General features: G+C 30.6%; 1 protein-coding gene across 2 annotated transcripts; it reads left to right on the forward strand.

Annotated features, from left to right (window-relative positions):
- Positions 1-18,543: 18,543 nt before the first annotated feature.
- On the forward strand, positions 18,544-22,880 carry LOC112275866 (ABC transporter G family member 6). 2 transcript variants are annotated; one of them, XM_024506692.3, is made up of 9 exons: positions 18,544-18,757; positions 19,600-19,836; positions 19,983-20,216; positions 20,372-20,539; positions 20,702-21,019; positions 21,139-21,222; positions 21,361-21,552; positions 21,648-22,111; positions 22,335-22,880. In XM_024506692.3, the coding sequence occupies exons 2-9, from the start codon at positions 19,687-19,689 to the stop codon at positions 22,597-22,599; spliced, it is 1,875 nt and encodes a 624-aa protein (XP_024362460.1). In that variant the 5' UTR covers positions 18,544-18,757; positions 19,600-19,686; the 3' UTR covers positions 22,600-22,880. The 2 variants fall into 2 exon arrangements, with proteins under 2 accessions (XP_024362460.1, XP_024362374.1); XM_024506606.3 differs by having other exon boundaries at positions 18,544-18,628.
- The last annotated feature ends 49,209 nt before the right edge of the window (positions 22,881-72,089 follow it).

Below are 72,089 nucleotides of genomic sequence, written 5' to 3' on the forward strand. Positions count from 1 at the left end.
TTTGATTGGCCAAAGCCCTTTCGCAGTTTTATTTTTCATACTGGAAGAAACTTGACACTCTTCTTTTGCATATGCCCCCTTGTTGGGACATGTTCAAGTTTAAATGGTTAATTTTTTGTCTAAAGCTTGCTTTCAAAAAAAGAAGCTTAATATATATATATATATATATATTTATATATATATTTTCTTTCTTTTGAAAAACTGATAATTCATATGTTTAACTTCCTTTGGTTGTATATCTGATTAGTATTGTATTTATGTACTTCCAAATAGTTTGATACGAAGCCCAATTTGTTATTGACTGTCGGAAGCATCTTCAAAATGAATAATTAAAACAACTAATAATGCACGTGATTGTTGTAATTGATATAGATAGAATTGATATTGTTTATCTTATTTACTTTATTAATGAGCAGCTAAGGCATATATAAATTCAATTAGCACATTGCTTTATGACATTAAGTAAGTATACAATTAACAATATTATGCAAATAGCCTACAACAAGAAGCATGTTATAATTTTCTGGTATGGAAGTATGATGTCACAAACATACATATTTATTCCAATACTTACCTAAATAATATAAATAGATAGAAGTAAATAAAGTAGATTAATTTGATAATATCTTATAGAGAATCTTCCTAGAAGTTTCATAGATAGGATTTCATATTTACACGTATTTATAGGTGATTGGTAGGTTGAATACTTGGCCAACAAGTTAGCCATGTGTCACACACATTGATAGCTTGTGGTACAAGCTAACTATGTGGCATACATATAGGAAACTTGTCTTGTAAGTTAAGACACATGTCCAATTTGCAAGACATGTATTAGAGGTCCTATAAGAAGTTGTCATATAGCTCACAATTAGATAGTATATATAAAAATAAGTTTGAAGCCTTTTTCATTCTTCACAACTTCTTTTTTACTTTTAGTCTAATTTCAAGGGTCTTTAATTTTCTTGTCTTTTGTAATAGCCATTCTAATTTTTTTTTGAATATATATAATTTTTTATTTCTATTTTATCATATTTTTTTGAAAAAAAATCTCACTTATTTATTTGCCTTCATTAAGTTCTTGTTTTCAATATATTGACAAATATATAATTATAGTATCATAGCATTATCTTTTCTTAATACAAGATAGATTACTACTTTTTCTTGATAAGACATAAGTAAAATAGAAGCTGCAGATTACCTTCTTCTAAATTGATATTATTCTTAGCATTTTCTTTGTTCTCTAGTCTTCTCTTTTACATGTCTTGAGCAATATTAGACTTCTTCTTTTTTCAATTGTTATCATGGCAAAGCTTGTTGAAATGAAGAGTGCAATAGTACAAAGCAAGTATAATTGAGGGAGTTAATGCTTGTGAAGCATCAATTCAATTTACCACTACAAAAAGCAATAAGATTGGTAAGAAATAAAGATATAGAGATGATTGGAGCTAATTCAAAATTTGCACCAAATCATATTACTTTTTTGACAATAAAGTATTATTTAAGCATTAAAAAATTAAAAATTGTCATATTTGAAAAGTTTGATGGCATAAGTTTAAAATTTTGAAGATTCATCAATCAAATATAAATAATAATTGAACTTCAAATCCAAAGTTATCCAACTTTAGAATCATAAGTTAAGTTTATTAGAATATCATTTTTAGATTCTATAATATTATAATTTTTATCTTTTCTTAAATAATAAGATTTATATTGGATAATTTGAATGCTTTATTGGTATAATTTTGATCCATACATAGAAATAATGATATAATTTGGATTGCAATCAATAAGATTTATATTTTTTTAATAAAATAATTGATTATTAATATTATATATTTTATATTTTTGATAATTAATAAGTAATATTAAATAGAATAATGCTACAATCATTAGTAAATTTTTCTATACATTACAATATGATATAAAGAAATTGATGCTCAATTTACTCAATCTTCAAATATTGAATTAAGTAATTATTTTTTAAAATTTTGATCTAAGAATTGTACAAATGGGCTCTAACATTTTTATAATTCAATAGAAATACCAATATCTTTTCAACACATATATTCAAAAGTGGAAGATATGTAAATTGATGCAATATATTTCAAACTTCTTGTTGAGCAAGAAAAGACTTATTGTTGAGAAGAAAGATTATACTTATATTATCAAGAATCTAAGTATACTACATAATTTTATCCAAAAAAAAAATGCAACTACAAAATAAGAAGTATGGCTATCAAAGAAGACAATATATTGGAAAATAATTTTATTTAGCTACAATTGAAATAATGTGGTTGGAACCTTATTCAACACCTAAGCAAGTCTTATTCTTTCTTTAAAATCCTCTTTTTTTAATAATAGATGTTAGTTTAGGACCTAAATATTATAAAGCCTTTGCTTTTCTCGATTCAATAGCCTTAATTTGTTTATTAGATGGAGACTTTGTTAAAAAAATATAAGGTATATTTAATAAAAAAAACTATATATATTCGTATTTTAGATGAATATAAAATTATAGATGGTTGTCTATTATCTCATGGAGATTTTATTTATAAAAAAAATCTTATAAAAATAGTAATTAATAATTATATTAACTTTGTGATATTTAATATAATTAAATTTTTTTTTATTTTTATTATTTTAGGTTTATTATAGCTAAAAAAATATAATATTGAAATAAATTAGATGAATCATAATCTTAATTTTTTTCAAATTATATCTAAGAATTTTATCAATTAAATAAAAAGTCAAAAGTCTAATATAACCAAAATCATATTTGTAGGTACAAAAACTTGTGTTATTTATGCCACATATATTTATAATGGTGGAAAGACTTCAAGTAATATTCTAAGCCAATATCAAGATTATTGAAATATTATCTAGAAGTAAAATGTAGATATTCTTCCAAACCATTATTCCTATGATTGTCATGGACATACTCATATAAGCTAGTAATTACATATATAAATAAGTAGAAGTAAGTAAAAGTAGATAAAAATAAGTTAATTCTATAGTATTTGATATGAAAGCTTTCTAGAAGCTTTATAGATGCTTTTTTGATGCTACACTTGGTGGAAGTGAAAATAGATTTGTAACTATTGCAGATCTTTATGAACTTGTCAACACTCTTAGGACCGAAATTTCATGCATCACGAACACCAACCATGGAAGCATTATTCCTACTACTATAGAAGAAGTTCAGAGTCTATGCCAAGAAGTTGTGTAGTTGAAGGAAACAAGTCAATTAGCCTCGCAACCAAATTTTGAGAGTTTTGCTTTTACAAGCTTGAGGGAGGCAAGGATTAGTATGCCTAAAAAGTTTGACAGAACAAAATCAAGATTTTGAGGGTTTTTGCAACAAATTAAACTCTACTTAAGGTTGCATCCTTTCCAATACCTAGATGGATTTACTCAAGTTGGATTCATAGGTGTTTTTCTATCTAGAAGTACTCTTTCTTGATTCGTACCTTTGATGGAAAAAGATTCACGACTGCTCTATGATTTGAACTCATTCTTGGAAGTATTTTCGACTACATTTGGACAAAGTGATCGAGTAAGGGTAGCATAGACCAAGCTTATATCACTACGACAAGGATCATGTTTAGCCACCACATATGCCAATGAATTCCAAAGTCTTGCTTGTGATGTGGACTGGAATGATAAAACCCTTATCAATCAATTTTGCTATGGATTAAAGGATAATGACAAAGATTTGTTATTGACAATGCCAAAAACAGATTCTTTAGAATAAGTCATTGCTCAAGCTATTACATGTGATAATCGTTTATTTGAAAGACGTCAAGAACAAAGATATGGCTGGAGTAAAACAAGTCAATTCATGGCAACACCTTCTAAGTTTTTGGAAACCTTTCTATCAAGGCCAGAGCCAATGTAAATTGATATGATACGTTTTAAATCCTTCACGGAGCAAGAAAAGACTCGACGACATCAAGAGGGCTTATGTCTATATTATGGAGAAGCTAAACACACTGTTTAATATTATCCAAGGAAGCAACGCAATCACAAAATGAGGAGTACGATTGCAAAAGAAGACAATGTATCAAAAAATGAGTTCCTCGAGCTATAATAGGGACAGTACGGCTGGAACCATGTACAACACCTAGTCAAGGTCCTATTCTCTCCTCAGATCCCTCATCTTGTTTTACAATAGATGTATGTTTAGGAGCCAAAAATCATAAAGTCTTTGCATTATTAGATTAAGAAGCCTCAACTTATTTCATAGATGAAGACTTTGTCAAAAAATAAGAAATATCGTTAGTCAAGAAAATTAAATCCGTATATGTAGAAGTCATAGATGGTTGTTCGTTGTCTTCTGGTGATGTTATCCATGAGACTGTTCTCTTAGATGTAATAATTAAAGATCATAATAGTGTAGTAATATTTAATGTGATACAATCTCCTTTGAATCTAGTCATTTTAGGACTATCCTGGTTAGAAAAGTACAACCCTCAGATAGATTGGATTTTTCGTAACCTTAACTTTCCTAGTAGTTTATTTTGAAATTCTATTAATCAAGAGGAAATACATAAGTCTAGTGCATCTAAGCCCTTACTAGTAGGGGCAAGAGCTTTCATGCATGCAACCAAAGAGGGGTCATCTTTTACTATATATGCCATGCCTATTTCAGATAGTGAAAAGATGTCAAGTGATATTTTTAGTCAATATCAAGAATTCTAAGATGTTTTTGAGAAGAAAAATGTAGATATTCTTCTAGAACATCGACCTTATGATTGTTCAATTGATCTTCAAGAAAGAGCTCAATTACCATTTGGATTAATCTATAGCTTATCACAAAACGAGTTGGCTGTACTAAAAGAGTACATTGACAAGAACTTGGCTAAAAACTTCATACGTCATTCAAAATCTCCAGCAGGAGCGTCGATCTTATTTGTGAAGAAAAAAGATGAATCTCTACAGATGTCCATAGACTGTCGGGGCCTTAACAAGATCACCATAAAAAACATGTATCCTTTGCCTTTGATTTTAAGACTTCTTGATTAACTCAATCAAGCAAAGATCTACACAAAAATAGATCTACGAAGAGCATATAACTTGGTCCGCATCAAAAAAGGAGATGAATGAAAGACTACTTTTCAAACTAGATATAGACATTTTGAATATAATGTCATGCCTTTTGGATTCACAAACGTACCAGCTGCTTTTTAACATCTTATGAATGATATTTTTTGTGAGTTTTTAGATGATTTTGTCGTTTGTTATTTAGACGACATTCTAATCTACTCTAAAAACACAGAAGAACATGAACTCCATGTTCGTCGTGTGTTACAAAAACTAAGAGATGTAGGATTATATGCAAAGTTAGAAAAATGTGTATTCCACACTACTTAAGTTGACTTTTCAGGATACATCATTTTCAACAAAGGCCTGATGATGGATCCCAAGAAAGTCCAGACTATCATAGATTGGAAGATTCTAAGAACAGTACGAGATGTGCAATGCTTTTTTGGCTTTGCAAATTACTATCAAATCTTCATCAAGAACTTTTTTCAAGTTGCAGCTCCACTTACACGTTTGACTTGTAAAGATAAATTTAAGTAGAGTAAAAAAGTTGAAGTAGCATTTGATGCTTTAAAGAAGGAATTTACTTCTACATCAATCTTGTATTGTGTCGACTTTTTTAAGGCATTTTTTATGGAAATAGATGCATCAGACTTTGCCTTGGATGCCATTTTGTTACAAATGGGAGCAGATGACAAGCTCCATGCAGTAGCTTTCCATTCCAAGAAATTTTCAGTAGCCGAGATTAACTATGAAATCCACGATAAAAAGCTTCTTACAATTGTGGATTCATTTGAAGAATGGCGTCATTATCTAGAAGGCACCTCAAGTCCAATCATCGTGTACACGAATCATAAGAACCTAGAGTATTTCATGTTAACATGCATATTAAATCATCGTCAAGCTCGTTGGAGCATGTCTTTATCAAGATTTGAGTTCATCATCACTTATCGACCAAGAAAACAACAAGGTTTGTCTGATGCCTTATCTAGACGTTCTTATCTTGTACCAAAAGAAAGAGATGCAACTTTTGAGCAATAAAGAATGGTTCTCTTGAAGCTAGAGTAATTTCATCTTTGAGCAATAAAATCAACATTGACTGTTGATTTAACTTTTCTCAAGCAAGTCCAGTTAAGTATGACTTTAGACCCTCTTGTTCACGATATCAAAAATAATTCTTCTAAATTTCATGATTCTTCTAAATTCGAGTTCAAGAACAACCTACTCTATTTCAAAGGATGCCTATATGTTCGAGAAGGAGAAGCTCGTTTATGTATTCTTCAAGCTCCTCACGACTTTCCAACAGTAGGATATTTTGGATACAATAAGTCTTTGGAGCTGATATCTAGGGATTTTTGGTGGCCTCAAATATGGAAGGCAGTCAAAGATTTTGTACAATCATGTGATGTTTGCTCAAGATCAAAAACTCCTTGTCATCGATCTTTTGGACTTCTTCAACCATTACCCATTCCAGAACAACCATGGTCTTTTGTTTCTATAGACTTCATCACAAATCTTCTAAGCTCACATTCTTATGACTATATATTTGTGATAGTAGATCGCTTCTTCAAGATGGCACATTTTGTGCTATGTACAAAATCCATCATGGGTAAAGAAACAACTAAGCTTTTTATTGACAATATCTATCGCTATCATGGATTACCAAAGGATATTATATTGGATAGGAGAACTCAATTTGTATCAAGATTTTGGAGAACCCTTTTTAAGATTTTACAAGTGGATATAAAACTATCTTCGGCTTTCCATCCTCAAACTAATGGACAAACAGAGCACGTAAACCAAGTCTTGGAGCAATACTTAAGATGTACTATCAACTATCAACAAGATGATTGGACAACTCTTCTGCCATTGGTTGAATTTGCTTATAATAATATGGTACATTCTTCTACGCAACAAACACTTATTTTTTAACAACTATGATTATCATCCACGACTTGATACTTTTGACTTTTTAAAAGTTGATAATCCTGTTGCAAAAGATTTGGCAATTCATTTGTTAGAGCTACATGCAACAATGAAGGAGCAATTAAAAGAAGCTGAAGAACGACAAAAGATAAATGCGGATATCTATCAAAAGAAACAACCACCATTCCACATGGGCGATAAGGTATGGTTACTTTGTCGTAATATAAAGACCACTCATCCTTGTGACAAGTTAGACTATCAAAGGCTTGGACCATTTTCTATTTCTACACAAATCAATCTAGTTGCATATCGTTTTCATCTACCGGAGTCAATGAAAATCCATCCAGTATTCTACGTGTCTCTTCTTGAACCATACAAGATAGTGAATATACCAAGAAGAAGACAAGCTCCACCTCCTCCTATAGAAAATGACAATAATGAAGAGTTTGAAGTGGAAGAAGTCTTAGATTCAAGGCGATGCCAAAATAAATTCGAATATCTTATCCATTGGCATAGATATGATATTAGTGAATGCACATGAGAGCTAGTAAAGAATCTTATAAATGCAACAAAGATAGTGGAGGCTTTTCATCGATGACATCCATCAAAATCAAGATGAAAACCTTCTTTATAAAAGAAATAAGATCTAAGCAAGATAACATTCTACTTTCAATCCTTGTTTATAGCTTCTTTGTAGTTATGACACTCAAGAAATGGACAACCAACAACCAGCGGATTCGACTCAAGAGCCTTCATTTGCTCATCTATTGAACGAGACATTACGATTGTCACAACCTTCAAGACGATGCAATCAAGATGAAGATCTTTATAAACGACATGTTCTTCCTCGAATAGATGGCGAGATACAACGCATTTGGTATCATGACCTTGGAAGGGACTCTCAATGTTTGATGATTTTACTAGAGGTAGGAACAACTCCTGATGGTGTTCCAAATGTTTTATTCGAAGGAAGTTATGAAAGACTCAACAATGATCAAATAACTAGGTGGTCTTCCCGCCCTGGTATGAGACACTATCAATGGTTGAGAGGCCCTATCAATCATCTTTGAAGAGAACAAAGATCAGAGTATGTGGTGAATACAATTCGTTGCATCATAGATTTCCTCAACCTATAATGACCACTCGTCGTGGAACTCGTTCTTAGAAGGAGGGATAATGTCACGGACATTCTCATGTAAGGTAGTAATTATATATATAAATAAGTAGAAGTAAGTAAAAATAGATAAAAATAAGTTAATTCTATAGTATTTAGTATGGAAGCTTCTTAGAAGCTTTATAGATGCTGCTTTGACTTTACATGTGTCTTTAATTGACTTTTTGGATTAGAAACATAGTCAATAAGTTGGCCATGTACCATACATGTTGTTAGCTTGAAGACTAAGCTAACTATGTAGCCCACACATAAAAAACTTGCCTTGGAAGTCAAGGGATGTGTCCTATAAAGTCAATACATATTGAAGGTCCTATAGAACGTCACCATGTAGCCTCTGGTTAGATAATATATTGTCAAGGACAAGAACTCGATGAAAAAAAAATTCAAACAAGTGAGCCTTCACTCAAAGAGAGGTAACAAAATATATATAAACAAGTATATATATTGAAAGAGGAACTAGATGTCAAGGACAAGAACTCGATGAAAAAAAAATTCAGACAAGTGAGCCTTCACTCAAAAAAAGATAACAAAATATAAATAAACAAGTATGTATATTGAAAGAGAAAGTGGAATGGCTATTGCCAAAAGACAAGAAAACTAAAGACCCTTGAAATTAGACTGGAAGCAAGAAAGGAGTTGACAAGAGTGAAGAAGCCTTCACTCTTGTCTCTATATATACTATTTAACTAGGGGCTACGTGGCGACATTCTATAGGACCTCTAATATGTGTTGACTTTGTAGGGCACATGCCTTGACTTCCAAGGCAAGTTTTTCTACGTGTGGACCACATAGTTAGCTTGATCTTCAAGCTAACAACATGTGTGGCACATGGCCAACTTGTTGACCACGTTTCTAATCCAAAAAGTCAATTAAAGACACTTATGAAGTCAAAGCAGCGTCTAGAAAGTTTCTAGGAAGCTTCCATATTAAATATTATAGAATTAACTTACTTTTACCTATTTTTACTTACTTCTACCTATTTCTATATGTAATTATTAGCTTACATGATTATGGCCGTGACATTACCCCCCCTTCTAGGGACGAGTTCTACAAGGAGCGGTCATCATATGTTGAAAAAATCTATGATGCGACGAATTGTATTCGCTACATACTCTGATCTCTGTTCTCTTCAAAGATGATTGATAGGGCCTCTCAACCATTGATAGTGTCCCCTACCAGGGCGGGAAGACCACCTAGTTATTTGATCATTGTTGAGGCCTTCATAACTTCCTTCGAATAGAATATTTGCAACACCATCAGGAGTTGTTCCTACCTCTAGTTAAATCACCAAACATTGGGAGTCCCTTCTCAAATCGTGATACTAAACGCGTTGTATCTCACCATCTATTCAAGGAAGAACATGTTGTTCTTAAAGATCTTCATCTCGATTGCGTCGTCTTGAAGGTTGTGACAATCATAATATTTCATCCGACAGGTCAGTAAATGAAGGTTCTTGAGTTGAATCCACTGATTGTTGGTTCTCCATCTCTTGAGCCCCACTACTACAACAAAGCTACGAACAAGAATTGAAAGTAGAATGTTATCTTGCCTAGATGTTGTTTCTTTTATAAAGAAGGTTTTCATCTTGATTTTGATGGATGTCATTGATGAAAAGCCTCCACCGCCTTTGATGCATTTCCTAGATTCCTAGATGGCTCCCATGTGCGTTCACTAATACCATATCCGTGCCAATGGACAAGTTATTCTAATTTATTTCGGCGTCGCCTTCAATCTAAGACTTCTTCTACTTCAAACTCTCCATTATTGTCCACTTTTATTGAAAGAGGTGGAGCTTGTCATCTTCTTGGTATGTCCACTGTCTTGTATGGTTCAAGAAGAGACACGTGGAATACTGGATGGATTTTTATTGACTCCGATAGATGTAAACGATATGCAACTGGATTGATTTGTGTAGAAATTGAAAATGGTCCAAGCCTTCGATACTCCAACTTGTCACAAAGATAAGTGGTTTTGATATTGCGATGAAGTCACCATACCTTATTATCCATGTGGAATGGTGGTTGTTCCTTTTGATAGACATCCACATTGATTTTTTGTTGTTCTTAAGCTTCTTTTAACTGCGCCTTTATTGTTGCATGTAGCTCTGACAAATGAATTGCCAAATCTTTCGCAGCAGGATTATCAACTTTTAATAAGTCAAAAGTATCAAGTTGTGGATGATAACCATAATTAGTAAAGAAAGGTGTTTTTTTTGTAGAAGAGTATACCGTGTTATTGTAACCAAACTTTATTCATTAAGGTTGGAACTAATGTAAATTAATACAATCCATTTTAAATTCCTCATGAAGTAAAAAAAGATTTGATGTTATCAAGAAGGTTTGTATGTATATTATAGAGAAGCTAAATATATTGTTCAACATTATTGAAAGAAGCAACACAATCAAAAAATAAGAAATATAATTTCCAAAAAAGATAATATATTTAAAAATGAGTATTTCTATCTACAATAGGAACCATGTTACTAGAATCAAGTATAACACGTAGTAAAGGTCTTATTTTCTCCTCAAATCCCTCAGCTTATTTTATATTAGATGTGTATTTCAGACCTAAAAATAACAAAGTTTTTGCATTATTCCATTCAAGAACCTCAGCTTCTTTTAAAAATAAAGACTTTCTAAAAAAATAAGAAATATCTTTAGTCAAGAAAACTAAATTTATACATGTAAAAGTCATAGATAGTCATTTGTTGTCTTTTAGAGATACTACTCATGAGACTATTCTTTTAGAAATAACAATTAAATTTTATAATAATATAGTAATATTTAATGTGATATAATTTCTATTTAATCCAATTATTTTAGAAATATTATGATTAAAAAACTATAATCCTTAAATAGATTAGATTTCTCATAATCTTAATTTTTTTTGTAGTTTAATCCAAAATTTTGATAGTAAAGTAGAAATAGATAAATCCAATGTATCCAAATTTTTATTAATAGATACAAGAGATTTTATTCATACATCAAAAAAAAGGTCATCATTTATCATACATGCCACATCCATTTTTGATGATAAAAAAATCCCAAGTGATAATCTTAACTAATATAAAGATTTTTAAGATATTTTTAAAAAAAAGAATGTAGATATTCTTTCAAAGTATCGACCTTAAAATTGTGCAATTGATCTAAAAGAAGGAGTTCAACTACTATTTAGACCAATCTACAACTTATCACAAAATTAGTTGATTGCACTAAAAGAGTATATTGATGAGAGCTTGGTTAAGAATTTCATATGCTACTTAAAATCCCTAGCAAGAACTTGTCAAGGACAACACGTTAAAGAAAAATAAACAATTGAGGCTTTTCCTATAGAAAGATGAAAAAAAATAAATAACTTGATATATATATTAAGAAAGAAACTAGAATGGCTATTGTCAAAAGCCAAGAAAACTTAAGACCCTTGAAACTAGACTGGAAGCAAGAAAGGAATTGACAAGAGTGAAGAAGGCTTCACTCTTGTCTCTATATATATTATTTAACTAGAAGCTACATGACGACGTTCTATAAGACCTCCAATATGTGTTGATTTTATAGGACACATGCCTTGACTTCCAAGACAAGTTTTTCAATGTGTGAGCCTATAATTACCTTGGTCTTCAAGCTAACAACATGTGTGGCACATGGCCAACAACTTGACTATGTTTCTAATCCAAAAAGTCAATTAAAGACACATGTAAAGTCAAAGCAGCATCTATAAAGCTTCTAAGAAGCTTCCATACTAAATACTATAGAATAAACTTATTTTTATCTATTTTTACTTACTTCTACTTATTTACATATGTAATTACTACCTTACATGAGAATGTCTATGATATTATCCCTCCTTCTAAGGACGAGTTTTATGAGGAGCGATTATCATAGGTTGAGGAAATCTATGATCTGACGAATTATATTCACCACATACTCTGATCTTTGTTCTCTTCAAAGATGATCGATAGGGCCTCTCAACCATTGATAGTGTCCCATACCAGGGCGGGAAGACCACCTAGTTATTTGATCATTGTTGAGTCTTTCATAACTTCCTTCGAATAAAACATTTGGAACACCATCAGGAGTTGTTCCTACCTCTAGTAAAATCATCAAACATTGAGAGTCCCTTCCAAGGTCATGATACCAAATGCGTTGTATCTCGCCATCTATTCGAGGAAGAACATGTCGTTTATGAAGATCTTCATCTTGATTGCATCGTCTTGAAGGTTGTGACAATCATAATGTCTCGTTCAATAGATGAGCAAATGAAGGCTCTTGAGTCGAATCCGCTGGTTGTTGATTGTCCATTTCTTGAGTGTCACAACTACAAAGAACATCTCCTAAAGACAACGGACGACCATCTATGACTTCTACATGAACATGTTTAGTTTTCTTTACTCCAAATATACTATGTCTTATAGCAAATTTTTCATCTAAAAAACATGCTCAGGCTCTTGAATCTAGCAAAGTAGAGACTTTGAGATATTTAAGTACTAGAATAATATTTATCATAAAATATGGAGAGGATTCTGAGGAGAGGATAGGACCTTCACTATGCATTATACAAGGTTCTAGCTGCACGGTCCCTATTGTATCTGAACAAATTCATTTTTCGACATGCTATCTCCTTTGATTGCCATATTCCTCATTTTATAGTTGCATCATTTCTTTGGGCAATGTTAAGTAGTGTGCTTAGGTTCTCCACAATATAAGTACAAACCTTCTTGATGATAACGAGTCTTTTCTTGCTCAATAAGAGATTTGAAACGTATTGCATCCATTTGCATATCTTCTACTTCCGAATGTATATGTTGAAGAGATATTGGTGTTGCTATTGAATTGTAGTTATGTTGAGGTCCACTTGTACAGTTCTCAGATCAAAATTCAAAAAGGTGATTGTCGCACTTCATAGCAAAGTCAATTGCTTGACTTAATGTTTGAGGATCAGATAAGTTGAGAATTAATTTTTTTACCTCATATTGTAATCCATAGAGAAATTGGCTAATGAGTGCAGTATCATCCCACTTAATATCAATTATAAGTTGTCAAAATTGTGAAGCATACAACGTTTTTGATTGATTGCCTTGTCATAAAATAAAGATCTTTTTGATTGCAACATGAATTGGATCATGTTTTCCATACATGAATTGAAACTCCACCAGAAAAGCTTCTAGATTATCCAATATTGGATCTTGTCGTTCAAGAAAAGATGAAAACCATGATAATGTTGAACTTGAAAGAAGCATATTAATCAATCTAACTTACAATCCTAGAGTTGAATAGCTTTGGGATTGAAGTTCAATCACAAGTTATACTTGATTGATAAATCCTCTAAATTTTCATCTAGTGCCATCAAACTTCTTGAATAGGGCAATTCTTGGATCTCTAACACTAAAAGGGTGTTCTATCATAAGAGAAGAGACATGATTTGGTGTAGATGTTGAAGCAGCTCTGATCATTTCTATATCTTCACTTCTTGCCAATCTTGTTACTTCTTGTGGTGGTAAATTGAGTTGATACATCGCAAGCATTAACTCCCTCAATTGCTCTTGCATTTGTGCCATTGTACTCTTCATTTCAGTAAGTTCTGCCATGATAACACTTAAAAAAGAGAAGATGTCTAATATCACTCAAGACAAATAGAAGGGAGGACTTGAGAACAAAAAAAATACTAAAGATAATATCAGTTTAGAAAAGGGTAATCTGTATCTTCTAATATGCTTATGTCTTATCAAGAAAAAAGGGTAATCCACTCTTAATCAAGATTAGACAAAGCTCTGATATTATAAGTATACTCTTGTCAATCTGTCAAGGATAAGAACATGTTAAAGACAAATAAGCAAGTGAGACTTCTCTAATAGAAAGATGATAAAATAGAAATAACTTGATATATATATTAAAAAAGAAACTAGAATGGCTATTGCCAAAATCGAAGAAAATTAGAGACCCTTGAAACTAGACTGAAAGCAAGAAAAGAATTGACAAGAGTGAAGAAGGCTTCACTCTTGTCTCTATATATACTATTTAACTAAAGGCTATGTGGCGAAGTTCTATAGAACCTCCAATATGTGTTGACTTTGTAGGACACATGCCTTGACTTACAAGGCAAGTTTTTCTACATGTGGGCCACATAGTTAACTTGGTCTTCAAGCTAACAACATGTGTGGTACATGGCCAACTTGTTGACCTTATTTTTAATCCCAAAAAGACAATTAAAGACACCTATAAAGTCAATGCAGCATCTATGAAGCTTCTAGGAAGCTTATATATCAAATACTTTAGAATTAACTTATTTTTACCTACTTTTACTTACTTCTATCTATTTATAAATGTAATTATTGGCTTAGATGTATATGTCTGTGATAGAACTCCTATCTTATTTGTGATAAAAAAAGATGGACCTCTGTAGATGTGTATAGACTATCAAGGACTTAATAAGATTACTATTAAGAATAGGTATTCTTTACCTTTGATTTTAACACTTTTAGACTAATTTAATCAAGCAAAGATCTATATAAAAATAGATCTACAAAGAATATACAACTTCATTTGCATTAAAAGAAAGAGATGAGTAGAAGAGTCCTTTTCAAACTAGGTATGGATATTTTGAATATAATTTCATGCCTTTTGGACTCACAAATATTCCATCTGCTTTTCAACATCTCATAAATGAAATTTTTTGTGAATTTTTTGATAATTTTATTATAAGTTATTTAGATGATATTCTAATTTACTCTAGGAATATAAATGAATATGAATTTTATGTTTGTCATGTGTTACAAAAACTTAGAGATGTAGGATTATATACAAAAATAAAAAAATATATATTCTATATTACTTAGGTTGATTTTTAAGGTACATCATTTTCAATGAAGGATTAATGATGGATCTTAAGAAGATCAAGACTATCATAGATTGGAAGGTCCCAAAAACAATTGGAGATATTGTTTTATTAGAAATGGAAGCAGATGATAAGCTCCACCTAGTTGCTTTTATTCCAAGAAATTTTTAACAGCTAAGATTAACTACAAGATACAAGATAAAGAGCTTTTTGCAATTATATATCCATTTCAAAAATGGTGTTATTATCTAAAAGGCACTTCTAGTCCAATTATTGTATATATAAATCACAAGAATCTCAAATACTTCATGTCAATATGTATTTTGAATCATCCCTAAATCCATTGAAATATGTCTTTATGAAGATTTAATTTCAAGATCACTTATAAACCTAAAAAATAAGAAGGTTTATCAAATGCCATTTTTAGACGTTCTTATCTTATATCAAAAGTAGAAGATGAAACTTTTGATCAACAAAGAATGATTCTCTTGAAGCCAAAGAATTTTCATCTTTGAGCAATAAAATCAATATTAACTGTTGATTCAATCTTTGTTAAATAAATTCAATTGAGTATGTCTTTTGATTCTTTTGTTCATAATATCAAAAATAATTCTTCTAAATCTTACGATATTTCTAAATTTGAGTTTCAAAATAATCTACTCTACTTTGAGAAATAATTATACGTTCTAAAAGGCAAAGCATGAGTATGTGTTCTTCAAGCTCGCCATGACTTTTGAGCAGCCAACTCATTTTGGAAACAATATAATTTTAGAGCTAATATCTGGAGATTTTTGGTGGCCTCAAATGTAAAAGGTAGTCAAAGACTTTGTACTATCATGTGACATTTGTTGAAGATTAAAACTCCTTATCATTGATCTTATGGACTTCTTTAGTAATTACCTATTCTAAATACACTAATGGTCATATATTTCTATGAATTTTATTATAAATCTTTCAATTTTAGGTTCTTATAATTCTATATTTATAATAATAAATAATTTTACTAAGATGACATATTTTGTACTATGTACAAAATATATCATAAATAAAAAATATCTAAATTTTTTCTTGACAATATTTATTGCTATCATGGATTGTTTATATGTATTATATTAAATAGAGGGATTCTATTAAGATTTTGGAGAATTCTTTATTTTTCTTGTCTTTTGGCAATAGCCATTTTAGTTTCTTTTTGAATATATATATATTTATTTATTTCTATTTTTTCATCTTATTTTGAAAAATTGCTCACTTATTTATTTGATTTTATCGAATTCTTGTTCTTTGCATATAATAGATAAAAAAAGCATAGAATATAAATAAAATTTTTGACTTATTCTACTCAATACAATTATATAGGATGATGGAAGAAACTTTGGCTAGAGTACGTCAATCAATAATTTAGTGTTTATGTTAAATTTGTAAATAGAAATGTGACTATATAAAAGAATAAATATTAATCTCATTACAACATATAAAATATATAAATGAATTAATTGGATGCTTTTGAAGAAATAGGAGATTTTCATAGATGCATTTGAACAGGAATTATTTTAAAATTTTAAAATATATATTTTCATCTATTCAAATGCATCTATTTAAAATGCATCTATTCAAATGAATCTATTTAAGATTTAAAAATTAATATTTTCATAGAAAGAAAAGACTATGATATATAAATTATTTTACTAAAAATGAATTCAAACACTAAAGACTATGATTTCAAGGAAGAATATAAAAAAAATCAGAATTTATTTTTAAATTAATTATTTAAGTAAAAAGAAAGAAATGATTTGGAATTATAAAATACATGAAATATAGAAAAATATAACCTAAGTCAGTTTATGTATAAGTAAGTATTATGTGTTTACGTATTATTATGTGTTATGATATATTTAAGACCTATTATATTTAATTCAAATCATAAGCAATTCTATGTTGTGTAAGTATTAGAAGATTATGTTCATAATAACAAACAGATTATATAAGATTAACAATTATAAAGGTTTACTAAAATCACATGTTGTTCACATTAGAATTTAGAATCTTTTATAAATGAAAAAATAAAAATATTGATTAATCTTTTGAATATATTTAATATAAATGATCATTAAATAATTATTTAAAAGAAAATACAATGATTCTTAGTAGACAAAACAAATCATAAAATATGGTTTGAGATTCTAAAAGTTTTATAGGAGATTGGATATATTTGTAATTTTTAGTGTATCTTTTTTTATTTATTTTTCAAAGAACATATTTTTTTATGTTGAAATTGTATATATATAACTAATAATAAAACGTTAAAAATCCATTGTTTCTAGAATTATCCTAAAGCTCAAGAATTCCTACTAAATACAGAAAAAAATAAGAGTTATTATCATAAATATTTTATCAATTTTGTTTTATTCTACATGTAATAAATTATTCTTTAAAAAAAAAACTCAATCTCTAACAAAAACATTGTTAGTGCAATATAATACGCAACACTTTTTCTTCGTTTTTGTTTATTTTTTTATTTGAAATTGTTGATTTTTTTTGAACACCTTCTATTCCAGTGCAAACATGAGGTCCCATCACATATGATATTCGTGCATAGTCATCTACAGATCCCACATGAAACACTTTCACAAGCGAAATTCCTGATAACCTGGTAGAACGGGACGAGGTTTGTAGGGCACCGACACAGGGCATGCTCCTATCCACAACGTCGAGGGTTAGGCCGGGCCGTCCGGACGGACCAGAGCGGGGCAGGGTAGGGTATGTGTATCTGGCCAGCATTGGATGTCGGCGCTCAATGCCGGGCATGACCATGCGGGAGGGGGGTGGCCTTGCGCGGGGGCCAAGGTCCGATGAAGCAGGAATAGAGTGGTGACGTCATCCCTGGCGCCTATCCCGCCATCCCCCGTGCGTAATGTCCCCATGTAACTATTTCCTGCATTCGAAGCTTCGTGCCATGTTTCATTTCCAGCGCTACCATTTCCCCACAGTGATGCCGCCAAATGTGTGTGGATTTAGAGTCCTCCCCTTAGGTCTGAGGCCAGAGGGTTGCCTATAGCCACGCCGTGGGAGACTGCATTTCCTTTATTAAAGTAAGCATCTGCGGAGCTTTATAGCTTTTGGTGTGAGCCATTCGCAGCAGCACAGCAGCTAGCCGGGCCCAAGCACTACCACACTACGAAGTGGATATATTTATACACCTGCCAGATTGGTTCCAAGGCTGCTAGCTCGGTGGCCCTTCCTCTACCACTGGATTCCTCACTCTGTTGTTTCACCACAGACACCACGCTGTAACTCCTTCCCTTTCCCCTACTGGACCTCGCCGAATTCTCGTCAATCTCATCAATAAAAGCCTTGCTCAGATCTTCGAATGTTTAATGTTCAGGAACTACTTTCGCTCCGAGCCAGAACCTATTTCCTCGGCGCCAGTTGACCTTGCGGGGGACGTCAATCCGTTGGTTTTTTTTGGTACATCTCTCATAATCGAGCATTGGGGATCGTCAACTGTCTGCTTCCGGGGCAGTTCTCTATAAAGGACGCAGTCGAAGTTCTGATTATTCGGCATCATCTGTCCCTGCACCTCTGGTTGCGTTATCCATGCTGGTGCTTGACGTGTTTTCTCACGTGATGGGAATGATCACTGCTGTGTAGACGATGGTGAGTTGTATCTCACAGGAGTTGTGTCTCGTCTTCGTCGTATTGGTCAGGCAACGTGGTCCAGTGAACCGAAATGTGGAAGGTGGAGGTCTTGTCTGAGCGTTGCACGCGCATATGAATGTGTATCAGGTCGGTTTCGAGTCACATGTCATTGTAGTGGTTAGTAATGTTGGCAGAGAGCTTAGTTCTCCACTTCTACGAAATTCGCATGAGGACTGACTGGGCTTCTGTAGGGCTATACTACTCCGATCAGCTCATTCCAGATTCATACCAACCCGGCCTTATCAACGCTGGTATCAGTAACTTTGGGCTTTAGCATTGTCTCGATGAATCTAATCACAGTCCGACTCTTCATTGTACTATAGTCTTGATCATGTGTTTGTGTGACAGCCGCCTACCAATTTTTTAGAGCGCGAGTGCTGCAGATTTACAGCAGTTCTCATTTTTTTTTTTTTTAGCTTTGTTATAGTCGGATTACAGATCTGGAATGCATTGTCGGCTTCCTTTGTCTCGAGCCTTTCTGACATGGTGGCCTCCGCGGTTTCGCTCGCAGTAGGACGTGAAATGTGTTTGTAATCTCTTCGTCGGGCAGTGATAATGCTGCCACGGTTGTATTGTGTGCAACGTCAGGGAACAATGTCTTGTAAATATACTAAGAGTGCTGGTGATGTTCGAGTCTTGTGCTTCGTGTCCTTTGCCCAATTGTGAGTACTTGTCTACATGAGGTACTCCGTACGAGAAGGGCAAAGAGAGGAGATCTTAGAATTGAGTTCCGGAACTCAATTCTAAATCGTTTTGTCTGGCTTCTTGCGGCGCTTTCCTCGTCTCACATCTTAAGAAGCGACGCATAGGTGTCTACACAATGGAAGTGTCTGACTCGTTTGATGAGGTAAGTTCTCATATCGAGCCAATTATTTACTCAACTCAGTTCATTGTTGGTCTAACTTGAGTATCTTCTGCACGTTCTACAGATTGCGGAATCTATCATGACTAGCAATCAAGAGGATCGTCGAAATCCACTTTCTTCGAGAAACCTTTAAATCCATAAAGATTCGAGAATGGCAAAACCACTGCAGAACGGGGCCTTGAACTCTTCTGATGTGGAGACAGGGGGGGAGGGCTCCAGTGCGACTTCTAAGTGCAGTTACTCCGCTTCTCCAGAAAATAACCTCACATACAACGTCGTCGTCAGTAATTTGACGTACAAGGTTAGTATCTTAAGCTATCACACAGTACTGTCGTTTCATTTATCAGTGCACCACGGTCTTCAAAAATCATGTCCAGACAGAATGCGAAACTGGATATTAGTGGCGCGATTATATTGATCGTGAGGATGTCCGAATTATTTTTTTAGGTTGAAACGAAGGTTGAAAAGAAAGTGAAAGAAAAGATACTGCTCAACAATGTGACAGCGCGCGCCAATCACAGCGAAGTTCTCGCTATTGCAGGGCCATCGGGCTCGTCCAAAACCACGTTTCTGGATGCACTGGCTGGGAGGATTGAACGAAAGAGCCTCAAGGGCAACATTCTCGTTAATGGGAAACCTATGGGTTCGTCTTTCAAGCGAATCTCTGGTTACGTCATGCAGGTGAACTTCCTTATAACATGAACAGTCTTCCTGCAGTGGAAGCAGAACTTTGTAGTTGCTGAGAAGTTTGAGTTTAGTTGAGCTGAACTCTCTTCGTCGTACTTGTTATTTCTATTTAATTGGTTGCTGAGAAGTTTGTGTCGGCTGGTATTCAGGACGACAACCTCTTTCCACTTTTAACCACTCGAGAGACGCTCATGTTTAGTGCCCGACTTCGACTATCAAACAGCATGCCTATGAGTGAAAAAGCACAGCGTGTGAATTCTCTCATTCAGCAGTTGGGCCTTGCAGAATGTGCTGACACCAGAGTAGGAGATGAAAAGGTAATCACTCTCCCTCAGTTTCGTTTCCCACATGTACACAAACCCCTAGAATTCTGAAGAAGGAATCTCAAATACTCGTCGCGAGTAGTTCCGATGTGACGATGTTTGTTTCGTGTCGGAGTTTATTTCCTACACTCTAAAGTTTAAGCGATCTGTGAACAGATACGGGGAGTTTCAGGGGGAGAGAGAAGACGTGTCTCCATTGGTGTGGACTTGATACACGACCCTGCTGTACTCTTCCTAGATGAACCTACGTCTGGGCTTGACAGCACCTCCGCCCTCCACGTGATGCAGATCTTGTCGCACATGGCTGTCACCCGGCAGCGAACTGTGGTGCTTACAATCCATCAACCCAGTTACCGGATTCTTGAGACCACCAACAGGTTCCTTGTGATGGCGAAGGGCAATGTGATTTTTCACGGTGAAATTCATGGAATTATTAAGCACTTCCATGGTCTTGGCCACCCTTTGCCGGAACATGTAAGCAATTCTGCAACTGCCATTATCATTGTCTTTTACAGGGCCCTCCTTTTTATACAGATTAGTCAGCGTCGTGGGTGCAGACTTGAAACTGATGCCCTATGTATCGGTGGTTGCAGATGAACGGTGTAGAGTTTGCATTGGATCTTATTGAGGAGTACCAAGAACAACCTGACGGTCTTCAGCAACTGGTCGAGAGTTATGTAAGCAGCAATCTTTACTTTTTTTTTTTTTTTTGGTTTTTTTGTGTGAAGACTTGGAAGAAGAATGAGAGGTCGAGACTTTATATAATATTTAAAATGTCGCCGAAACTGACTTATTCTTGACGCATGTTATCACAGCAAAAATCCCATTACGCTAAAGAAGAGCAGTTGCTCATAGCTGCAAATACTGACGCTGAATCGATTGCTGTGGAACCACACAAACCTTCGTTTGCAACTTCATTCTTCTCACAATCACTTGTGCTAGGACACCGGAATATGATCAACATCTTGCGTACGCCCGAGTTGTTCTTCTCTCGCGTAGGCCTGATGGTATGCTCACAACTTACTACAAATCATTTCTGTTATTCGTTACTAGTGCTGAATCCATATTCAGTTGCTGAGTTTTATCTGTAATGATGGCACAGGTGGTCGTTGGTCTAACATTAGGAACACTCTTCCTTCGAGCCGGGATAAGCGCCAAGGGGGTGGATCAACGTCAAGGATTCTTTGGATTTTTGCTGGCCCTCTTTATTTTCACATCCACTGAAGCACTACCTGTTTTCCTTAACGAGCGTCAGATCTTCATTCGGGAGACGTCTAGGGGAGCGTACCGAGTTTCAGCATACGTGTTGTCTCAAGCGTTGGTCATTCTGCCTTTCTTGTTCGTTCTGGCGATGATATTCTCCTGCGTATCCTATTTTATGGTTGGCTTGGCCAAAGACGCAGGCGCCTTCTTCTCCTTCGTCTTCATTCTTTTTCTCACTTTGGCAGTGGCCAACGCTTTCGTGGCGTTTATGGCTAGTTTTGTTCCTGATATGACGGCAGGCAATGCGCTGTCATCTGCCCTATTCGCGTACTTTTTTCTCTTCTCTGGGTTCTTCATTCCAAGGTATCGTCACTTTTATCACGAGCTCCTTGATATGGTTCTAGTTTTTGCTTACACCCATCGAATTGCAAACTTGACTTCCACTTCCAGGAAATGCGTTAGCAGCCACTTGGCCATTCATCAGATTCAGAGCAAGTTGATGCAGGAGCCTCTTTACCTTCGTAGGAATAGTTCTTGGAAACGTCGAATTTTATTTTAATGCAACGAGTTCGTTGAGTGCTTGCAGATCTGGGATTCCTGATTACTGGATCTGGGTTCATTATCTGTCAATTTTCAAATACCCGTATGAAGCACTGCTGGAGATTGAGTTTGGGCATTTGAAGGGTGCCATCTGGTACAACAACTTGGACTCGAACAGCATCAAGTCTCTACTCTCTGTGGGCAAGGTGCATCTGTGGATCAATGTGATTGCCATGATTTTGTTTGTCGTTGGTTACCGCGTGCTGTTCTATATTGCATTGAGATTCAAGACCAAGAACATTCGAAGCTAAAGACTTCTCTGTAGTCGAATCACTGTAGGTATCAGGTTTCATTCCGTAGTTGAGACTACCAGGCTTATGAACACAAGTAGACAGTTGAGGTTAAGCGATGGAAAAGATGCGGAAATATTATCACTTCAAAGAGGATTTCTTTGAGATCAACAAATTAGGAAGGATTGTAGCAACATTAAATGAATCATAGTACTCTTCAGCTTAAAATGTGCCTTACCTGTGATACTTATCCAGCACCTCAGCTGGAGTATTGATTAAAATATACCAATTTTCCTTGCGTAGACCTGACCAAGTACAGTCCATGCTTTTTTGGTATGCTCAAATTCGGTAATGCCAGATCTCCAGAATCAATAATCCACTCATCTACTTTGTTGTTTAACGAGAGCATGTGTGTAAAGTCATGGTACCCATCACCTTTGATTAGAGAACCCCAAATGGCATTAACATTGTGAGCACTAATTACGAAATTGTGGTGTAGTATTAAAACATCAAATAAACCTCGTAACTGACAAGAAAAAGAAAAAAATAAACCTTGGTTGCAATATTCTCAGACATTTATGCATGCAGAGTGTCTAACTAAACGTTACACCTCTGCATGACCTCAAACTGTATATAACTGTGGACTTGGAAATTGGAGAAAGAGAAAACGACACAGCTAGTCAGTTCAATATGTGATGCAATGCCCTCTGCAAGTTCGAGATGAGGCATCGAAGTTTGTGCCTTGAAGATTTCGTTGCACATCCCTAAGTAGGTACTTCTTGTAGCATTCTGTTGCACATCCCTAACATGGTATAGAGAATACGCACCCATGCGTGGAAGGAAGACCATTCAATGAACTTCGCAAGAAATCTAATTTTCTCCTTCCATTTATAAATTAATAAAGAATAAATCATATTTTATGTCCGATGAATAATGATTTGTAGTGACTATTTAAATACCAATTTGTGCTTAATTTGAAATATCAGATCACAACACAAAGAGGTATGAATTTTAAATAAAACAAATGTTAGAAAATTACATTGATTTTTTTTGATTGTGTGAAACCAATTTTAGTAATTATAAAGTAAAATAAAAAAAAATTAATTAAAAAAATTACCCATTGTTTATGTACTTCAAAAAAAATTCATATAAGTTACTATGAGCAAAGAAAAGACATTATTTAAAAAAATATCTAAGATTTAAAATCACAATAAAAAAATATTCCTTTATTTGAATAATAATAATAATAACAATAATCATCATATGATTATGTCAAAATATCTGCTGTTCAAGGAATAAATTGTACAAAAAATTTACATACATTGTAGGTTGTATCAAAATATTTTTAATATCAACACTCACTCTAAAAAATAATAATAATAAGATTAATATTTTTCCCTCTTTTCTTTTAAATCCTTCAAAATTTACTTAAAAATGTTCTCAAGATGAATTTCTAGAAGGTTAGTAAATCCGATTTACTAAAAATTTCAATATAAACTTTGTCATGAAAGCATAAAAGATGAGGTTTTACCAAAAAAAAACTATAATAATTTCGGATAATTTCATAATTTTATACATAATCTAAATATAAAAAAAAGGATTAAAACTACCTTCAATTCATTATTAATAATGTTGAGACTATTAATTTTATTTTATTTGCAAGTTCTTTTAGAACTTGGAATTGCTATTACATTGTTTTTCCTTTCTTTCAATATGTAATTTATTTTTATCAAAGATATTATAATATACAAAAACGATTATTTATTAAATAAGCTTATTTATTTTAATTTTTAGCTTTAATATATATATATATATATATATATATATATATATATATATATATGTATATAATTTTTAATCAATTTTCATATAAAAATTTATTTAAGATTTTTAAAAAATTATATATTAGAAAATAGGTTATGAATTTATAATTATAAATTATGATTTTATAAAAAAATTGGTATCTATTATGAAGGATTCTATTTTGAATGATAAAATAAATCCAATCAAATTATCAATCTATTCAACTTGGATCTATATAAAAAATATAACTAATAGATATTGAGATACATATAATAATTTTTATAGTAATTTTTAATTATTTTTTCAAATGATAGTATATTTATAAGCTAGTTAGTTAATTTGTTTGACACAATATGCATGAACATTATAATGTTTAAATGCTAGCTAAAGTGAATTACCATACATCAATCTAAAAAAAAAACAAAGTAATGCAATAAAAGTGTTTGGAATTTCATGGAGCTACAACTTCACTTCTAAATTTCATATAGTTTAGTTTTATTACCTAAATTTATAGCTAATATGGATTTTTAGCTAATAGGCAACTAGAAAAGAAATTCGTTGCTTTTTCTATATCATTTAAAGACCAAAAAGCTGTTCTTATTTTATTTAAAAATGATATTATATCTAGATTATATTTGCAATAATATTTTTTTTATTACAAAGGGCCTTATGTAATGCAGTATTAATATTAGGTAATTAAAAGAAGTAGAAAAAAAGATATTATAAGCTTGTAGATGATAGAGACAAGAAAAAAGACTGTATTCAAGTGAAGTGCATTTCAACAAGATTTTTCCAAAATTATTCTATGTATTTTCTTCGAGAATAAATAAAAATAAAAACTATGTTACATATATTTTGAAAGTGATTTCAAGCAAGAATAATTTAGAATCATAATATCTTATTTATGTATAAGTTAACTTCTTATTCCAAAAATAATGTCTTTAAAAAACCTTCAAATAGAAATAAACTCTTTCTACAACCTCTACTTTTGTGATTTAAAAGTCTATTTATTGTTTTGTTACTATTAAAAGGACTATAATTATATACTATCTATATTTAATATAAAATTTTATTTTTGGATTTTATTTGTAGAAAAATATCTATATAATAAATATCATTTTGTAAGGATTCTTTAAATATGAAAAAAATCTTTAAAAAATCAAATCTAAGAAGATAAAAAAAATCTCAAATAAAAGAAAATATTTCTTTAAAAGTAGAATAAATTGTAGACTCCAAGAAAAAGAAATAAGTCAAACTCTAGTTTGAGATTTTTTTGAAATGTTAGAATACCTTAATTTTGCATAATTATGCACAATGTATTAAAAAATTAAAATAAGATAGTATAACTTATAAGAAATTTCTATTAGTTATTATATTTGTCTTTAAAGAAATTAAGATATAAAATATATATTTTTATATTTAGTTTATTACAAACCAAGAATCATATATACCTTCTTTTGAATAAGAAATAAAAATACAATAATAAAAAATATAAAATATAAAAATTTATAATAAATTTTAATATTTTTTATGTCAATTAATATTTTAAATTTTATTCTAAAAATATAGATATAATAATTTATAAGAAGAATATAGATTATTAGTATAATACAAATATTTAATTTTTTTTCAAAATAATATATTTTAAAAATATTAATTGATATAAGTAATTATTTTTTAAAAAAAAATCCATAAATTACTTTCAACTTTTTTTTAGCTTATTATTGACATCCTCCTTCATTTTTTTTTAATTTATTATTTATATCTTTTAGATTATCAATTCATTATAAATTAAAAAAGATTCATAAATTTTTGTCTATTATTCTACTTTATTATTTACATCCTCCTTTAGATTATTAAAATATTATAAATTAAAAAAGATAAGAAAAAAATAAGAATTAATACTAAATCAACTAGTGATCTATTTATTTTACTTACATACTTACATATACATCACAATTTTAAATTTTAAATTTTTTTATAATTTCTATGAATAAAAATATATAAATGGAAGTAAAAGATATATAAATTGATGTTATATATTTTAAATTTCTTATAATATAAAAGACTATTTTATGTCAATATAAATAATTATATTTATATTATAGATAAATAAAACATATTATTTAGTTTTTTTAAAAGAAAAAAATAAAAAATATAATTATTTTTCTAAAGAAATCATTGAATTAATATTGAAGTCATAAATCACAAATAATAAAAATCACAAGACACTCTTTTATTACTAAAACAAAGTAGATATTTACTCAAAAATAGTGTAGTATTAAAACTAAAATAGCTATTGTCAAAGACAAGAAGACTAAAGACTCTTGAAACAAAAATACAGAAAAGAAAGATGCTGAAAAGAGTAACAAAGGCCTCAATCATGCCTCTACATATACTATCTAATAAGGAGCTAAGTGGTAGTATTTTAAAGAATCTTTAACATGTCGTCATGCTAAAAAGTAATATAATATATAAAAATAATATATAATATTATGAAAGTTTGAAATATAATTAAAAATAAAATATAAATATAATAAAATATTTATCTAATTTATTTAATTTTATAGTTAATTTTTTTTAATTAAAGATAAAAGTTGTAGGATTTATTAGAAAGAAGTTTACAAGGGCTTTGAAATCAAAAGTATAATAGTTTGACTTCTAGACCATCTCATGTAGGTAGATAAGATGAGTGATAGAAGACTTCATTTCTATTGGTTAAAAGTCATGCTCAATGGGCTTTAAGATGTTATTTGGAACTACATTAGAGTTTGGAACTACTTTGAGGCGATCTATTTGAGACAAGGTAGACCTTTCAAGGAAAGGCAGGGCATTCAAATTTTAGAGGTTGGATTCAAAAAGTTTATTTTTTGGACTAAAATTTGGATAAAAGAAATAGTTGATTTGGAGTGATAATGAGAAAATTATGATTATTTGAAGTTAGGGTGTGATTTTGGTATCTATTGTTACTCTTTTAAGCGTATAGAAAGTTGAAGAAAGATTTAAAGAATAAAAAAAAAGATATTTGAAATCTGACTTAAAGAGTAATATTTTATTTAAAAGAATTAATACATTACAATCTAAAACAAAGGAGAGAGAGCTAATGGAAGTTAGCATTCATAACTAAGATTTGTAAGTGAATTATTTTTATAGAGGTTTTGATTTTTGCCATATTTAAAGTTTTTAGATGAATTTTTAGCTCAAAATTTCTATGAATATATATGGCTATATTAAAAAAATTTATATAAAAAATTCATAGTATATTAGTATTTGATTTTTGAGATATGAAGGAATTAGTGTGTAGGTGCCTAAAAATTGACATGTTTAGTACTTGCTAGAAATTAGGTGATATCCAAAGACTTGTAATGAATTTATGGTTGAATTTTTATGTAGAGGTAGTCAAAGATATAAGTTAACTTGTAGAAAATTTTCAACCCAATTAAAAAATTAAATTAGAAGTTATTAAATGATATATATATAGAAGGAATCTTCACAAAAATAAAAGTAAATTTAGAAAATCTAGTTACATCTTAGATACTCTTATGCATCTTAGATTTGTATATTTAATGTATTTATCTTATTTAAGAGAAGCTATAAATTATATTTTTATTTTATAATTTTGCAACTTATTTGAGTAATTAGTAGTAGCTAGAGTCTCAGTGCTTTCTTGAGGCAATTCTTTCTACTACAACATTTAGTACTTCCATTGAGTGTACTTTAAGATACTAATTTCTCAATAAGTCAAGATAGGAAATACAAAGCAAGAAGATTCAAATGATGGAGGTGGTCAAAATCTTACACATGAATTTTTAAGGGCCATGCAAATATTCATAGACTAACAAGTTGTCAATGCAACTTTGCAAGAGACTACCAAAGCATTGAAGAATATTATTGGCAAAGTAGAGAGGTTTAATGGAACGAATATCACTATTTTTTTGAGGATTTATACCTATAAAAATAGAAATCTATCAAGTTCCAAAATATAAAATTATTGAGACCTTTGATTTAGTAATTGTCCTAGAAATCAAAAAAATAGTGAAACAACTATATGAGAGTATTGATGTGAATACATGGACTAGAATAGAAGAGATATTGAGGGATGAATACTTTGATAAGGACAATAAAAGAAAGATTAAGAGAGATTTTTTTGATTGAATGGAAAAACAACCAAGCAAATATATGAGACCAAATGAGCTACTAAGGGAGTTTGAAAAGAAATTTGGACAACTCTTATTATTTGAGAAGCACCTTCCAAAGGTGAAGAAATTAGAGTTGTTCTTACAAGCTTCATATGAAATGTTAGAAGGTAGATTGATTCTCTTTCTTTAAGATGGAAAAATAAAAGGTGGTTTTATTACCAATTGAAAAAGATTGGAGGTGGTGAGCCTCATTGCCAAGCAACAACATATGAAGTCTAGAGGGTTTGGGACAAGGATGGAAGCAATATCAATGATGGATATGAAAGCTTCAATAACAACTTTATTCACTTCTATTCTATGAAGCTTTTTAAAGAGTAATAATTTAAATGAAAAAATCCTTAATAAATTAATAAGAGACATGAGAAAGGTGAAGGTAGAAATGAATGCTTTAAAAAAAGACACAAGATCATGCACTATATGACCAACTAAAAGATCAAAGAGATTTGTAGTGAAGTATATTTGGTGTAATGATCCAAATCACAAATGTGGTGATTGTGAATTATATATAAATTCCAAGAATAATGGTAGTATTACCTTCAAAGAAGACAGAATTAGAGATGCTATAATAGATGAATCTTTAGAGAATAATTTTGAGAGAAGATGCATGAAAAAATTAATAGAAGATAGATTGAAAAAAAATAACTCTTCATATGTTAAAGAAGTAGAGACTTATACTATTGAGGTTGAGTATATTAAGGTAGAAATCTCTACACATGTATCTAAAGAAGTAATGGTGAGAGGAGCTCAAGTTATTAGAAGACTAAGCAGATGAGATGATGTAGTTGATGCAACCACCATCAAGGCCTATTTGGTGAGTGAGTATGAAAAAAGAACTCTATGATCCATTAGTAGAGATGAAGAGGCAGAATTGGTAAAGAAGAGGGGATAAGAGAACTATAAAATAAGAAAAAAATTCCAAGTAGTAGAAGCACGACTCCAAAATAAGGACCAGCAGATAATACAAGGCAAAATTAAGAAGCAAGACCTTTTGCTTCACATCCAAGAATTGATATTCAACTCTCATAGAAGAAGTAAGAAGAGAAAATGGATAGCAACAAGAATAAAGAAAAGAAAGATAATTCTAAGAAAAAGGATAAGGCACCAGCCTATAAACTTCAATTTGATATTAAATCCTCAATGGATATAAAGAATATCACCAAATGAGATTGGATATGTTAATCCAATCTCATTTGGTGAAATATCAAATATAAATGAGATTAGATATGTTAATCCAAAAGATATTTTAGCAATGGTCATTTTTACTATTCCACATGTACTTTAGAATTTAAAGCCAATTCCTATACTAAAAGCCGTACTATCTAAGTTGATGAATCTCTTAAAAGAAAAAAGATATAAATAAAAATGCTTAAATATTCTATGGTTCTATATTTTAATTAATAGTTATTAGTGCCAAAGAAGTCTAGAACTTTGAAATTCATTCAAGATATGTAGTGAGCCAACAAGGTGACAATCAAAAATAAGAGTTTAGAATTGATTGTAGATGAAGTTGTTGAGGCTTTTGCAAGATATGTAATCTATTATATTGAAGATTTTTATTTTGATTATAATCAATTTTTAGCTTGCAATAAAAAGTAGAGATTTGACAACCATGAAGATTCCATTAGAACTTATGAGGATGTGTATTTTGTCTCAAGGTGCCTTTAATTCAGTAGCTCATATTGAGAATGCCATAAATCAAATCTTGAGGCATTTTGTGCTTAAGAAGACTATTCTTTTTGTGAATGATATACCTATCAAGGATTGTATGAGTCCAAAATAATGTACCAAAATTTTTTTACTTAATTTTTGATATTACGATAAGATATAGTATTATTAATTTATTAATTATAAAAAATTAGAAGTTGTTAGGAAAAATGAAGTTAATTGTAGTCAAGATATGGTAGAAAATGATAGAAAGTTATTCCATTCTTGAAGCCACAAGTGATGGTGAAGGAAGAAGATGAAGAATTATTCTACACTTGAAACCACAAGTATTGGTAAAGAAAGAAGATGGAGAACTATTCTTCTTTTCAACCATTACTCCTATGACAACAAATCAATTTTTTTTTTAGAGAATCTCTCTCAAAGTTTAATATGTCTAAGTTAATAAATTATTTTGCAGATGTTTTGATTAATTAAATTATTAGAGATTAAAATCCTATACATTGATTAAAATCCATAGTGATTTTTCATCATCTTGTAAGAAATGGATGCCAACCATTGGTCCTTTCTATAAAAGGCATTGATTGGAGATCATAGGAGGTGTAGGTTGACTTCTTAATGATAAGTTGTACTACTTGCATGGATTAATAATTAAGAAGGTTCTTAGATTAGTTTTTACTTGTAAGTTACCGGCAATGGTAATTGCCAATAAATGGCTTGAAGGCTTAGGTATATAAGGCCCTTTCAAAGCCTTATTCTCTCTCTCTTTCATGTTTGATTTGAGCCCTTAGCAAAGGTGGCCTATTGAGGCACCAAAGAGTTGTAGTATTTTTATTTGTTATAAACTTATGTTATAAGTTGTTTGTTCCATATCCTTGCTAGTCTTCTTGGAGCTTACTTTTACTTGTCTTTTTATATTTATTTATTTATTTATATTTATTTATATTTTTATTTAATAATATTAATTACTTATATACATGATAAGCTTTATGTATTGAAGTAAGTTTAATATATTTTTTTATTAATTGATTTTTATGCAATATCATTATTTTTAATCTTAAGTAATATTTGAGTAGTATAATATTAGTATTAGAATTATTTGGTGGTTCTCTTAAGTTGGTTGTCACTTCCAAAGGATAAGAAGTAGAGCTCATCTTTAAGATTTCATCACTCCCCTTCTTATAATTTTTTTAGTTGAGGGCCTTTTTTTAGTGGTAGGGAGATTTGATTACTCCCTGCACTCTTCATACCATCTCTTTGCATCTTTGTAAATTCTAGTAGAGGATCTTTCTCTAATAGTAGGAAGATTTTATCACTCCTTCCACCCTTCATATCCCTTCTATTCACAGAAGTAGTATAGAAGGAGCTTAAAAAGAATTCAAGTGAATGCTTCATTAATAAAAGAAGAAGAAGAAGAAAAGAAAGACCATCAAGTTTGAATCATAATCCAAAGTGAGTGTTTTCTTAAAAAATTCATTGAGTTTTATTTTATTTTGCTAACATAGATTGTGGTTGGAGGAGAAAGAGTACAAGTAGAAGGAAGGAGAGTATTAATAGCTTACAAAAAAGTAAGTTCTTAAATCTTGTCAATTATTCTTTTTTTGAAATTTTAGCAATTTGCTTGAATACAAGGACCAAGAGCAAGGAATTGGACGATAGAATCTATGAAGAAGACACAAAAAGAAGTAACCTACTAAATCTTCTTATAGAATTTATTTTCTTTGAAATCAATAGAGTCTTAAAAACTTTTTATATTCCAATCTAATATATATATATATATTTAATTTAAAATTATTATAAGGAAGTTATTCATTTTGGAAATTCATTAACAAGTGCTAGTTTGTTTGGAGATGGAATGAGGTGAGTTCTTCTTCAACATAGTATGAATATTTGTAAAGAATAATTTTTTTACCATAAAATTGTGTCGTTAACTGTTATAGTAGGTAATACATTAATAATCTTCATGTGAAAAGGGAAGAAAAAGAGAGAGCTTGGGCTTTCTACTGTCCCAGTATAGAATTCCTTTTCACAACTAAGATTGCTTAAGGTCACTCCTATACAACAGTAGTTCCATATAACAATTAAAATTAAAAATAGTCTTATTTGGAATTAAACTTAAGCAAGCATTCCTCCTTTAGTTGTTTCTGTTTTATTTTCCTTCCATGTTAGGTACTTTAAGTGAGTTGCACGTGGAAGAGCCAAATCATTATAACTAGATTTTGTAGAGATTGGTATATTTAAATTATGAGTCTAGGTGAACATAATATCTGTAATCATATTAGATGCATCATTCTTCTAAATCTAGACAATCTAAATTAATTCCATCCATTGAAAATCTGGAGAAGGTTATCAAAAAATCCACCCCATAATTTAGAAGAATTGAGGTCCAATGATTGGACTAATAAGATTTACTTATAATATCACAAGATATCTTTGTAATCAATTCATTGGAATTAAATCCTAACTAAGTAGTAGGAAAAGAAAGATTAGATATGAGATCTCTTAATTTTTTTATAGGAATAAATTAAAAAGAAAAAGAGTCAAGATCTTGTTCTCTTTTGATGGATTGCAAAAGAGAAGACTTTCTAAATTCTATACCTATAAATCCCTTGATTCAGCTAAGGAATTTGCTCATTGTAATTCTAGAGGAATTGCAAGCAGCTTCCATATCTCACAATCTTCCAATCTTTAGAAGAATTAGAGATGATGACCCATCCGCACACATAGAGAGATTCATGGAACTTATTATAACATACTTAATTACCAACCAAGGATATTATCTAATATGGTTTTTCAGTACATTGAAAGATAGAGCCTATAAATGATATAGAAACTATCTCCTTTAAACCTTCAAGAACTGGGATATGCTTATGAGAGCATTTTAAAAAAAGTTTAGATCAAAAGTGAGGCAAAGTAATACCGTCATAGCTCTTTCTTCTTTGAGATAAGGAAAATGGAAAGAAATCACCAAATATATTTGATAATTTGAGCTTGCAGTAACTTGATTCATGAGAACTCTTCTCAAGGATGATATCCTCATTTATTTTTTTGATCAAGGATTTAATAATAAAAAAATAATTTGGGAGATCTTCAAGGAAAGTTTAAATAATTTAGAAGAGGCTAAAAAAAATAATTAAGATGATTGAAGATATCTACAAGCATCAAGAGTAAATGTGGAAGAAGAAAGATCATAGAATACTCAATTTTATCTCAATACATGCTCAAAACATAGGAAATTCTCAAGGACATTTATATAGAATTAAAAAAATCTAATTTCAACCTATAAATTATTATCCAACATCCTTAGAGGTTAAATTTACCTTTGCACCTTCCTAAATTAACATGCCCAGAAGATAGGAATAGATGGAAGGAGAACTTTAAGAATGAAGTTCTTCAAAGTCAATAGAAGTTCTGCAATGAACTTGCCTGGCAAATGAAGGCTATATAAGAACAAATGACTCTTTTAATTAAGAATCAAAATTCAAACTAAGTCCCACCTCTTATAAAATCCAATAGATATACCTCAGGGTTTAGATGCATTTAATGCGGCCAATCAAGGCATACAAGTCAATTTTGCTCAAACCAATAAAATCACTAGCAAAACTAGAAAAGACCACAATTATATATTTCATCTCATAGAAATCAAGATATGATAAGTTCCAATCTTTAGTTTCAACCTTGAAAAAATTCCAACTAAGGTTTTAAGAATCTTCAATGATAATAAAATGAAGTACACCAGCTTTGTAAAAAAAGACATCTACCAAGTAGTTGTTGGATAGAGAATAGAGTAGTATATAGACGTTGTAGGAAAAACCATCCTACAGATGTACGTAAGCAACCTGACTAGGTTGTTTCCTTAAAATTTCTACAAGAAAATTATTAATAGCAAGTCTAAGACCATTTGAAAGGGGCAAAAATTCCAAATCCAGACAATACCATAAGACCTTTTAACTTGTTTTATAATTATAATAATTAAAAAATCCAACATCTTTTCTTAGGTTTAAATATACAAAGAAGATTTATTTCATTAAATGGAGATGAATCTCAAAATGGCCAATAAAATAAGGAAAAAAATTCTCAAGATGTAAGGTATTTGGAAATATCAACTGAAAAATAAAGTTTTCAATCCCTTAGAGACCAACCATTGTCATATTGTAAATGCTTATAGTATGTAAAAATTACTTAAAATATATTATATGTTAATAAATTTAGATGTGTGTTAGAGTGATTAGTAGATTAAATTAAAAAGAATTGGTATAAGAAACTTTACTTTGTTTTTTTAACTTATTTTGATTTTGGCATTAAAGAAAATATAGGACCTAAATGTTTAGTATGAAGCCTTGAGAGAAGGTGGAAGCCTAAGGTTAAAATCTAAACTAGTAGGATGCTAATCAAGAGGGATGAAAGCAAGGCATGGTGAGATGAAGTCAAGGAATAGAAAACTTTATCCATGTTAGTCGAATACCTATCCAATGGGCTTTGAAGAGGCTACCTACGACCTTAACAAGAGTTTCAAAAACTTCAAAGAGGGAATTTGGAAATTAAAAGCTAAGATTGAAATATTTAGAATTTAGATTACAATTTGTATATAAAAATTAGAGAATTTGGAGTTAAAGTGAAGAAATTATAGTTGTTTAAAGTTAAGGTGTTAATTTAAGACATACTATTACTCTTTTGAAGGTATGAGGAATTATACAATAGGTTTTGAAGATCAAAATATGTAAATAGAATGGTGATTTTAAGGCCTATATCTTTCATAAAAAAATTGTTCCTTTTGGAGTTCATATAAAGGAATTATAAGGAGATGAAGGTAGCACTTTTAAAGGCTTTAAGTGAGTGATTTTATTTATAGTAATGGTTGGATCCATAACTTGAATTTTTGGATGGATTTTTGGCTCAAATTTTTTGAAAAATGTAAAATTTTGTATTAAAAAGCTGTACATAGAAATTTTGTGGCATTTGAATTTATATTTTATAAGATATAAAGAAAATTATATACAGGTATATAAAGATAAGGATTTAAAGTGATTATTAGGGTTTTCAAGATATCTCAAGATCCACAACAAATTTATAATTAAAATTTATTTTAAAAGTTAATAAGAATATATAAATATCTCATGTAAAATTTGAGTTTATTTAGATAGTCAGATTAAGAGATATGAGGTGTTGAAGTTTGGAAAAATTTCCAAATAAGAATATACAAGGTTTTAGAAGATTTTATCATATTTTGGGTGTTGTTGGTTACTTGAGGCTTATATATTTGGTGTAATTGCTAAAAAAAAAAATTATATATAAACTTAGTCTTTCTTATCTCAAGACTTAATTAAGTAATTAGTAGCAGCCAAGAGCCCAATGCTTTCTTAAGGTAAATTCTCTCTATCCCGATACCATCATCTTCTCACACACATTACATCTCTCTTAAAGGAGTACCTAGTAAGGATAAAAAGACTTCCTAATATGCCAGCCTTAGCAGTTATGTCAAGGTCTAGATATACCAATCTTCTTTCTTCTATTTCAATAGATAGTGAGAATAATTTAGAAGACTTTCTTCACTTTTCTGATTTTAATAAAGTTACAAGAGAAGCAATGGATAATGTGACAAAATCGAGAGAAATGCCCCATAATTTAGAACCTACTACCATTCAAAAAACTAATATAAGAAAAGAAAAAATCCTTCTAGAAAAATTCTCCTTTATAGAAGATTGAGAAGGTCCTAGGATCCCTAAACTAGAAGGTGGTATCTCATTTTCCCTAAAAAAAATGATCAAAAGGAGTCTTATGACTCATAGAAAGACTTGAATAAAATCAAGGCTGATATAACTATTACTCAATTATTGGAGGTTTTTCCAATAATAAGAAAATTATTTAAAATAGGCTTACCTATTAAGAGACGCCAAAGGTCCGAGGAAAAAATTCAAGCCCATATTAGAACAATTCAAGTGGCACAAGAAGTGAAGGCAATTGAGTTAGAAGTATCTATAGTGGATAAAATCATGTCTTATATTATTGTGGATGGATGTAGTGGATTAAATATTATGCTAGTAAGAACTATGGAAAAATTAGCACTTAGTACCACTGAATCTTCTCTTTATGTGATTAATATAGCTAATCAAAGCCAAAATACTCTTTTAAAGCAGATTAGTAGTTGTAGAATGATAATGGGGAGTGACGAGTATTCCTTCACATTCTATGTTATATACATACATCCTAGCAAAAAAATCATATCCATTGCTTTTAAATAGATAATAGTTAAAGGCAAAAAGTGCCAAAATTGATTGAGGTGGTAAAAAGTCCCATATTATTTATGGTCTACTAGAAAATCTTAAAAAAATCTTCATTTAATCCAAATGATTATTGTTGGACAAAATTTCATCTCATTCTTTAAAAGATGAGATTCTAAATCCAATTTAGGAAGAAAGAAATTGGCTTATTCTAGTATAGTTTAAACTACTCCATTAAGTTGTATGTGCCCAAGACTATATGATTGAAAAGATGATGGAAAATTCACCCAATGGTTGAAAATTCATCTTACTTCAAGTGGAGATGAGGTCGTAAGTATTAATTTCATAGATAGTTTTGTTATTTGAAAAAACAATGAAGTAAAAGTAGAAGTAGAGCCTTGATAGATGACATCAATTTTAAAGATGTCTTTGGAATAAACTTTGATGGCACTCAAGTTCACGAATTGGACGACTTAATAGAAGAAGGTGACCTTACTCCACCTTTACAATTTAAATAGACTTCTAATGGTCTTACAGGTGAGAATTGCATGGCCATCCATCTACTAATACCAAATGATAAGTATAAAGTTCCTAAAGAACAATTACATGTTTATTATATAGATTATAAATTCCTAGATATTTTTCTTAAAGATAAATTGGAACAACTAAAAAGATTCAATAAAAGAAAGAGAGTGACTATACAACATATGAAGGCTATACAAAGAAGAAAAAAATAGCTTTTAAAAAGTAATATAAGCTTAGAATTGTTAAGCCTGGTATGTTAGTTGTTTTACAAGATGCTAAGAGATTAGACTTCCTAGAAAAATTTGATGCCATATGGTTAGGCCACTATTTGGTTAAAGAAGTCTTTCCAAACAATTCAATTTGGCTACAAATTCTTAACAAAGAAGACTTTCTTATCAAAACTTCTTACAATTAATGCAAGGAATATCAAGTATAATTTTATTTCATGCATGGCCAAACATCTCATCTTTATATTCATCTTTATCCAACTCTTTAAGTTGAGAATCATCAAAACTGAGAAAAATGTAGGAAGCTAAAATATAAGAGGTCTTTCAAATAGACTCTTAGATGTTTAAGTACCAAAAAAAAAAAAAAAAAAAAAAAAAAATTTAGAATTTGTGAATTTGTATCTTAGTAAATATTCAAAAGGCATAGAGGTATTGGTCAAGTAAGAGGTTGTCAAGTGACTGTTCCAGTTTTGAATCTAGTTGGAAAAAATGAGCTATTCTAATGAGCTAATATTAGTGCAAGAAAAGACCAATCTTAAAATCCAATAGATATATAGGCCTTAGAAGGTGGATAGTAAAATCCTCTCATATTAAAGAAGAATCTAAAAAGATCACTTTTTAATTTCTTAGCTTTGATTTTTTTTTATATACATAATCATTAAATCTTAGATTAGATTTAATTTTCTTGGTCTTTCTTGTTTAGATCTATAGAAAAAAATCTACTTTAATTCCTTCAAATTATAAGCAAATCACTTATTCTCATCTTTGATAATTGTTAAAACACTTTTGTAGATAATTCTTCTTTTTATTCAATAGCATTTTGGAAGGTCGGTTCTAAGTTCTTTTCCTTTCTAAGTAGTCCCAGATAATCGCCATATGAGAGTCATTAAATTCACTCACTTATTTTTTTAGAATAAAAATATGCATTTGGAATGCTTTAAATTATAATATATAGTGAGTAGTATAGAAATCCTTATAAAAATAGAAAATTAAAATGTTAGTGGTGGAAATAGAGTCTTAATAAATCTTGAAGGTAATTATCTTTGTTAGTTTAGTATTTTTATTTATTGTTGAATATTAAGAATTATTCATTAAAACCAATATTTATATTGGTCTTTTATCTATATGTACTACTTATAAAAACTATAAATGTTAGTAGTTAGAAGAAGTATGAGAAAGAATCTCATATTATTTTAATTATTGATATAAAAAAATAGGATTTATAGTGGATTTAAATTGATTTTTATTATTATCAAAAATCACCAAGTTAAGAAAATATAGCCTTAAATGGATATTAGAATTATAAAAATATTATAAGATTTTTAAGAATTTATTTAAAATTTATATAGTATATTTTAGGAATTTTTAGAATAATTTTCAAGATCTTAGTAAAAATGAGTTTTACCACTTTGAGAGCTTCTATGAAGAAAAAGAACAAGATTTGAAAGCCACCCAAAGTTCCTACGTTAATTGGGTATTTTTGAACACCATGGTAAGGTCAAAAATGTAAAACACTTGGTCCTTCTAGTAGCAACTTTTAATTGAGGCCATCTTATAATTGGGATTGAAGACTGAAATTTAGACTCACAAGCTACAAAGAAGAGGTTAGAGACTTGATATTGGATATTAATAGATACAAAAGGTTTATAAAAGATGATATTGAAGATTTAAAGAAGATTTTGATGAAGCTTGAAGAGATAGATCTAACTTTATTTATTAAAAAATCTAATTTTAGAATTAATAAGATTGTGATAATTAAATACTTGTATCAGAGGTATAGTAGAAAATCTGATCCTAAGAAGGTTGATACTATTAATAGGATAAAAATATATAATAGTATTATTGAAATAAGGAGGTTTTTAGGAATTTGTATCTTCTATCAAATTTGGATTCTTCACTTTACTTATTTAGCTCAACCTTTATATAGTCTCTTGATAAAAAAAAACTAAGTTCAAATGACAAGAAAAGAAATGACTAGCCATGGATGGTCTAAAAGAGATTTTGAAGTCACTACCAATCTTGAGGCAAGTTGACTATAATTGTGGTAGACCAATTATTCTTACTATTGATACAAGTCCTATTGCTATTGGATGGCCTATTGGTTAAGATGATTTAGAAGGTAGGAGATTTGTTATTAGATTTGGAACAAAAATTGTTATAAGTAGATAGATTACATATCTATAAATAAAGAAGGAGATTTTGGAAGCACTTACAGCTATGAAAGTAGATAGAAATTACTTAATTGGAGCCAATGTAGTGCTAAAAATTGATTGCTTATCATAATTGGATATAATTACCAACTATTCTATTTCTAATATTACTTTTTTGAGATAGATAGCTTATATTAGATCATTCAATCCTATGTTGGTGCACATTTTTTGCAAGAAGAATTCTATTGGAGATATGCTATTCAAAGCTAAATATATTTGTAAAGAAGAAATGGAGATACAAGAGTTTGGTGAAGATGATGAAGATAAAGACTATGGCTATGACCTAGCTACTAATAGAAGAAGCACAAGAGGTGAAGTTATGGCTTTCTGAAAAGATCTTTATAGATGCAAATTGAAAGATATTGGTATCTATTTGAGTACCATGATGAGACAAAATAATTGGTCATATAAGGCCTTTAAAGACATTAGATACTAGTCTTATGACTATATTTTGAGAGACAATTTTTTATGGAAGAGGCCAAAGTGGAAGGATGGAATACGATTGAAAGTGGTGGATGATACAAAAATCAAGAATTGAGTTCTAAAGAAGTTTTATGATATACTTTGAATAGGCCATAGAAGAATTTGGATCAAATATCATAAGATCAAGGAATAATATTGGTAGAAGGGCCTCTACAAATATGTGAAGGAATTTGTGGCTTTTTGTTGTAAATACCAATTACAGTCCAAAATCAGATTTAGATATGAGATGCATCCTACCTATGTACTTGATATGTATTTTTAATAGATGATTAATTTGGTAGCTATGCCATTAAGGTTATGGAGCATGGAATATCTTATTTTGGTAAAAAAAAGAGCTCTCAAATTATGTTGAAGAGAGAACTTTGAGAACCAAAATCAAAGAAAGAATGTACAAATTTATCTTGGAGGGTATCTTTAATAGATATGGTAGCATTAGAAAGATGAGGACTGATGAAGGAGAATTGGATGCAATAGAGATTAGAGGTTTTTTTCATAGATATAATCTGCAATTGAAGTTGACAATTGTTTATAATCTTAAAGCTAATAACAAGAGTGAGAGAGGATATCCTTTTATCATTAATACACTTATCAAGGCTTGTAGAGATAAACCAAAGCAATAGCCAAGACTTCTACTATTTGCTTTATGGATAGATAAAACCACTCATAGGATTGTCATTAATTATATGTCTATTGAATTGATGTTGGGCCAAAAGCCAATCATGTATGTAGTGGATTTTGTACGTACTTGGATATTATTGAATTGAAAGGATGGTATTACAAAAGAGAGATTATTGGAATTCCACATTCAATAGCTTGAAAGACTACCTAAAGATTAAGAGATTGCATTGGAGAAACAAAAAGCTGACACATTAAGCAACTAAGAGAGGTTTGATAAAATCCATCATTTGAGGTTCAAATCAATTGAAGTTAGAGATTGATTTTTGGTGTTTGATAGTAGTTTGGAACATCAATATAATACTCTTAGGAAGTTTGCTCAAAGATGGTTTAGACCATATATAGTAGTAGTAGTAGTAGTAGTAGTAGTATATGACAAAGCTACCTATTTGCTTCATGAGGTAGATGGTACGATATTGAAGGTACTTGTGGCTAAAAAGTAAATCAAGGCATTGAAGAGAAGAGATGGAAGATTTATTTTAAGTAATATTTTAGATTTTGAAACATTAGATCTAGACCAAATGGAAGATATACAAACAAATAGGAATAATGAAGAAAATAACGATAGTTAGATTGGAATATACTAGAGAATGTGTAAGTTTAGAAGAAGTGGATGTTTTTCTAAAATTAGTATAATATATAAAAATATTATAAAATATTATAAAAATTTAAAATATAATTAAAAATATAAATATAAATATAAATATAAAATAAATATAATAAAATATTTATCTAATTTATTTAATTTTATGGTTTAAATTTTGTAATTAAAAATAAAAGTCATAGAATTTATTAGAAAGAAGTTTATAAGGGCTTTGAAATAGAAAGTATAATATTTTGACTTTTAGACTATTCCATGTAGGTAGATAAGATGAGTGACAAAGAACTTCATTTCTATTGGTTAAAAGTCATGCTCAATAGACTTTAAGATGTTAGCTAGGACAATTAGAGTTTGGAACCACTTTAAGATGACTCATTTGAGGCAAGGCAAACCATTCAAGAATAGACAAGGCATTCAAAGTTTAGAGATTGAGTTCAAAAAGTTTATTTTTTGGACTAGAATTTGGGTGAAAGAAATGGGTGATTTTAAGTGGTAATGAAAAATTATGATTGTTTGAAATTAGGGTGTATTTTTGGTACTTATTATTATTCATTTAAGTATATAAAAAATTAAAAGAAAGCTTTGAGGAATCATAAAAAGAGATTTGAAAGGTGACTTGAAGAGTTATATTTTATTTAAAAGCATAAATACATTCAAATCTAAAATAAAAAAGAAAGAGCTATTAAAATTTTTTTATAATTAGAATTTATAAGTAAATTATTTTTAATAGAGGTTTTGATTTTTACCATATCTTAAGTTTTTAGATAAATTTTCAGCTCAAAATTTCCATAAATATATATGACTATGTTAAGAAGTTGTATATAAAATATTCATGAAATTTAAGCATTTGATTTTTGAGATATGAAGGAATTAGTGCATAGGTGCCTAAAAATTGACATGTTTAATATCTGCTAGAAATTAGACAATATCCAAAGACTAGTAATGAATTTATGGTTGAATTTTTTTATAGATGCAATTGAGGATACAAGTTAACTTGTAGAAAATTTTGAACCAACTAGATAGTTAGATTGGAATTTATTAAATGAGATATATACAGAAGGGATCCCTACAAGAATAGAAGTGAATTTAGAAAATCTAATTACATCTTAGATACTCTTATACATCCTAGATTTGTGTATTTGATGTATTTATCTTCTTAAAAGGAAGATATAAACCATATTTGTATTTTATAATCTTGCAATTTGTTTGAGAGATTAGTAGTAGCCAAAGGTTCAATGCTATTGTGAAGCAATTCTCTCTACTACAACAATGTATCTAACTAGTAATACAAATTTCTTACATATGTACTATATAGACAACTTGTACTTGAAGTCATTAACATGTGCTACATAAGGTTAACTTGTTGGCTAATTTTTTTAACCTACCAATCATTAGCCAATATGTAAAAATTCAAATTTGTACAAGATATTATCAAATTTACTTACTTCTATATACTTCTATATACTTCTATCTAATTTCTTTGATTTATGTAAAAACATATGTTTGTGACATTATTTCCCTCCCTCTTCTTTTAGAGACAAGTTCTACAAGAAGTAATAATTGTATCTTAACAAAGTCTAAGATAAGAAAAATTATGTTTTTTTATATATTCTAATCTTTGTTTGTTTTGTTTTGTTTTTTTTTTTTTTTTTGAAGATAGTTGACAATTTTTTAAGTATTGTTAGTGTCCTATACTAAGATAGAAAGACCACCTTGTCATTCAATCTCTGTTAAAGCCTTTGTAACTTTCTTCAAATAAAACATGTGGAACACCATTAGATGTAGTTCTTATTTTGAATAAAATCACCAAACATTAATAGTCTCTTCTAAAGTTGTGATACCAAATACATAATATGTCACCATCTATTTGAAAAAAACATGTTTTCAAAAGGTCCTCATTTCTATTATATTGACTTATATGCTCTTATTATTTCAATGTCTTTTTTATTAGTTCAATGTTGCCTTGAATTTAAGACTCCTTAAATCTTTAATTCTTAATTATTATCTACTTCTATAAGAAATGATGGCATTTGTCTTCTTTCGAATATATCCACTTATGAATCACCAAATTGATTCATGAATTGTGTTAGAACAAAAAAATGCAATAGTATTGTCAAGTGACAATTGTTAGTAGAAGATGAGTGTAGAAAATACTAAACAAAAGCAAAATAGAGTTAGTAGATAAAACATGGTCGTACAAAGAAATTTTAGTAGAAAAGCCCAATTTTAGAATGTCTTGGAAAGTATCAAATTAGCATCTTTTTAATATCATAGAAGCATTTAATAGGCATCTAGAAGATTCAAGATGTTGGTATTAGAGGGGCCATATATGGTATAGATATGGTCTATATACGGCCATGGTTGATAGGAGCTACTATGTACAAAAGACGATACGTATGAAGAATAGATACGATGTAAAAACAGACAAAATATAGCACAGATACTATATTGTTGAGGTACTGGATATGATATAAGTATAGTACATGTGGTAGGAGGTACGGTATAACTTATGCTATACAATAGACGGCATATTACATACGGATATGATGCTGGATATGTGGTACGTACAATTGCGGGGCTATACGGGGTATAGTCAGATAGGTTCGCCGGGTAGCGGACCCAGTTATCGAGTCGGGTGTTGCAGCCTCCAAGAGTCGCTACCGATAGAGGTCCGGCTTGGGTTGTCAGTGGTGATACGGTTGGTCGAGGTTGTTGGTTGGAGTGCGGCTTGGATTGTCGGAGCTCTGGAAGATGCTGGGGCGCTGCGGCTAGAGCTGTTCCTTCCTCCATTTAATGCACTTGTGTATCACAGGGTTCGCAGTGGTATGCTGCATCATCACCGCAATACCACCGCACGCTTTTGTTCGCACACACATCGCAAGCACGAGAGGCTCTCCCTGCAATCGCGATTGCTACGGTCACTGACCTACTAGCTATTTTGGTCGCCATGTCTACCCAACTTCAGTAGTAGGTGGCCGATTTTGAGAATCGGGTGTTGTCGGTCAGGGCTAAGGGAGCGTCATTGTTCATGAAATTCGGCGCTCAGAACTCAGATAGTTTTTTTCATGTAAACTACGAGCTCGATTTGTTCAACAAAAAGTACTACAACAGAGCCGTCGTCGAAATTGCAGAGTTAAGCACCTCCTCAAATCAGCGATTGGGCAATTATTCAAGAAAATTTGATTGATTCTTCGTAGACGGTTCGTGCTTATTTCGGCAGGAATCCGCTACAGGATAGATATCGACAAATTATCACAGTAGCCACAGGAGGGTACCTTTGCGACACATGAAAATTTGTATCACCAAAACGGCACGACTCAATTGAGCATATCTATGACTTCTGTACTTGTTCAAACCAATGCATAAAAAATCGTTCCGGTTCTTAGTTAAAAGGCACGCCACCGCCACGAGCGCAGGACCTCGACTTGAAGAACTAAACACCTGGAAGCCAACGACCTCAACAAAATTTACTTGTTTGGATCGAGAGGAGCCTCGTGGTGGAGTGAAAAAGGAGCTGCAGCTGAAGAGCTGGCTCGGTGTGAGCTGGAGGAGGAGCGTCGGCATCACAACTCCAGTCACCACCTTTGACTTCTCTTCTGGACAGGTGGATTGAAGGCAGAGACCAGCGAGCTCCTTGAAATCTTCTTTATTCTAAAAATTGTTGAATAAAAATCCAAAAACAATTCATTCTTGTTATCTAAATTTTCTTGACATCCTTATTGCATGAGAATAGAGTAAATGATGTGCTCTTGAATGGTCGAATTAGGTCAAGATTGAATGAAGTTAGGTTTGAATGGATAAATTCTAAGTCAATTGGATAAATTGTAGTGAAAGATGATTAAGTTTGGATGATTTATCATTTGTGGATGAGAAATTTTCATTGGATAAATTTTTAGATTTAGATGATAATTAATACAAGATAATAAAATTAAAATTAAAATTGTTTAAAAGAATAAAATAAATTCATATCAAAAAAATTCCTTTTGAGTATGTGTATGGTTTTTACCTATTAAGGGGCTTGCCATGTGTGTGTGTAAATTTTAAATAGTTAGAAAATTTAAGTTCTTTAGTAAGAAGAAAGAGAGAATTTTATTTAATTACTTCATAAATTAATTAGAGGTTGTGAACTAGGACAATTCACCTACTAGAGAGCTTTATCTACCTTACAATTGGAGAATTATTGGACTTGTTAGACACTAATTAAATGCTAATTGAAAATTATTATAATTTTTAGATAATAAAATTGTTGTGAACTATGATAGACTTCCAATTAGTGGGGGTTTATTTTAGTTCAGACCACTATATATCTTATATTGCTTAAAAAGAGATACATGGAATATGTGATAGATCTTTGTAGACTTCAATAGGTATAATTGATAAATAGTTAGATTAATCTATTCACAAATAATAAATATTCCAAGTCTTTAAGAATCCAACATGTAACAAAAAAAACTAGTTTTGATATTACAACAAAGTAAACATATCTTGTTGCCAATGTGGAATTGAGATTATTTTCTACAATAGATATTTGCATTAATCTTTTATTATTGAAATTCCTTTCATTATGCCTTTTATGTTGTGTATAGCTTTAATAAACTATTTGCCAAATCTTTTGCTATAAGATTATCAACTTTCAAGAAGTTAAAAGCATGAATTTGTAGATAATAGCTATAATTAATATAAAATATATTTGGTAAATAGAAGGATATATTCTATAATAATAGGCAAACTTGCCGATGGCAAAAGAGTTGTCTAATTATCTCGATAGTAGTGGATGGTATATTTCAAATACTTCTCTAAAACTTAATATATTTATCTTATTTTTCTATTAATTTGAAGATAGAAATTCAAAGGTAGTTTTATATCTACTTTCAATATCTTAAAAACAATTCTCTAAAACCTTGATAAAAATTGAATTCTTTTATCTAATATAATATTCTTTGAAAATCCATGATAACAATATATATTATTAAGAAAAAATTTAGTTTTTTTTTACTTGTGATAGTTTTTATATATAATATAAAATAAAAAATCTTAGTGAAATGATCTAACATCAAAAATATAAAGTCTAATCAACTTGAAATTAGAAGATTTGTAATAAAATCCATAGAAACAAAAGATCATAGTTATTTTAATATAGGTAGTAGTTGAAAAAGTCTATAAAGTCAATGATGAGGAGTATTTGATTTAAAAAAAATATTACATAATTATACAAAGAATTTAATTTCTTTTTATATTTAAAGCCATAAAAAATCTCTTGATATTGGTTTGAAGGTCTTATTTTAATTAAAATATCTTGTAGCTAAAAAATTGTGATAAACTTGAAAAATATGTAGTTATGTTTTACTTTTTGGAATATATAAACATCCCTCAAAATAGATATTTTTTTCTTAAATTCAAATTTAGAAGTATCATGAGATTTAAAAATATTATTTTTAATATCATGAATAAAAAGATATACAAATCTATTTGATTGAGCTTACTTAAAGAAGATTGTGTTAATAATTATTATTGGTTTTATGGCTTAAAGATAAAATTAATTTGGCTTAAAAAGCAGTCATATGTTGTTGATAAAAAGCTAAACCTTCTTCTTTTGTATAAGATAAGAATAGCTAGAAATTGTGCATGATAAACCTTGTTGTATTCTTGGTTAATACATAAGCTTCAATTTGAATCTTAACAAAGACATATTTTAATAGATTTAGTGATAAATTAAAATATGTATTAATATAAAATACTATCAAGGACATGAATTATAATAAATAAAATCTTAATAATTTCTTGTATTATTAAAAAAGAATAGATATTGATTCAAAATCAATATAATATTAAAATTGGAATTATTATTATAAAAAGATTAAAAGACTAGAAACTCTTAAAATAAAAATAAAGACTAGAAGATGTTGAAAAAAGTAGAATAGGCTTTATTCTTGCCTCCATATATAATATCTAACTAAAAGTTATGTGGCAATGTTTTATAGGATCTTTGATACATATCCAACTTGCAAGAGATATATCTAAGTTACAAGACAACTTTTTTTTACATGTGTACCAAATGATTAGTTTGTATCACAAGCTACCAATACGTACAATATGTGGCTAATTTTTTGGCCAAGTTTCTAATCTATCAATCATCTACAAACACTTATAAAGTCAAATCTACATCTATAAAGTTTTTAAGAAGCTTTACCATTAGATATTAATAAATCTACCTTCTACTTAAAGCTTCTTATCTAAGTAATTTATGTATATTCTTGAAAAATACTTGAAGTTCTTATAATATATATAAATAGTTATTGAATATTAATATTACTATTCTTAAAAAAAATTAATAATTGTAAGAAGTTTATTTTTGAAGATCTTGAATGGCTAGAATGGTGCATGATCTAGATGTTAAAAGGTTTTTCAAATAAAAAACTATTAAGCAAAGTTTGTCATTTATTTTTATTTATATCAATATTATATTAAAAATAAAGTTTGATGCATATATTTTTATAAAAGAATAATTAAAAAATCTAACACATTACAAAATAGTAATTGAAATAAAAGTTATCTTTAAAGCTCTTATTATTAATTTATATTCTTTTTTTCTTTTAAGCTTTTTATACAAGTAAAATGTATGGATGAAGTTGCAAGTTAAAAAAATTTTAAAATAGAAATCTAATAGTAAATATAAATTTTAAAAAGCATTAGACATCTCTTATTATTCTTAGAATCTTTCAATCCATGATATTTTAAGTTTTCTTATAATTTATCATAAGACCATCATTTACAATGATGTATTATAAAAAGTCAACTTTAGTAATGTAAAATAAACACTTTTTGATCTTAATATATAGTCTTTTATCTCTAAATTTTTGTAATATATAACAAATATAAAATTTACTCTTTTATATTTTTAATATAGATTAAAATATGATATAGATAATAAACAAAAAAATCATTTAAATACTTTCAAAAAATATTATTCATGAGATGTTAAATAGTAGTGGTTTAATTAAGAAGTATTGATATCAAAGATAAAATATATCTATTATTAATAATAATCTTATTGAATCCTTGATAATCCACATATTCACTATGATTTAGTTTTTTTCTTCACAAATAAGATAGATGCTCATAGTAGAGATTTTGAATGGCTAATGAAATTCTTAGCCAAATTTTCTTCTATATATTTCTTAAATAGAGTTAGATTATTATGCAATAAGCTATAGATTGGTCCAAATGGCCATTAAGCTCTTCTTTTAAGATCAATTGAGCAATTATACATACAATTTTCTAGAATAATATTTACATTCTTCTTTTCAAAATGTCTTGATAATCTTTATTGTGGCTTAGAATATTATTTGAAGTCTTTTTATTATAAAAAATAAGTGGCATATATAACAAAATGTGATATTATTTTTACAATATGCATAAAATTTCTTATACATACCAATAAGAGTTTGGTTGTACTAGACTTATGTTTTTTTACTTAGATAATAAAAGTCTAAGTTGTACTATTGGAAAAATCAAGATTATAAAAAATTAAATCTATTTTAGAATTATATTCTTTTGATCATAAAAATTCTAAAATAATTAGATTAAAAAAAGATCTAATAATATTGAATATTATTAAATTATTATAACTATTGATTTTATATCTATAGAAATAGTTTTATGAATAGTATCTCTAAAATATCATAAATGAATACCAATAACTTCTACATCTATGGACTTAGATTTTTTTTTACTAAAGATATTTTTATTTTTTATTTTTTTAATCTAGTAAATAAATTCATGCTCATGAATCTAATAAGATAAAGACTTTGTAATTCTTTGGTTTTCAATAAATTTTTATTTATAGTAAGGTAAAAGATCTAAGAAAAAAATATGACCTTTATTAAGTATTAGATAAGATTCTAGCTGCACAATTTCTATTGTAGTTGCACAAACTTGTTTTCTAATACATTTTCTTCCTAAACAACTATGCTCTTTATTTTTTGATTGTATTGCTTTTTTGGACAATGTTGAATAATGTACTTAGATTCTTTATAATATAAGTATAATCCTTCTTAATAATGTTAATTCTTTTTATATCTAGTGAAAGATTTAAAATTTATAAAAAAAAATTAAAAATTTATCAACTTGCATAGTTTCAAGCTTTGATAGATAAGTTTTTGAAAACTTAAGAATTATTGTCACGACTTGACTTACTCTTCTTTGATGAAAACTTTATTCTTGATATCTTTTAAATAGTTAATTTTTGCATGCAATGGCCTAAATAATAGATTATATGAATGATTTAATTTTTGGTATTTTTAATACTAAATATTTAACATTATTTTTTTAATTATATTAAAAATAAATGCATAAATGCTTTATTAATTTAATCTATATTATGAACAAGGTTTTTAAATTCAATAGCATATATTATAAGAAGGTATAGATAAGATATTTGTATTATTGACACATAAAGATAGATAATTGGAACTATGCTTGAGAAGTTGTAAAAGTTTCTAGAATTAGGACTAAGTTAGTGGACTATGTAGCATCTATTATGGAACATTCTAGAAAGAGCTTAGAATAGTTATTTAGGTGGAGCCTACTATAAAATCCTTTAGAAAGAATTTAGAATAGTTATCTAAGTAGGATCTATCATTTAAGAACATTCTAGAAATTTTAAGGTGATAGAATAAAGTATAAATAGGACTAGCTAAGGCCTTTTGAGCATCTGATTAGGTGTGGCTTTGGACCTTCTCTCTTATTAAAGTTTGATTTTACATCTTTCTGTTCTCTTATATTTTATTTTATTTCCATTAACATAATTTTGTCTTTCAAGTCTTATTCTATTTAGTTCTATTCAATTTTATTCTACTCCATTTTGTCTTATTTTGTAATGAGGTTTTATGTAGCTATAGATTAGAAGAGTCTTAGACTGTCAAGAAAGACTGGTCCTCTTTCATTGATATCAAAGCAAGTGTTAGACTATTCTTTGGTAGTATGTCAATAGCCATCATCTAATTCGAGGTCAATTCTTATGGTCACACTGAATACTGTATTGAAGCTATGACAAGTTATTCCTAAAAAATCAATCAGTAAATATGTGATTGCTCATTTTACTTATTCCGAAAGAAACCTCCCAGCATAAACCCGTATAGGAGGATTCGAACACAGGGAATGACTAGTTGCTTAAGAGTTCACGTTAGGGTCACACAATCAATTACCTCCTGAATGTATCATCTCTATTTCCAATATCTGAACACACAAGGAAACTATAATCTCCTCCTTCACCTTATCGATCTCTTTCTTACAACAATTCAGTCATACTAATAACTCCTATTTCCACTAATATATTCACCCTCATAATCTCCAACTGTAATACTACGCCCTCACAGCTTTCAGCACACAATTATCCTCGTTCCAATCAATAAAATTCTTCACACATAACTGCCATTCACATTACAATGTTTTACACAAACACAGACTCATTTTCTCTGTTGAAATACAATCAGATTTCAACATTCAATCTTTCTTTTTCTCAAATAATACCAATCACATTTCCATTCCATAATTCACTTCACAATATTTAAAAACTTTCAATCCTTTTATTCAAAGAAAATAACAAACAAAAGAAAAGAGGTAGCACCAAGCTTACCCCAGCTCACAATTCTCACAGTCTGGCATTTTCTTTTCCTCTCCCATCCTCCTTATATTACCCTAAGATACCAACTCCTATACTACACATGATAATTACTTTTCCTGACTATTCATCCATTCTACCTGCTGAACCACCTTTTCAGCAGTTATCTATCCATGTTTACACTATACACTAGGTATCTACATTCTGAAAATAACTACTTATTCTACATAGCCCAACTTCTAACTGTGCAGCATCCTCGCAAACACTCAATTGATACCTATCTAAAAATTATCTAACAAAATTCTACAAAAATTGCGATCCCTATGGCCTATCTAATTAATCAATTGTTGCAGTATCTGTTATTGGTTCTACCGATTTCGGTTCCAACTGCAAATCTTCGTCCTCCTCCAGTCCTTCCATCGACTCCTATCTCAACTGAGCTGAAAGGTCTTCATTGTATTTGCCCAGTTCACAGACTTGAGCTTCCAATTTCAGGATCTGGGCATCTCTCAATTCCAACTGGAGCTGAAAGTGATTCCTCTCTTTTGGAACTTCTGCTGTGGTTCTGTTGTGGTCGCCAAGTTGATAGTTTGACATAAAGGTGTAACGATAATATTCTGTTTCAATCCCCGTGCTGGTTTAAAGTCAGTCGGTAAGTTTGACATATACGAAGTACTAAATCTTGTGTCCAAGGCATTAACATGGTGCACATCATACTTCGTCATCCAATCAGTATTAACATAATCCGAGTTTTTCGAGTGCATCGGGTATATCAAATACTCCCCCAGATCTCCACATTGGTACACCACTCCAAGGTGTAGTACTGCCTCCACGGGCGCCTCCGTAATTGGTGCTACTACATCGTCATCGGAGATAAGCTCATCGTTTGATGTTTATTCAGATGCTGGCAATTGAGACTCTCCATGATATTGTACCTGGTATATCTATAGAACAATCTGGTCCCAGCCTTTTCCAATTGTAAATGTGCCTTGGCCCTAATCATTCTTAGCTTTGGTTTGATAAAGCCAAGGTCTGCTCAATAAAATGGGATACAATAATGTAGAACTCTGTAATCGGAATACAATATAATCGATTTTGTATGTTAATTCTACGATTACAATAGCAATATTACATAAGATTCCCATTGGCTTTACCCGACTATGATCTGTCATTCGTAAGACCAATGTCGTAAGTAGCAATTGCTTTAGATCCAAGTCCTCCATTGTATCCACATTCATTAAATTCACACTGGAGCCACCATCAACTTGTACCCCTGGAATTAAAATGCCATTGATTGATACATCGATTGTTGGTGATTCCGGATCTGGGTTTAAGCTAACTTCATGAATTTCTTTAGTGCGAGATCTTCATCGTATTAATGCTGAATTCAATGTAGATCCACATTCCGGTGCTACAGCCAAAAGTTGCTTCATTGTAATTGAAGGCTAAATAACATCCAAATCCCTCAGAATGTTGTAGGGTTCCATATTGAGAGTAATTCTCAATGCTCTTTTACGTTTCATTGATTTCGATTTTACTCCGTTCGACAACAATTCTTCCTTGGCGATTGGGATTGTCATTGGTAACTTTGCTAACTTGTCCACCACTAAAGGTTCCTTTAATGCGTAAGATCTTTTATTGGGCTGTAGAGGTATTGGTACTTAGTCAGTTGGGATCGATCTTGATGGTCCCGAAAAATTGGCACATGGGACTGAATTGGGTTCCTCAGTTTATTGACGTCTCAATATTAGGATACGTCCCAATACTGATATTGGTTCATTTAGCCTTTTGGACGATGTCATATTACGTCCTTTCTTGCTCGAGAACATGATGGGCATCTAGCTGTAGAAGGTAGTATGGAGATTTGCTAATATTCAAGCAGTCTATCGGTTTTGACTGTTGGAATATAAACAACTGCAAGAATACACCGTAAATCTATACGGATGCCATTCGACTGCTCGCCAAAGTCCTTTTTGCCCTAGCCGGTAGGTCTCTAAACGTTACAGAGAACCTCGAACAACCCAAACTGCTAATCTTCGATACCGCTTTATACTTACGATCTTATAACCACTGATTGTCTCGTTAAATTAACCCAATAAATTTCATTCACTCCGCATACTCAATCTTATAGACACCCTTTTAATTCTTTATCACAGACGTAACTGAATTTCACAAAACAGTCAAGAGTAATCACACCCACTTCATTAAAAATCTCGATTCACCATTATAACACTGACTTCAGCAACGATTGCATCAGTCTTCCCAAAATCCTATGAAGAAAAAAAAATCCCAATCCGCTCCAAAGCATGAGCTAGCTTTGATCCTTTTAAAAAACTTCTTCTCTCCTTTTCTCATTTCTTAACCTATCCTCCCCTTTAACCCTAATTCTCCCCTCTTTCAAACCCTAGCCTCTAAATTTCTTCAATCTTCCATCTTGGATCCGGAATTGGCTCCCGCCGTCAGAGCTTTCTCCTCCGTTTTTACCTTTAAGAGACCCTTTTACCGAAAACAACGTTCGCTGAAATGGCACAGAGAACAGCACAGCCTGAAACAGAATCGAAACCCCATAATCGAGACCACATTGAGTCGCCCGACCAATTCAGGTCTCATATTGGCTAAGAGGCCCGTAGTAAGACCTGGATGTTCCCGCAATTAGACCGCATTGGATTGCCTGACCAATTCACGTCTCATATTGGGTAAGACCTGGATTGGATGTCTTGAAATTAGATCCAATTGGCTCTTCGAACCAGGCTCATCCGTCGTTGAATTGGTCCTTCTCCTTCCTGCTGACTCCAGTTATTGGAATCGAATGGAGCATTTCAGTATGCCCCGGCAGACTGTAATGGAGTGATTGAACCTGGCCTCCCAGTATTTGCACTGGAATTGGTCGTTGCTCCCAATATTCGAGGTAACTTAACATTAATAAAAGTCCTCTTTCTTTATATTTTCACGGTATACTCGAGTTATAATACAACATCCACCCCCTCTGAACCTATGCATCGTCCGATATGCACCAATTTATCCAATTGCTGTTTGATTAAGAATATATTCTCTACGTCTTTGTCCAGTTTGTCTTCGTCACCTTCATTATCCAAATCAATTTCATCTTCTTGTTGCGGAATCTCTATAACTTCATTAAGGTCTTCCATATTCATCTCCGCGTGTCTTCGTTTAAATATTTTTACTCGCTTCCCTGCAATTGATATTTTCAATTTTGTACCATCTAACTCTCGTAATGAATAAGTCGCATTATCATGAATAGTTGTTACTACATATGGTCCAAACCAACGTTTTAAAAATTTCCACAAAGTACTATGTTGATTATCCAGATTATTATCATAAACAAGTATCCAGTCACCTTCCTTGATTGTTTTAGGTCTCAATCGATGTTGCTTATCAAATCGTGCCTTGTTTTGTAACCTTGCTCTTTTTAACCTTTCCAATGCTATCTGCACATCTTCCGATCTTTGCTGCAATTGTCGAATCCTAATAGCCAGAAGTTCTTCTCTTGTCAATCTATCTTCCCATGGTAGCATACTCCAAGTAAGTACCTTTTCTTCAATCGGCATAATTGGTTTTCGACTTGTCATAAGTTCTACTGGCATATATCCTGTCACCGAACTATGTGTTGTTCGATCAATCCATAATACAAATGACAAAAGCCGTGGCCACTCTTTAACTTTCCCATTACAAGCTTTAATTAATGCTTTCACAATCGGTCGGTGACCACATTCACTTTTTGCATTCCCTTCCGGATTATAAGCAGTAGTCAATGATAGTTTAACTCCACATCTTTCAAAGAACTTACGAGCTTCTTGTGCATTTAATTCTCCACGATCTGCAGTGATTTTTCCTACGCATCCGTAGCGGCAAATGACATCTTCAAGCAAAAACCTACAAATCCCCTCTGTAGATTTTGTCCTCAATACTCTTCTTTCTACTTGATTTGATAAATCTTCATGAGCCAAAACCAAATATCTCATCTGCCATAACCAAACTGGCATAATAACCAAATCAACAACCCATTTAAAATGAATAGCCAAAGGATACGTAGGATGAAGACCATCTCGATGTTGGATATTAGAATACGATTGACAGATTTCACATGACTCTACAAATGAGAGCACATCTCGATACATATTTTTCCACCAATATCGTTCCTTGAGTTTAGCAAAAGTAGCCCAGATTCCTCTATGCCCTGTCCATAAACTATCATGAAACTCCTTTAATAATTTTAGTTTTTCTTCCTTTTTACCTATCACACATTGTGGCATCCCAATTCCTTTTTTCGATTACTTCCATAAGAATCCATCTCAAAGCAAAAATCCATATGCTTTTTTTCTTATTTGTTTGAATTTTTCTGTAGACCAATTCCCCTCCTTAGACAAGGTATTCAAGTAATGACCAATATCCAATAATTCTCCTTCATAAGATTCTTCAAGAAATAGCTTGTCTTCTCTGTTGAGATTTGATATTGAATAGAATTTCAATCCGACATCATCAATGTCTTCAACCATATCGTCCTCCCTCTCGTATCTTGCTCGAGATAGCATGTCTGCTACTAAATTGTCCTTTCCAGTGATATGCTTAAATTCTGGATTTAGTGACTTAATATAAGCAATCCATCTCAACATTGCAATATCTGGCGTTGAACAGTTAATAATCATTCCAAGCAATGGCAAGCAATCTGTTTCAATTACTACTACTGCCCCAATCAAATAATCCTTTTCAGCTTTCATAGCCGAAAGGACTCCCCAAAGTTCTCTTTTGACTTGCGAATATGCACGCTGACGAATACTTAAAACTTTAGCTCCAAATCGAACTGCAAATCTATTCCCACTTGAATCATCTTGACCCTCAGTCCATCCAATGGCAATTGGACTAGTGTCCACAGTAAGAATCACTGGTCTATTGCACTTATAATCAACCTTCTTCAATATTGGAGGTGACATCAATAATTTCTTCAATCTTTGCATTGCCTGAATATGCCTTTCTTCCCATTTAAATCGGTAACCCTTGCGTAACAATTCATATAATGGATCCGCTATGTGAGCATAATGAGGGATCCAGATTCGATAAAATATACATGCACCTAAAAACCTGCGAACCTTTGTTAAAGAATCACAATCCTCTTTCATCCTTCCAATTGCATCAACTTTAGTCAGATCTGGTTTTCTTCCGTAAGATCCGCATAAATGTCCAACAATCACAACCTCTCGTACTCCAAATACGGACTTCATACCCTATAATGTAAGATGAACTTCACCAAGCCGAGTTAAAATCTTTTCACAATCTTGTATATGATCAACAACATATTTGATACACCCCCTCGTATCTAAAGTTTCATCCTTGTCTCCTTCTCTGCATCCTTTTATAGGAATATCATCCAGAAAAGGCATAGTCTTTTCTGGAATAAAATCTCTCAATACCTTATTCAACCCATTCATCATATGCGCAACTGAGTTGGTCATGCCTTGAGGAAGAGTGCACATTCTAACCAATCGAAGTGGTGTCTTCATTGTTGTCATATCTCTACTTCCTTTGGCAAAATGAAATTGATCATAACCTGAATACAAGTCACCCATTGAATAGATCGCCCTTCCAGCAAATGCCTCAGCAAATTCATCCACAATAGGTCCAATTCCTGCATTCCTGACAGTTACAGCATTTACCGGTTGCATATCTTGAATAAACCGTAGTGACCCATTCTTCTTAGGTACCGTAAACCATCGACTAGAATACGACGCAAGTAAGGGTTCCAATATTTTCATCTTTATCTTTTCTTTTAATAGTTCCACCAATTTAGGTAAATGTGCCCTCGGTACTGGAATCGGTCTTAGATTCCAAGGTACATGCAGTATAGTGAATATCTACTATAGATCATTTGGCATCTTAGAAATCTTAGTAGGTGCTTTAAATCCTAATTTATAAGTACTCAAATACTATTTTCTTTATATCTCAAAAATAAAAACTTTAAATACTATAAAATTTGGTACATAAATTTATAATATAATAATATAAATTTATAAAAACAATTAGCCAAAGATTCGTCCAAATATCTAAGATATAGCTAAAATCAAATCCTTCATGCAATTGGTTTACTAACAAATCTCAATTAGGAAGCACTATCTTCAATAGTCATTGCTCTTCTAAATTAATTTAAAATCTTTTATTTTACGTATACAAAATATATTCTTTTAAACCAACTTTTTAATATTCAAATCCAATCTTCAAAAGCCCTTCACACGTGTGTACTATGCCTTTTAGACTAATAATAGATGCAAAATCAATAACTTAATTTTGACTACCTATATCTCCATCATAAAAACTCCAAATCACACAAAAATTTCACCAAAATCCTATCCAAAATCTTCAACTTAACAATCCTAATCTTTGATATTTAAATGGCCTCAAAATAGTAATCCTAATTCCTAATATGGCCTCAAGAAGCTTCCTTAAAGTCCATTAGGTATGAATTTTGGCCAATAAGAATAGAGATTTTCATCATCCATCTCTATTAATCCATATGGTTGGCTTAAATATTCTTTTTTACACAAAATTCCTTCTCTAATCTTTTTTTTAATAAGTTTTGTATAATATGTGTCTTAAATATCAAATAAAAGAAATAAAATAAAATTTTAAGAGTCACCAATATCTAATAAAGATAGCTCTAAATATATAAAAACTATTATCAAGATAAAACCAACCTCAATAATAGCCCTTTTAAACTAATTACTTCAAAATAATAATCTAATCATATTTTTTAACCAACTAAAATTTAACAACATGGCTTTTACTATATTATATAATAAATTATATATTACATATATATGTGCATTATTTTTACATGGTAGTCAAATCGCAACACAACACTAGTTCAAAGTGCATACAGCTTGGCTGAAAATTTTAATTTTCTAGTATCTTGATTAATGACTTGCATCCTTAGAATAAGAAGACATTTTTTAATTTTTTATCAAAGATCTCCTTCTTTTTCCTCAGAGTAGTTTCTATACATTGTGTTTCAAATCTTTAAATCTCACCAAGTCTTTTTAACTACTCTAATTTTTCTTTCAAAAATTGAGAAGTATCCAATCTTTTGTTAATAGTAATACATAAAGATGGAATTTCAAATTCTACAGACAAAATGGCTTCTATTTTATATACCAAAGAAAAAAGTGTGGCTCTTAAAGAAACCTTGTAAGTAATTTGATAGCCCAAAGTGCTGAAATAAGTTTAAGATTCTAATTATTCTTAGAATCTATCACAATTTTTTTCAATATCTAAACTAAGATTTGGTTAATTTTTTTATAAGACTATTTATTTAAAGATGATAGGGAGAAGTTTTCCTATGTGGTGATTTTTTTAATAGCCTCATATGAATTAAAATAAACCTCCACTAGTTGAGAATCTATTCTAATTTATAATAATTTGATTATTTAATGATTTTGATAATTCTTCCTAAGAATTTGATTTGTGCCCAAAAAGCCTAATAAATTTTTAATTTTATGCTTAATAAATATTTAATTTAGGTAATTTATTATAATTCATAATTACCAATAAATATATAAATTAACTATATAACTTTTTTCCTATTTTTTTTCAAAAAAGAACTTAATTATTTGGCTAATTAAAGTCATTCAAATAATTATAAATAAAAATATTTACACTTAAATAATTCACCAATATCACAATTAAAAGAAGAAATTTTTATATAATTTTTATTTTAATATTTTTAATATAAATTATCATCCAAATTTTAAAAATTATCTAAAAAAATATTTTCTTTGTAAATGAGTTTTCATACAAAATGATTTTTTATCTACAAATTAAAAATCATCTAATTAATATATATATATAAATTCATCCAATTTGATTTAGCTTCATCTTTAAAAATATTCATCCAATAGTATTTTATTTCATAATTAATTTTTTTTCTACATGATTCAATTCTAATAGTTAATTAATGGACTTATAATATCATCCAAATAAGAACCAAAGGTGGTTGCTATTTCTATACCTATTGCTACACCTATCTTTACAATTTAACATACTACAACTGATTGCAAGCTTCAAATTGAATCCAGTTAGTCTTATCAAAAATAAGACTTGAAGATGCATCTATTTTCTAAATTTTGCCTTCAAATTTGATTGTGTGATTCTAATATTGCCTTTCAAAGTTTATACTTTAATTTGGTAAGGATGCAGGCCTCTTTCTATAAAATTGAGTACCACGACTTGGTCCTTGATTGCCCTTTAGTGAATTAAAGCTTGTTAAAATTCTAACTTCAAATGGCACTTTCTTCAAAAATTTGAGTCCTTGGACTACTTCAATCTTCTTGATTGTACTCTCTAAAATAGTACCTTCACTCAATAGCTTGAATTTAGAAGCAACAAACCTCCTACAAAATTAAGTTCTATTGCATGGTCCTTGATTGTTCTTTAGTAAATCTAAGCTTGTTGAAATTCTAACTCCAAATGACACTTTTTTTTAAATTTGAAACCTTGAGCTATCTTAATCTTTTCAATTTTCTCCTCCAAAGTTGTATCTTTATTTGGCTACTTGAATTTGGAGACAATAGACCTTTTTTTACAAAAAATAACTCTTATTATGCTCTAGCTCCAATTTATTGAATATTAATTTTTTAAAATCTATATTTTATTATTTTTTTAGAAAAACAAATTTTATGGCTTTATGATATATGAGCAATAAAAAAGAGCCTTCCAAAATAGAACTACCAAACTATGAAGGTAAAATACTATCCTTTATTAAATCAAAGGTTTTTTCTTCATAAAAATTTAAATTCTAAATATTTATATTTTAAAAATTACAACAAAAGATACTATTTTTACTTAAATTTTCATAAATTTATTCCAAAAAATAAAAGAGACAAATTAAAATAACAAGTTGCTTATAAAACCTAAGAAAAATTTGGCATAGCTTTGCTCATCAATCAAAGGTAAAGAAAGGGGAAGGATTTGGCCGCCCAACCCTTTCATATAATTATTTGAAGTCCTAAGAATAGAGGCTACATCTCTACTATTAAGATTCTATGAATCTAATCAAGATCTATAATTTTTAAGGCTCTTTAGATCTAAATTCGATTTTAGGGTTGAAAGCCTTAATTATTTTTTATTTAATATATTTTTGATAAAGCTAATAGCACAATTGTATTTAAAATAAATTTTTATTCCAAGAGTGCCTCTTTACTTGTCCAAATTTATGCAAAAATATAATATTTATATAATTTTAAAAAAAATTAATCTAAATTTAATTTACTATTTAAATACTAGAAGTTAATTATTAAATATTATTATAATTTTATCAAAAAAATTGTAGAAGTTTTGCCACCAAATTAAATGTGAAATTTTCTAAAAGATCATGGACTTTGCAAAATTATGATTCTACTAATCTTTGGAGATTCTAGTAATTCTAATAAGTTGAGAGAATGCTGAAAGCCAATATTTTCTCTTAATAATCTAAGCTTGAACCTATCCAATAGAAGAAGAAAGCAGAAAAAAATAATTAATAGAAATAAATAAAATAACTAAAAATTAAAAATTAATACCAATATAATCTTTCTTCAATGTGAAAGATTTTAATTTTAAGCTTTTAAGACTTATATATTATTTAAGTCACTATAATTATTAATTTATTACATCAATAATAATTTTCCTTAATCTAAAGTCTTTTAAACTAATATTCACCTAATAATTATAAATTGATACTTTAAATACATATTTTTATTTTGAAACAACTAATGAATCAATTTAATAACTCACACCTTATTTAAAAAAGAAATACCATTGTCACTCATAAGAATTTTTAGGCAACCAAAATAAGCTATGATATTCTCATATAAAAATATGGTAGTTTATTTAGCATCTACCTTCTACACAACTTTTTCTTCTATCTATTTGATCAAATATTCTATAGTTATAATGATATATTGCATTTGACATGAAGATACAAGATAAACATGTCTAATATGGTTTATACCTCATTTTTGAAATGAGACAAGTGGAAGTGAGGGATTTAAAGGCATTATAAGATTCAAATCATTTTATGCATATCTTTAGCAAACATCACAAGATCTTACAAAAGACTCTAAATTAATAAATATTTTAGGCCAAAAATAGTTTATTTTAATAATTTTTTGAATTGTTAATCAATTGAAAAAATTTCCACTATAAGCACTTGAATGACAAGCTTTCAATACAAGTCATACTTCTTCATAAATAAGACAAAATCTTAAAATTCCATCAATTCTTTGACAATATAATTTCTTGGCTATATGAACAAAATAGATACTATTCATTCTAATCTTCTGTCATTCATTTTTTAATAAGGCATTGGATAGTTGTTAAATATTCAAAAATTGGACAATATATTCATACCATATAGGTGCCACTATAACATAGAATAAATAAACATCTAAAATTTCATCATCTATATCTTAGGTACCTATAGCTGTACATAACTGTGAAAGATAATTGACTTATTTGTATTATTTCTTTAATTTTTATTGCACTATATAATCAAATTATGCTAAAAGAAATATCCATTTTACTAATCTATTACTTAAATCTGATTTCTTCATAATGTATCTAACGGCCATATGATCTATAAAAAAAATAAACTTATTCATCAATAGGAAATGGCAAAAACAATTGGCACTAAAGACCATAGCCAAATATTCTTGTTTTGTGATTGTATAGTTGCATTTAGCACTTATTAATTATTTACTAGCAAATGTAATAGGGTGAATCACACTCTTATCATTTGGTTGACATAAGATATTAAGGAATTATAAATTTAGAGGTATTACAGTAGACATAGAAAAGTTGATTCCAATTTGGTGGTAATAGACAAGGATATAAAAGAAATTTGACTTTAATTGTATCAAAATTGGCTTGACATTCAAAATTCCATTCAAATTTGGTGGTCTTCATCAATAAATTTGTCAATAGAGAGGTATAATAGAATATGATTCAATCAAATCACAATACCAACTCATATATCTTAAAATATTTTGAATGTCTTTTATTCCATTTGAAAGTAATAGATTTGTAATAATTTCTATCTTTTCAAGTTCAAATTCTTTTTCCTTCTTTGAAATGATATAACATAGTAAAATATCTTTTTTAATTGTCAAATAAACCTTGTCTAGGTTAAAAAAAAAAATTATTCTTCTATGATGTTAGAAGCAAAAATGAATGCTTTTAAGGTGATCATTCTTTGAAGATTGACAACTAAAGTCATCAATAAAAACTAACATATTTTTTTAAAGAAGGCTTGAGAATGCATAGATTATAACTCTTTAAAAAGTTGAAGAAGCATTGCATAAGTCAGAAGGCATTATTACATATATAAAGGTTTTCTAAAAGGATGTAAATGGAATCTTATGCCAATCTTTAAGAGTTATTGTTATTTTATTATAATTAGAATAGCCATCCATAAAACTATAGAAGCCATGATCCACCACATCATCTACTATTGAAGTAATTAAAGGTAATCAAAAATAATCTTTTTGAATATATTTATTCATATTCTAATAATCTATATATAGCTTGAGCTCATTTCTTCATTTTTTTTCTTCACTAAGATAATATAAGACAATCAATTTGTAATTTCTATGGACTTTATAAATCTTGCTTAGATTAGCTTTTTTAATTTATTTTTATAATAAATTACATCCTAGAATCGAGTCTTATACATTTTTCTCTAATAGATATAGTATTTGAAAGAAGTAGGATAGTATATTGATAAATGCTAAAAAGAATGTCTTTTAAACTTTTATAATACTACACAAATATATATTATAATATTCTATTATTATAATTTTATATTTCTCAAGTTTTTTTATTTAATTGAAATCCAAACTTAACATATTTTAATTCTTTTTCATCCTAATTGATTGGAACTTTGATTCAATCTTATTCTACCACATGTATGGAATTAGTAAGTTAGTGGTACTAATCTTTAGATATTAGTAGGTAAGCCAATATATCATATTTAGTTTTAATGCCTTAAAAAATATATTTAAATTATAAGAAAAGAGGTACAATGGTTTCTTCTTTCATAATATTGTCCAAATTATCTACTTGAGTTCTATTATTTCTAAAATAAAAACTTTATTTATACAAATATCATCAATCAAGATTACAAAATTTGAACAATCATCTTTAAGTTCTAATCAATCAATTACTTTTATAAATCAAATGTAGATATTTTTTTCTTTGTAAGGATTCTCTTCTAAACATTTGGCAAAATCAACTTTATATTTATATTCACATAATTCAAGATTAATATATTTTATTAGTCTAATAGTTTAAATTTAATTTAATTGCATAATACTAGTTTAACTAGCTTCTATGGTTGGTGGTATTTTTTCTATTAGAACCAAGACTTGGAGTCAAAATGGCTAAAAATAATAGTTTTTGTACAATTATTCAAAGATTCAAAAGTAAAATAAGACTTAAAAGCCTTCTAATTGGTTATTCCTTTAAATTGCTTCAACCATCATCTTCCTAATAAGAGAGAGTAACTATCCTCCTCTTCATATAAATATATCATATAAAATAATATCACATAATCAACACTTCTTGCTTCCATACAAAGGTCACGAATTTGACTTAGAGATTGAAAAGGTCTTTGATTAGCAAATCTTACTTTTATAATTACCTTGTGAGTGATTTTTAAACTTAATTTATTCATGGTGGATTCAAGCATAATACTGATGTTACTTCCATCATCTGCTATAACCTTAAGAATTATTTTATCTACTAATTTTACATTTATCTCAATAAATTCATATTTTCTATAGTTATTTTTTTCTTCTAAGGTGATATTTTCTTTTATATCATCAACTTTAATTTGAGCTATTTTTTTATATTCCTGATTTTCTTTTATAATGTTATTCGTTCTTTGAGGTCTCATTTGATACTTGGTGCTACTTGAACCAATTGTCTAAAGAAATGTTGGCTCTAGCTCTAGAAAGATCTTATCATACATTATAAGATTTTGCAAGATTGAAGGTTCTATTAGTTATTGATTGTTTTAAAAAGGTACTAAAAGTCTAAGGTCCTTTTTTACCTATAAATTGGTATTTCTTCTTGTCAAGTTTAACTATAGAAGAAAGTTCTTTGTCTTCTAATTCTATAGCTATTTTTTCAATAGTTTTTGATAATTCCATAAATTTAGGTGACTCTTTTGAAGTATCTATAGATGCCTCATCTTCTTCAAGTTATATCAAATCTATTGTTTTTTTGGCATTCATACTTCTAGTTACAATCAAAGAAAATAAATATACATTATTCAAGAAGATTTCAAGTTACATCAAGTTGAATTGAGGAGATGGTAAATTTGATATAGAAGGTATTTCAGATTGAGCCATTTTATATTTAATAACTTATGAACTTGTGGCTATTGATTTTGGTTTTGGTTTTGGTTTTGGATTTACATATATGCTACAAATTCTTACAATGTTCCATGATTGATTTGAATTAAATAGATGTATGTACAAAATAATTAAAAGTATTATAAGCTACCAACATACCTTCTATATTAAATTTACTATCTCTTCAATCATAAGCTACCAATATAACTTCTATATTAAATTTATCATTTTTTCAATCACAAGCTACAAATATTGACTATAGCCATTATAGACTTTTGTTTCTATAGATTATATTATGGATCTTTTAGTCTTACGTTCATATGATTCTATATTTGTGATAGAAGATCATTTTACTAAGTTAGAACATTTTGTATCATGTACAAAATCTTTTGTATGTAAAGAAATAGCTAATTATTTTTTGACAACATCTATTATTATCATATATTATTTAAAGATAAAATATTGGATAAGAGGACTCAATTTATATCAAATTTTAGAAAATATTTTTTTAAGATTTTAAAAGTAGACATAAAACTATCTTTGACTTTTCATTCTTAAACCAATATAAAAATAAAGCATATAAATCAAGTTTTAAAGTAATATTTAAGATATACTATCAACTACAAATAAGATTATTGGACAAATCTTTTGCCATTGGCAAAGTTTTTTTGTAATAATATAATGTATTTTTTTATACAATAAATATTTTTAATAATTATGGCTATTATCTATGACTTAATATTTATGATTTTAAAAAAGTTGATAATCCTATTAGAAAAGATTTGGTAAAATTTTCTTATAATAATATAATATATTTTTTTATACAATAAATATTTTTGCTAATTATGGCTATCATCTATGATTTGATATTTTTTATTTTAAAAAAATTGATAATCTTGTTAAAAAAGATTTGAAAAAATTATTATTTTATTGACATACAATAATAAAGGCTTAATTAAAAAAAAACTCAAGAATAATAAAAAACCAATACAAATGCCTATTGCAAAAAAAATCCTTAATTCTATGTTAGCAATAAGATATGATTACTTTGTATTACAAATAAACATATTTATGTTGATAATTACCTAGATAATAAGAATAAGTAGAAATAAGTCAAAGTAGATAAATATGATACTATGTTGTGAAAAGCTTCCTAGAAGCTTTATAGATGCTGCTTTGACTTTATACATATCTATAGGTGATTGGTATGTTAAAAACTTTGCCAATAAGGATACCACGTGTTGATATGTTGTCTACTTGTAGTACAAGTATCACAGACATATACATTTACCTCAATAGTTACTTATATGATTAGATAGAAGTAGGTAAATATAGATTAATTTCATAAACTCTTTTAGTGAAGCTTTCTAGAAGCTTCACAGATTCAGTTTTGACTTTAGATGTGTTTGTAGGTTAGAAACTTTGCAAACAAGTTAATCACATGTTGGTAGCTTATGGAATAAGTTAACTCCACATAATAGTTCGTAGAACAAGCTAATCATGTGGCGCATACATAGATAACTTGTCTTACAAGTTAAGACATGCAGTTAGCAAAGTCAACATGTTTTAGAAGTTCTATAGGATATCGCTATGTAGTTCCTAGGTAAGAGTATTTATGGAGGCAAGAGTGATGCCTTCTTCACTCTTATCAATACTATTCTATTCTTTAGTCTTATTTTAAGACTTTCTAGTCTTCTTGTTTTGATAATAGTCATTATAATTAATATTCTATTACCTTTTGAATGACTTTTTAGTTTTCTTCAGTGATACAAAAGTATATTAAGGATTCTCTTTCTTTGAGATTGATGTCTCTGACAAGTTGAAAAGAGTGCAAACATATTTTTTTGTCCTATTTTAGAAGTGAGTAGATTATCTCACTTCATTTATTATATTTTGAAGGTTGCAGACTACTCACCTTTTAAACAAAAAAATCTTATTTTTTAACTCTGATCTTTCCTTAAAGAGAGTGGATTATCCCTCTTTGTCAAAAACATTATTAGAGGTTATAGATTACTCTCTTTTAATTTAATTTTTTGGATTTGTTTGAATTGCCTATAGAAGGAAAGATTATAGATACTACACCTAGTGGAAGTAAAAATAGATTTATAACTATTGCAAAACTTCATGAGCTTTTCAACACTCTTAGAGTTAAAATCTCATGTATTTTTAATATGAATCATGGAGGTACTATGCCTACACCTATGAAAGAAGTTCAAAGTCGACAACAAAAAGTTAAGCAATTGAAAGAAGAAAGTAGATCAACCTCACAACCAAATTAGAAAAGTTTTGCTTCTACAAGTATGATGGAAATAAAGATTACTATACCTGAGAAGTTTGATGGAACAAGATCAAAATTTTAAGGATTTTTGTAACAAATCAAGCTCTATCTAAGATTGCACCATTTTCAATATCTTGATGGATTTACTCAAGTTGGATTCATAGACACACTTTTATCGAGAAGTGCTCTCTCTTGATTTGTACATTTGATAGAAAAAGATTTGCAACTCTTTTATAATTTGAATTCATTCCTAAAAGTGTTTGCAGCCATATTCATAGAAAGTGATCAAAATTCAGTAGCAAAGATAAAACTCTTATCTTTATAATAAGGATCATGATCAGCCATCATATATGCTACTGTTAGGGACATATTCCTTAGAATTTTCTAGAGAGAAGTTTCTAGAACCTTCTAGAAAACAAGCCTCTAGAACCTTTTAGAAGAGAAGCCTCTGGAATCTTTTAGAGAGAAGTTTCTAAAAGCTTCTAGAAATGAAGTCTCTGAAACCTTCTAGAAGAGAAGTTTCTAGAAGCTTCTAGAAAGGAATCCCCTGGAACTTTTTAGAAGCTTCCTAGTTAATAGAAGTAGCTCGAGAAGTTTCTAGAACCTTCTAGAAAGGAAGCCTTTGGAACCTTCTAGAAGCTTCCTAGTTAATAGAAGTAGCTCGAGAAGCTTCCTAAGTAGGAGTATATATAGGGATCGAGGCTGAAGAGTTCTTCAGTCTCGACAACACATCTCTTGGAGTTCTAGCTCACCTTTCTGGTGTTGTTCTTGTACTCATTTGTTTAATCTAGTTCTACCACTTCTTCTTGAACTTCTTGTTAGATTTCAAGTCTGTATTTTGTGTCCGTGACAGTTTGTCGAGACTGCACTAACTTGAGATATCAGAGCTAGTTCTTTCTTAGTAGAGTGTGGATTACCCCTCTACTTGAAGGTATACTAGCATTTTTTAGAGGTTGCGGATTACCCTCCTCTAAACTGATACTTCTTCTGTTACAATATTGGAGTCTTATTCTTCTTGGAGAGAGTGGATTACCCCTCTTCTTGAAATTCTTAAGGCGTTTCATAGGTTGTGGATTACCCTCCTATAAATCAATATTACCTCTTATAGGGTCATTTTTGTCCTTCTTTTAGAATGGCCGGAGGTCAAGACATTAGTATGACAGAAAGTTCGGAGTCTAAGTTAGATGCTATTATGAATGCCCTCGCTACGTTATCACAAAGAACTGCAGAGATTGAAGGAGTGGTGGCAAGGCTTCATAATGATGGAGTATCTGGGATAGCACAATCTAAACTATACCAGCCTCGAATTTCGGCACTTGGAGAAACAAATTTACCTCAGATTTGACAAGAACCACTAGTTCTATAACATAAGGAGCCTGGAGTTAGCCTTCCAGATAAGTTTGATGGAACACGTTCCAAGTTTTGAGGATTCGCCAATCAAATCAGGTTGATAACAGATTTACAGCCCGAACGATATCCAACGGAGGGGTCACGTTGTCGTGTTGTAACACGAGTATATAGTGAAAATAAAAAGAAAGGGGAATTTTATTAATATTCAATTACCTCGAATATTGGGAGCATCGACCAACTCCAGTACAAATACTGAGTGGGCAGGTTCAGTCACTCCGTTACAGTCAGCCGGGGCATACTGAAATGCCCTGTTCGATTCCAATAACGGGAGTCAGCAGGAAGAGAAGGACCAATTTACACGACGGGTTCGAGGAGCCAATTGGATCCAATTTCGATAATCCAATCCGGATCCTCTTATCCAATATGAGACCTGAATTGGCCGGGCGACTCAATGTGGTCTAATTACGAGAAATCCAGGTCTTACTACGGGTCTTAGCCAATCTGATGCGAGGACCAATTTGACCTAATAACGGGAAAATCCAGGGTACTACGGGTATCTTTCCCAATATAGGACCTGAATTGGTCGGGCGACTCAATGTGGCCTAATTACGGGAAATCCAGGTCTTACTACGAGTCTTAGCCAATCTGACGTGAGGACCAATTTGACCCAATTACGGGAACATCCAGGTTACTACGGGCATCTTTCCCAATATAGGACCTGAATTGGTCGGGCGACTCAATGTGGTCCCGATTACGGGGTTCGATTCTGTTTCAGGCTGTCCTGTTCTCTGTGCCGTCTCAAAGAACATTGTTTTCGGTAAATGGATTTCTTAAAGGCAAAAACAGAGGAGAAAGCTTGACGGCGAGAGCCAATTTCGGATCCAAGCTTGAGGTAGGAGCCAATTCCGGATCTAAGACGGAAGATTGAAGAAATTCAGAGGATAAGGTTAGGGGGGAATCAGGGGGGGGGAGCTACTTTTCAAAGCTTTTGCAAGGTTATCAGTTCGATTTTCATTGGAGGTTTTTTGGGAGATCAAGGGAATTAGAGAGAGGAGCTTCATGCTTCGGGTCGGGGAAGGAAAGACATAGAATTTGGATTTTTCTTCTTCGTAGAGTTTTGGGGAAGACTGAGGCAATTGCTGCTGAAGTCAGTGTTGTAGTAGTGAATCAGGATTTTTAAATGAAGTGGGTTTGAATACTCTTGACTGTTTTGTGAAATCGAGTTACGTCTGTGATTGAAGGATTAAAAGGGTGTCTATAGGATTGAGTATGCGGAGTGAATGAAATTTATTGGGTTAGTCTAACAAGACAGTCAGTGGATACAAGATCGTAAGTACAAAGCAGTATTGAAGGTTAACAGTTTGGGTTGTACGAGGTTCTCTGTAACGTCTAGAGACCTACCGGCTGGGGCAAAAAGGACTTCGACAAGCAGTCGAAGAGCACCCGTATAGATTTACGGTACATTGTTGCAGTCGTTTATATTCCAGCAGTCAAAAACTGATAGACTGCTTGACTATCGGCGAATCTCCATACTACCTTCTACAGCCAGACGCCCGGCGCGTTCTCGAGCAGGAAAGCACGTAATACGACAAAAGTGGTGAACCCGACGTGAAAGCTTGAGGTAGAAGGTATTGGATTTTGGTTGATTTTATCTTTATTTTTATGGAAAACGAAAATAAAAATTTTGAAGGATTTTTGGGAGAAGTTTCTGGTGGGGAGTCTTCTAAAGGACAAGGTATGCACATGGATCCGTCTATTGCTAGTTTGTTTCAAGCCTTCTCATTGCCAATGCACAACAGCAAAGCAATGATCGAAAGGAAGCTTTGGCAACCAAAGCATTGCAAGCAGTGGTCAATAAAATTGATCAATTTGATGGGAGGAATATTTCAAGGTATTTAAGATGTTATGTTCGTGAAATGGAATTAAATCGGGTTTCTGAGAAGAAAATGGTTGCACTATTTGGACTTGCCACGATACCGGAGATAAGGGACCACATCACATCGATTACGGATCAATGTGGGAATTCATGGGAGGATTTTTCACATGCATTGAAAGACGAATATTTCTTGGAAGATGCTGATCGCGTTACTAAGAAGCTGTTTCTGGGATGGATTGAACGGCCCAATAAGAATTTGCAAGCAACAGAGCTACTAAGGGAATTTGAGAGGTAGTACTCTCAATTATCGAAGGTAGAAAAATTGACATTGGAGCCAAACAAAGTTGATCTATTTCTTCAAGCTGCTGATGGAGAATTGCAAGAGAAATTAGAACCCCTTCTTGAAGACAAAGAACAAGATGAAGGATTGACAACGAAGTGGAAGAACGTTGAAGATGCGGTGGGGTTGCTTACAAAAAAAGAAAGGAGGAAGGATAGGAGCAATATTTCGAAAACAGTACAAGCACCCAAAGCTCCAGTACGTACAACACCACCGACAATGCCTACAGTTCAACCTTCGACATCCTTGTCAAAGAAAGCAGATATGGGTATGGAAGAAATTATACGAGGAATGCGAGATCTTCAAATCAAATTGGCAAGACTTGAAGAGAATACTTCTATAAACAATTCGAAGAATGTTTCAAAACAAGGATATGTACAAAGATGCATTTGGTGTGATGATGCTTCACACACTAGAAAAGATTGCAATGAATTTAATAATATGATACGGCAGGGAATTATTTGCTGGAAAGATGGGAAGATAGCATTGAAAGATAGGGAGGATCTTCTTCAAACCAATTTTGGCAAGGGAGGAATGAGAGCATTGGTTCAAGATTACTTAAAAGAGCATGAAACAGTAATACGAGAAAGTGCAAGTTATGGTGCTAGAGTAGATGATGAAATTGGTGGAAGTACGGAAACTAGTGAGTTTTGGGCTTCTGCCGTTTCTACAATGCAAGAAGGAAAATTACCTCGAGAAGCGTTATTGAGGACTGCAGCTACAATACGAGGTGCAACAGGTTGGGAGGATCCTGTTGAGTCTCTTTTAGTTCATGCATATATTGCTAAGAGCCAACATGAAGCTTTGATGGAAGAAAAGAGACGAGGAAATTTTGATGATACTAGAGAAGGAAATTCTTTTAAGAGGCAAACTCGAGGAGACAAGGCTCGGGAGGCAGCTTCACAAGAATTGCCTGTAAAGGATACCTCAGCATCATTGGGAGAAAAAACAACGGAGACAAAAGATAAGGGCAAATCAATTGCTTATAAGCTACTTTCTGACATTGAAGCGGCAACAAATTTGAAAGGGGTGTTGGAAGAACGTATATTAAACGCTAAGGTGGAATTCACATTGAAAGAAGTCTTGGGAATTGCAAAGAAGGAGTTTCATGATGTTATCATTGACAGCATTAAGCGAAAGAGGCAATTAATGAGCGAAACTGGAATGAGTCATGCTATTGATGCAAGAATATGTAGAGATGAAGAAGAGGTTGATATTGGTTACAAGCAACCAACAAATGAAAAGAATGGGTATAATCAGCGAGTACATTTCGATGATTCTAGTGACAAGGAAATGGAAACTTTGAGCCATTATACTCGAAAGCATTAGGCAAGGGCAACTACTGAGGTATTGGTGAAGGTAGGAGATATAGAAGAACCAATAGTTGCCTTGGTGGACCATGGTTCTGAAATAAATCTCATGTCTAAAGATCTTTATAAGAAGCAAAAATGGCCAATTGATATGGAACATGGATGGGCAATATGAGCAGCTAATAACACACGAGGCGAATTATATGGAGCTTGTCCAGATGTCAAAATTCGGATTGGGGATGTTGCGACGGAGCAACAGTTCTTCGTTCAAGATACAACGTCTTATCCGTTGATTTTAGGACAACCTTATATCACGGCAACGCGGATGGAAACAAAGGTACTTGATGATGGTTCTGCTTATGCAAGGGTACGGAGCGAAGATGGGAGGAAAGCTGTACAATTTCTAACAGTACCTCCTAACCATGAACGAAATCGAGATAGGTTGAGGGAGAAACCATTGCCAAAGATTGTTGAAGGATTTAAGGATTTTGGGGAGGTACCACTATAAAGCGAGATTATGGAGGTACAAAAGAGGAGGTACTCTCGCGAGATGAAGGTGCCTTTGATGCGAGTTTTATTGGTATATTGGAGAATGGAAATATTATGTATAAGAAAGTTGAAGATTTTAAAAGAAAAGAAAGAAAAAGATTATATGATATTGAAGGACAGTTACGCAAGATAGGTACATTGCAAGATGATGAGAGGATTTTGGGTGTTTATTAAGAAAATGGG

The sequence above is a fragment of the Physcomitrium patens genome, chromosome 1 (assembly GCF_059467195.1).
Source record: "Physcomitrium patens ecotype Gransden chromosome 1, ASM5946719v1, whole genome shotgun sequence".
Taxonomy (NCBI): domain Eukaryota; kingdom Viridiplantae; phylum Streptophyta; class Bryopsida; order Funariales; family Funariaceae; genus Physcomitrium; species Physcomitrium patens.

Excerpts from the sequence above, each read along its gene's own strand:
- LOC112275866 (XM_024506692.3), top strand. The coding sequence starts at position 19,687 with ATGGCAAAACCACTGCAGAACGGGGCCTTGAACTCTTCTGATGTGGAG. Across the intron at positions 19,837-19,982 it reads TCAGTAATTTGACGTACAAG|GTTGAAACGAAGGTTGAAAA; the intron begins GTTAGTATCTTA and ends TTATTTTTTTAG. Across the intron at positions 22,112-22,334 it reads TCTGGGTTCTTCATTCCAAG|ATCTGGGATTCCTGATTACT; the intron begins GTATCGTCACTT and ends GAGTGCTTGCAG.